Source organism: Hakea prostrata, chromosome 2, assembly GCF_041222555.1.
Source record: "Hakea prostrata isolate BN-2017 chromosome 2, UWA_Hpros_2, whole genome shotgun sequence".
Lineage (NCBI taxonomy): Eukaryota > Viridiplantae > Streptophyta > Magnoliopsida > Proteales > Proteaceae > Hakea > Hakea prostrata.
The window spans coordinates 47,474,936-47,534,864 of record NC_142601.1 but is presented as its reverse complement, the minus strand read 5'-3'; the positions used below and the strand labels follow the sequence as shown (position 1 = coordinate 47,534,864).

General features: G+C 36.8%; 3 protein-coding genes and 1 pseudogene across 3 annotated transcripts; 1 reads left to right on the top strand and 3 right to left on the bottom strand.

The window, feature by feature from the left end:
• Positions 1–8,548: 8,548 nt before the first annotated feature.
• Positions 8,549–11,047, bottom strand: LOC149024541 (terpene synthase 10-like; annotated as a pseudogene).
• A 7,938-nt stretch (positions 11,048–18,985) lies between these two features.
• LOC149024540 (uncharacterized) lies at positions 18,986–20,023 on the bottom strand. The gene has a single exon (XM_089143492.1). The coding sequence runs from the start codon at positions 20,021–20,023 to the stop codon at positions 18,986–18,988; it is 1,038 nt and encodes a 345-aa protein (XP_088999618.1).
• A 17,896-nt stretch (positions 20,024–37,919) lies between these two features.
• LOC149024539 (uncharacterized) lies at positions 37,920–38,958 on the top strand. The gene is made up of 2 exons (XM_089142963.1): positions 37,920–38,310; positions 38,390–38,958. The coding sequence occupies exons 1-2, from the start codon at positions 37,945–37,947 to the stop codon at positions 38,858–38,860; spliced, it is 837 nt and encodes a 278-aa protein (XP_088999089.1). The 5' UTR covers positions 37,920–37,944; the 3' UTR covers positions 38,861–38,958.
• An 11,072-nt stretch (positions 38,959–50,030) lies between these two features.
• On the bottom strand, positions 50,031–53,901 carry LOC149024538 (uncharacterized). The gene is made up of 2 exons (XM_089144767.1): positions 53,513–53,901; positions 50,031–50,983 (listed from the first exon to the last, which is right to left on the bottom strand). The coding sequence occupies exons 1-2, from the start codon at positions 53,846–53,848 to the stop codon at positions 50,510–50,512; spliced, it is 810 nt and encodes a 269-aa protein (XP_089000893.1). The 5' UTR covers positions 53,849–53,901; the 3' UTR covers positions 50,031–50,509.
• Positions 53,902–59,929: the final 6,028 nt, after the last annotated feature.

Genomic DNA, 59,929 nt, shown 5'->3' with positions numbered 1-59,929 from the left:
TATATATTTTTTAATATATTTTATTTCATTTTGATGAAGAATGTGAATATTCTCTTATATGCTGCGATGCATATTATATTGAGAGAAAAATATACATATTTCTCTTATTTGATGATGCGGAAGCTAATGTTCATATAAAAATCGATAGTCCAACATTGATTGGAAGCTCCGGAAGAGCTAATCTATTATTATCTAGGAGATAAAATTGACTATTAATACTTCATTATTTGTAGTAAGTCTCAAAGAAACTTATTAAATTTTCTAAATATTTACCAAAATAATTATTAGATTGAGACTACAAATAATGGTAAAAGTGAATATCTATACAAATGTATTAGATATTTTCTCCCAATTTGTACTACACTAATATCGCATGGTTGAAACACATGCTTGGGTAAATCAAAAGAACATTGATTCTGATAGTTTTATTATTTGGCATGATCGGTTGGACCATCTCGGATCAAGTATGATGCGAAAAATTATTGAAGATTCAATTGTCATCTATTGAAGAACCAGAAGATTCTTTAATTGAGTGAATTTTCTTATTTTGCTTGTTCTCAAGGAAAATGTATTATTAGATATTCACCAGCTAAAGTTGAGATTGAACATTCTACGTTTTTGAAACGTATAGAGGGTGAAATATATGGGCTCATTCACCCATCATGTGAACCATTCAGATAATATATGATTTTAGTAGATGCATCTATAAAGTGGTCACATGTATGTTCATTATGAACTCGCAATTTGGCATTTGCGAGATTGTTTGCTCAAATAATGAGATTAAGAGCATAATTTATGGATTATAAGATAAAGACAGTTTGTCTTGATAATGCAAGAGCATAATTTATGAATTATAAAATAAAGACAGTTTGTCTTGATAATGCTGGTGAATTTACATCTCAGGCTTTATGATTATTGTATAACAACTGAGATCACAGTTGAATAGCCTGTTGCTCGTATTTATATCTAAAATGGTTTGGTAAAATTATTTATTAAATGTCTCCAATTAATAACTAAACCATTGTTTATGAGAACAAAACATCATTTGTATGCATCAGGCCAAAAGGTTGTCATAAATTCTCCCTATTACAATTGGCTTTAGTCAGAAGCAAAATATTTATCATCTTAAAATTTTTTGGATGTGCGGCTTATATTCTAATTGCTCCACCACAGCGCACCAAGATGAGTTCCCAAATAAAGTTGGGAATACATGTTGGATATGAATCTCCTTATATAATTCAATATATTGCCAATGATATGAGATTTATTTAATGAATTAGTTTTTCCAACATGAGGGGGAGAGAATAAACAGTTGGAAAAAGAGATTGATTGTATGCATTATCATTATCTCATTAGATCATCGCACTGAGCACTGTAACTTGAAGTTCAAAGGATAATGCAATAAATATTATGAATCAACTACCAGATTTGCTGACCTGCTAAGAGTTACTAAATCTCATATTCCAGCTGTAAAATGCTCCAATTAGAATTGATGTCCCAACAGGACAATTTATCAGTGCAAATGAAATTAAACTACGTTTAAAACGTGGAAGATCAATCGGTTCCAAGGATAAAATCCTAGAAAAGGAAAGAAGCAAATGATCAAGATGATCATAATATGGAGACAATTGATTATGAAGATCCTGAAAACATAACTTTCTATAAAACCCCAGAAGAGGTTCGGTTAACCGAAAATAATGAAGAGATCTCGATTAGTTATGTCATTGCAGGAAAAAGATGGAATCGAAAATATAAAGTTGTCGACAACATTTTTGCATATTATGTTATTATTGAAATAATGCAACAAGACGAGGATCTTGAACACAAATTTGTTGATGAATGTAAATGAAAAAATGATTGGCCAACGTAAAGGCGCAATTCAAACAGTATTGAATTCGCTTGAAAAATTAAAGTTTTTGGACCTGTAGTTAATATCTGAAGGTATAAAGCTAGTGGGGTATGTCTGTGAATTTTAAAAGTAACCGCAAGCGCACGGTATCGTGTAGCTAACGGGTCGATCTCAGGGAGATATGCCACTTAGAATTTGAACTTCTTAATAGTAATACGAGAGTGGAATGATTCAATTTTTGTTAACTAATTAACTAAACTAAACGATCCTAATCTATATGTCTAATGCAATTGAATTGAAACGAAAAATAAATTAAACACAATCAATGCATAAATAAAAGACAGGAAAAAAAATGCGAACAATAACAAAGCAATAAACAAAGAAATAAACAAAGCAATAAAAGGAAAAGGAAATAGCTAAAATGCAGATGCAACACCACCCGTCACCAGAAGCAGAGGCACGACTGTAGGCTTGCTCCGGTTATGTGGTCCGAGATAATGAATGAATAGGCAGAAAGTAAATAACAGAAAGTAAATAACAAAGCAATAAACAAAGCAATAAAAAGAAAAGGAAATAGCTAAAATGCAGATGCAACACCACCCGTCACCAGAAGCAGAGGCACGACTGTAGGCTTGCTCCGGTTATGTGGTTCGAGATGATGAATGAATAGGCAGAAAGTAAATAACAAAGCAATAAACAAAGCAATTAAAGGAAAACGAAGCCTTAACCAAAGAGAGGCACGACTGTAGGCATCTCTGATCAAGGATCCAGGGGAAGGGAGAACAATAAATAAGGCTGAAAGTAAATCCTAAATTAAGAATATAGAGGGGTAGATAGAAGCGGGAATGGAGGGAGGAGAGAAGATTAATAAAGAAGGTTACTTACTTGCGAATTGAATAAACGATTCGAATCTCAACCAACCCTAACAACCAGATCTAGATCTAGAATGATCTAAATCTGCAATTGCTAGACCCAGAGAAAAACGAATCTAAAAAAATTGAATCTTGAACTTGAAGCTTGAACTTGAATTGCATTACATAAAAAGATTAAACCTAAACATTGAATCTAGAAATTTAAATCTCACTAATGCAAGCAAAGAAAACTAGAGAAATCCTAAATAAAATGAAGAGAGAAGAAAGAATGCTACTACTAAGCTCTAAGACATGTTTTCCTTTGATGGAATATGATCTCCTTTTATAGAGTTTACATGAGATATGAAGCACGGCTGAATTTGAATAAAACTCAGGGTTTCTATCTGACTCATCCAATTAGGGTTTTGACGTACTAATCGCGCCGACTTAGAGAGATCAGATGCATAATCCCACCGTTGGATTTGAGGTTTAAGTAGTCGTGAAGCTCTCCTCCAAAAATCAGCACGATCGGACATCGGATGACCGTTTGATAAAGGGTTTGATCGAAACTGGACAGAGGCATTCAAAAACGGGATTTTTCCTCTTTTTCTTTCTGAATATAATTATTTTTCCTCTTTTTCTTTCTTTAATTAAATCCAAGATAGGAAATAAGATATTGAGGTATGCAAGGACTCTTTTCCATTTGGACTCTCTCAATAATATCTCTGTAGATTTGATTTAAAATCTCAGTCGTAGATCAGATTTGCCTTCTTTATCTCTTCAATATTTCGGAGTTGGCCCATAATCACACATCTCTAGCCCATCATGCTTCAGATCAGGCCCATTTTCGCATTTGAGAATTTGAATGAAGTTCTTGACGTGTAAAATAGCATGATTCAAGCCAAAAACTCCCAATATTTGCTTAAATCTTGAAAAGTCTTAAAATTTGCAAAAACAACATAAAACCCAAGGTAACTCCACTCTAAGTGTATAAAATGCATGCTTTATGCCCTAAGATTTCACACATAAATGTGCTCATCAGGGTACAAATGAGTTTTCGTGCGAAAAATGAAATGAAAAAAAGAATGAAATTGTGATATATAAAGCATGAATTATGGCACAAGAATTTTGCAGAGGCCTAACATTGATTAAATGGAAACATGTTCTTTTGTGGTGGATGCAATCACCTTCAAATATCTTATTAATTTGGGAGTATATGAAAATTTTGACATGCGTCTATTGGATATTATTACAGCCTATTTATTTGGCTCACTCGAGTGTGAAATTTATATGAAAATTCCTGAAGAATTCAAAATACCTGAAGCACATAAAAATTCCTAGGAAGTTTGTTCAATAAGGTTTCAAAGATTATCAAGGCATATATGATATAATCTCCTTAGTGGATATTTACTAAATGAAAAGTATAAAAATGATCCAATTTATTACTATGCCTTTATTAAAGGATATGAATCTAATTTTAGTATGTGTATATGATGATTTAAATATCACTGGAACTCCTGAAGAGCTTCCAAAAGCAGTATACTATTTGAAGAAAGAATTTGAAATGAAAGATTTTGGAGAGACAAAGTATTGATCATTTGACGAATAGAATATTCGTTTATCAATTAATTTCTAAAGAGAAGATTTTGAAGCAATTTTTACATGGATAAAATATATCCATTGAGTACCCCAATGGTTGTAAGATCGTTTAATATAAATAAAAGATTCATTTCAACCCCATGAAAATATGAAGAACTTACTGGTCTTGAAGTACTATATCTAAGTGCAATTGGGGCGTTAATGTATCTTGCTAATAATGCACAATCAGATGTAGCATTTTCTATAAGTGTATTAGTAAGATTTATCTCTTCTCCAATACGAAGACACTGAAATGTTATAAATCATATATTTCAGTATATTCGAGAAATTATTGACATAATATTATTTTATGAATGTGGACATCAACTTAGTTGTTATGCAGATGCAAGATTTTTATTTGATCTATATACAACTAGATCTCAAACAGGTTATTTATTCAAAAGTGAATGTTAGCTATTTTATATTTGGTTTAGATCAATGATATAATACATTTAGAAAGCATGCAGTCTTCTACTAGAAGAAGAGGTTTGAACAATATTATATGAAGATTATGTTGTATGCATAGCTCAATTGAAGGGATGATACATCAAAGGAGATAGAACGATACATATTTCACCGAAATTCTTCTTCACTCATAATCTTTAACAAAATGATGAAATCGATGTTCATTGAATTCGTGCAATTGATGATTTGATAGACTTACTTACTGAGGCATTGCTTACTTCAAAGTTTGAAAAGCTGGTACAAGATATTGGAATATGCGTATTCAAAGATACTCAATGATGTTATCATTAGGGGGAGTAAAATACGTGTTGTACTCTTTTTTCCTTCACCAAGGTTTTGTCCCACTGGGTTTTCCTGGTAAGATTTTTAATGAGGCAACTACTAATACGTATTATTTAGATATGTATACTCTTTTTCCTTCACTAAGATTTTTTCCCACGGGGTTTTTCTTAGTAAGGTTTTAACGAAGTACATTATCTATTGATGGACATCCAAGGGGGGAATGTAATAAATAATATTAATTGTGGATATCCATCACCCCCCAATAGACAATACTTCCAATTGAAGATCTCAACCACCTCAGCATACAATCTTGGTGATTCACATTCCCATCTTAATTGAAGATTACAGTGATCTCAACATATAATGTTGGCAGTCAATATTTCCATTCTATGCACCTTCTATCTTGGGTGGCAATCTATCTTTCCATATCAAGAATATCTTATTGTATGTAAGAATCATATATTGTATTTCTTTGTAGACTCTGATATTTCCATATCAAAGTAGATGTTCCTTCTACTATAAATATGTAATGCACTCAATTGAATGGACTAGTTCTGATTGAACTCATCTTGTCTTTCTTCTTTGTATTCTATATTTTCTCTTTATTTTATAACAATTCTGAACTTTTCCATTTTAAAAGTTTTTTCGAATCAAAAAAAGAAAATTTTCTAATGGATATCAAAGATATTTTAAATCACAACTTAAAAAAGGAAGATGAAAAAATCATTCCAAACTTTATTTAAATTTTTTTTGTGTGATAATCGGTTTTTATAAAGAAATAAATAGAATTTTGTTTTATAATTCATAAATTAGAAAAGAAAGTTGAAAAAAGAAATATCACTTTTTGAAAAGACAATACAATTTAGTAAGAAAAAAGGTAAAATATGATATTTTTTTTATTAAGAATTTATTTTTTGGGTATAATTTTTATTAAGATATCATCTATATTATTTGCCTTTACTTATTAAAATAATTAAAAAAAAAGAAAGAAAAAAGAAGCTCTTTCATTCCCTACCCATACACTACTAGAGATGAGGGTTTCTCCAATGGATCACCAAAGAAGTAGTTTTAATTAGAGCACAACAATGATGGGATTCTTGAAGATTTTAGTGGACAGACTCACTTCTTCTTCTTCAGTCTTCACTAATTATTGATTCTTATGCATTGTTGCTTATATTTTACTTGCCACTCATCCATTACATATAAATTTATTGGTGCCCATTGTTCATCATGTGCATTCAAGGAATGTTGCGTTTTACGCACATCAAAAACCCAAAGATGAAGTATTTAGTATATTACTAAGATAACAAATAATGACGATCGGAAGAACTATAATACCTATAAGGGCCGTAAGGAAACAAAACCGTTATTTCCATCCAACAATTTAATTTTGGATTTTTCAATTAAATTATTTGATGTTTTAAAGAATGATTCGACTACTTATTAGTGAGTAAGTCACATTTCCTTTTTAGAATTTTAAATCCTTGTAGTTCTTCATTGAAAGTTATCCTATCATTTCTAATTTATTTAATGTCTTAATTTTTAATTTAGATCGATATCAATAGAAGATATCTTTATTAATGTCGAACAAGAAGCAAATGTTGTCGTTTAGTCTTTATTTGTTTGTGTGATAATTTGGTATATTCGTAGTTGTTTATTTACTTAATTCGTGTTTAAAACTGTTAGTCACACATTTTAATTGTAACGACATTGTTTTACTATTCTATATATCATTGGGAGTTGATCATATCACATTTTAGGACTTTTCTTGAGGTCTACTAGGGTTTTTATTTATTTATTTATTTATTTTTAATCTGTCTGTATAATTTGACTAGTTTTATTCTTATTAGTTTAACATGATCTTTAATCTTCGCTTAATTTTCTTGTAGTTAATGTTTGGTTGTAAATTTAGAGTATTTTATTAATTATTTGAAATATTGTGAAAAACTTATAATCATAGGTTTATTCAAGTGAGTGCTTAATAATACATATCTTTCATCCCCATCCATTCACCACCATGTGAGCCTCACTCTCATCTCTGCCATGTTCTTAGATTTGAGAATAACGAGGTGAATGATTGTTTGGTGATGATGTTTCTCTAATGGGTCACCAAAGATGAATGTCGCAAGAATAGTAGCTTTGCCTAGAGCAAGGCATTAGCAATGAAGTTTTTGTAGATTTCACTATAAAGGTTCACTTATTCTCTTTAAATCTTCACTAATTTATTGTTTTCTTATGTATTGTCATCTTCTAGATTCTCAATGCTTACTTAAGTTTTCGTTGCTTGGATCATTTTCCTACAATGGAACAGCTAGGTTAAGGCTCAAAATTTGGTACTAAGATGGATGTATCTCAACTAAAGTTAGTATTGAGAGAAGTAAAAATGTGACTCTCTGTATGCAAACCCAAGTACCAATGTAAAGAGGATATAATACGACTAAAAGTTGATTTTCAAGACATCTCCCTTCTTTCCTTACATGAATGGTCATGTGCATTTGCAAGTGCAGTTCTTACTAAGAATACATGTCACACATCATCCACAAGTTCTTTGTTAGAAATGGATTGGATAAAAATTCTAGAGTGAAGACCATATATGGCTTCGCTCTAAGAAGAGAGAGAATAGAATAGAGGAATGAGGGTAAAAATGGTATTGTAAAAGATATTTGTATAATAAAAGGTAAACTTGGTATTTCAAGTATTTGTTTAGTGATGATATCATCATTTAATTTTAATACTCAATAGTAAAGAGTATTTATAATTGATTTTTTCAAGTATAGTATACATCAATTGATTGCAGATTTAAGGGACTTATATATAATTTGGTCTAATTACTTAAATTTAAAATGCATTTCAAAATTAAAGAATTACCTCAGTTGGACGCTTGTGGTTTGGGCTAACTTAGAAAAGATAAAGAATCACATTTTTTATTGGGCTGCTTCCCTTTAGTATTTTTTTTGTTGGTAAATTCCCCTTTAGTACTTAAGCACGACCAATTGAGAAACTATGAAAGCTGAAATTAATTTCAAGGTTAACACGTTTTGAATATTTTTATGAGCAACCTTACCTACCCTAGATCTACGAGAATGACACAAATACCCCCAAATGACCCATCTAGCCATCTCACACGCCCGTGTAGGACACCTAGTTTTTAAATCAGAACTCCTCTCTGTTGCATGAAGTTAAGAATGAGCCCAAAACATACCAGGAGGAACATTTTGTATCCTAGTTCTCGTATAAGTTTCAATTAGGGTTTTGAGAAAAACCCATAATTGTTCTAACAATAGCGTCCAACTTGTGACAATTGTACTACACTAGCAATTAACATGTTATGGGGCAATACACCAATATGGTTTAGGTAGCTGAAGAAAACAGAGGTGTTACATAATTTATTCTCACAAAACTAAAAAAGCGAACATCACCAACATGCTTGCAATGAGTTACAATGCTCCAACCATAACAAATGTTAAACCGTAGTAGATTTTATTATTAAAGACAATATATCGTCCTTGCTTTTGCTACTCTCAGTACCGAGTCCATCTCCATATTGATAAATAAAGAGTGATGTTCGCGCAAGATTTAAGCAGGACTGGACAAATTGAACAGAGAAAGGGGACTTGGTTATAGATTTGTTCATCAACTTCCAAATCTCCATGATTCTGTCTTTAATGTGTTCACGGGCTGCTTCCTCAGAAACTTTATGTTCTTGCATGTAACAATGGATTGATGATGAAACATCTCCTCTCTCTAGCTCAGCCTACAACAAACCCAAAAAGGGAATATTTTTAGGCTTTATGATTTGTGAATAATAAAAGAAATCTAGGGATCAGTTATTTACATACCGATGAAGTGGCAAGATCATTAGAGAGCCTACAAATCATGGAAGGACCAAATATTAGATCTGGGTTGCTCTCCAAGTATTCAAGTACTTCCTGATTGATCTCTTGTCTTGTAGCAAAAAATGCATGGACAAGAAATACTGTCCCAGATGATGAAACCCATCCATTTTTCAAATTACTCCTCAGTTGATGGGGTAGATCTCGTTTGGTACCACTTGGCCTCCACCAACATTGCCTTAATGAAATATACCCACTGTGCCAAAATGGGTAGAGAAAAAAACACACACACGCAAAACCTGAGATTTTAGTAATTTGACTTCAAGTTCTATGTGTAGAAGACAATATATACTTCTGGGTTAAAGACATTCTACCGTTTTTCTCAAGTACGGTAAGATTTTCCAGTCTTGTTCTTTGAGAATGTCATATGCCATTTCATTGGTGGTGTTGAAGAGGGCTTGTAACGTTATCTTCATGCAGTCTGGAAGTTCTTTCAATGCTGTCATATCCCATCTGAAACAAAAACAGATATATGATAGAATATTTCAATTTCAGTAGCTTTCTTTAGGGCTATAACTTCAGTGCTGTGCATTAAATTTAATGCATGGCACTAAGCTGGCCACTGTCAAGATTCAAAGTGATTGTCAGATTTGATCTCAACCACCCGCTTTGCTTTCTTTTTTTTTTTTCAGCCGGTGTAGTTCAAAAAGAAAAAAAGCAAAACAGGTGGTCAAGATCGAATCTCAACCACAAGATTTCATCTTCACCATTGCATCTCAGTATAATTAATCATAAAAGGAAAAGTTTAGTAACCTCTCAACTGCATTAGTGAAAAACTCAAGTTCTTCAATCGAGCCATAGATATCATAAATGTCATCTATTATTAGAACCAAATTCATCACTTTTGTAAGCCACATTCTACAACGCTCATATTGGGGCTCATACGTAATCCCCAAACTAAACAAGAAACTCTCCACTAGCCGGTCCCTTGCAAAGTTAACTTTCGTCATTAAACCAAGATTTTGCCACCACCTAATAAAGCAAGTGATTCAATTAGTGCGAGTCATAATGGTTAGAGAAATACACTGAGACATGTCTCAATCATACCTTGATGCATTTCCAAGATCTCTCTGATGTACTGCTTGGACCCTGTTGAAGTCCAGCTTGGCCAATTCAAGAATTATAGGATTCATATTCTCTTGATGCCGGTATACATCAATAAACCACCTTGTCTCTGCCCTAGGCATCCTCCAGTGCAGAGGAACTTCCAAAGAATGCTTCACTTGGGCATTTAAACTTGAGTCTTTATAATCCTTCATCATCTCCTCAAGATATCTCTTGGTGAAGTCTCTGGCTTCATCCAAGAGGCTTTCATCTTCAGTACCGAGGTATGAAGCTTCATACAAGCTCAGCATTCCCATACTGTCATCACAGAGGTACTCATGGAACTTTCCTTTTCCATCCATGAATCTATTAAACACATCTGCAATCATGCATAAAAGACCTCTAAAGATTTAAATAACGCACTCAAAACCAACCTTTAAACAGTGCTACTTACCTTGGGAGACCAGATATCCATGTTGCCTAAGAAGCCTGAAATGAAGAGCAGTTGAGCATAAATCATGATCCTTGATAAACTCTTTTGCTTTACTATTATTGTATATGGCTCGCAAGATTCGGTCCATCTCTTCATTGAAGAGGTGTCCCAAGCCCAGCCTTTGCAAGACATGGATCAACTTGAGCTGAGCCACTGGTTCAACCTCCTCATTTAACATAACGCTGACATCTTCCCTGAGTTCCTCAGCTCTTGATCTGAATGTGTCATCCTACATGTATAAAATCAAGAAAACCAACATGAGATAACTGGATATTGACTTCTGCAACTTAAGATAATTACTTACCACATAATCACTATGTAAGGACTGGAGGAAATTATGGTCCCAAATGGTTGGTTGATAGACAAGTGATGGCTTATAGTCTTCCACTTGGGATTCGATGCTAGCCTTGGCAACCCATCTGGTTTTGGAATTTAATCGTAGATGGCGTGGATCTCGTAGTATGGCAGCTGATATCGTAGGAGACTTTGAAAAATTGAAGGGGGTGTTGAAAGCGTAAAGTTGAAGGGCCATTTCTTTAACACACTACCGTTTGCTGCATGGTTTGGCCTGACTGCTATAGTTATATATTATACAAAGAAGGGCCACCTCTCAAGTTGGAAGGCAAGTTGTAAAGTTCGAATTTAGAACCACTGAAAAGAAAGTGAGAAGACTGATAACAACTGAACGAAATTTAGGAACATGGCAATTACAATACAGAGAGTGCCCGAGGCTTGTATCGCAATACTTTACAAGTGATCACCATCAATGAAGATGACAAACAGAAGTAAGCTGACGATATCTACACATATATAGAACTGCCAATAAAGATGACAAATTAAATTAGGGGACGATCGAGAAGTTGAGGTGTTTGAGTTATACCCAAGTTATACCCAACTTATGTTGAGATACTCAAGTTATACCCAACTTATTGTTGATGTATTTTGAGTCATACCCAACTTATGTTGAAGTACTCAAGTTATACCCAACTTATTGTTGAGGTATTTGAGACATACCCAACTTATGTTGTGGTACTCAAGTTATACCCAACTTATTGTTGAGGTATTTGAGTCATATCCAACTTGTGTTCTAATATGGATCATCAGATTAGTTACGATCTAACGGTGTAATGGTTCTTTGTGAGAGAGTCCAATTACCAATAAAACTCAATATTATTTTTTAAATACTAGCTGGAAACAACGGTTTAGGTATTCCAATCTAGATACTCAGGGTGTAATGCTTTAAGCAACCTTGTGCTTAAACCCTAACCTTAACAATCTTAAAGCATTAGATTTTCTAGAGAAGTTTTTGTTCGATAAAGTCGAGTGATCGAACGCTGCTCGAAGTTATTTGCAATCTACAGTGAGTAACCCTTCCATACAAGTAAGTGGCTCCCTCCATCTTTATTGATTTCTTTTTTATGGAACTAATTTATTTCGTTCTTAGGGTTCGAATGAATGATATTATTGGCGGAAAAATTTGATAATCCACCTCTCTCGTTTTTCAAAAATTAATTACTTTATGTTTCTATCATGTAACGTTATCTTTGCTTTGAAAAAGAAGAAATCACGCCTCATGATTACTTGAAAGGAAGTTTTTACAGACTCACTTTTCGAATCACGTTGGCTTTACTCGGTTTTTGAGAATTGCAGCAGAAGATTTGAGACGGAATCCGGATCATCTCCCCGACGACTTTACCACCACAAATCATGTGGGACCCACAGGTAAAAAAAAAACCCCATCACCCAACCTCTTGGTCCCCCTGTATTTATGTTGGTAAAGTTGTTGGGTCTGTGCTCCCTCGACAGGTAGCTGATCCAGACTCTTTGAGACTTTGCTTTCTTAAATCAAAGCAAAAGTCTTGCCAGACTATTTTGTTAGATGACATCACCTCTCTTGTTCTATTCTCAGCAAAATCTATTCAATTTAGATTATAAAACCAGATGGTTATAAATTGCCTTGGAAAAGTAGGTAAAGCTGCTCTCTTACTTCATTGCCAGAATAAGATTTGTTTATTTGTTTTATTTTTTGAAAAGAAAAGTAAGATTTGACATGCTTTAACCTTTTTAATGATGATTATTTTGTAAGTCATGTTATTCTCAGTCATATGGTGTTGTAATTCGATAGTTTATAGAATTTTGATTACATTTTGAGTAATTCTATATGCTAGTTCGAGATTTGAGAATTGCATTAACACCTATTTCATTTATGGAATTTTGTAAACTTTGTCAAAATTTGACGATGTTTATTTTTCCAATTCTCTGGTGAAAGGGTAATTCTTATTATCTGTATCTTATTTGATTAACTGTATTTATTATATTCAGGATTATAATGGATGTTGTTCAAATTGATATGGTCAAACTACAGACTTTTAATGGATTTGAATTTAATACCTGGAAAAGAAAGACACAATTTGGATTAAAGTTTCTAAATGTGTTTTATACGATACAAACCTCTTTTGAAGATACTGTTGAGAAAATTGATGAATTACAATGGACAAAAGATGAGGATTTTTGCAGAGACTATTTGTTGAATGTCCTGTCATAATGACTTGTAGAAACCTATAGCAGGTTTGAAAATGCTAAAGAAATATGGGACAACCTGGATGCTCAATATAAGGAGGAAAAATTGTCCAAAATTCATATAGTGGATAAATTCATGGACTTCAAATTTGTTGAAGACAAAGAAATACTCCCTCAAGTTACAAATCTTGAAAACCTAAGATCCAAACTAGTCACAGAAAAAATAAATGTTTGTGATCAATTTCTTGTTGGGGCAATTATTTATAAGTTACCATCGACTTGACACTCATTTAAAACTGAGATATATAGGAAAAAGGTACAGGTGGGGCTGGATGATCTCAACGGTTCATACGAATCGAAGATGAGAATAAACTTAGAAATAACTTGGAGATGGTGAATAGACAAAAATCTTTTGTGAATAGGGTCACTCATCCCAAGCATAATTCTAAGCAAACCAAGCCACACAAAAGTGAACACAAGAAGTTGGAGGCCAAAAAGACTATCTTAAACAAGAAGAAGAGCAAGTGCCACAATTGTGAAAAATGGGGACACTATGCGGTTGACTGTAGATTATCAAAAACGAATGGACACACTAAAAAGAAAAAAGTCAACATGATGATTGATAACACTGAGCCTAGACACTTTGTAGCCATGGTGGGCACAAAAGAGGTCAAGACCAATACTTCTTTAGATTGGTGGTTGGACTCAGGAGCTACATGTCATGTTTGTCACAATAAGAACTTGTTAACTGACAACACTGAGGTTTCAGAGACTATAACAGTTGCAAATGGAGCATCAGCCATGGTAACCCAGAAAGGAATTGTAAATCTGATTCTATCTTCAGGTAAGAGACTAACTTTAAAAGATGTTAAAGTAGTTCCTACTTTAGAAAATAATTTAATTTCACTTAGCCTTTTATGCAATGTTCGTATGTGTATTTCATTTCATAGTGGTAGCGTAAATTTATCTGTTAAGTCTCACTACTTTGGACGTGCTTATCTAATTAATGGTATGTATAAACTAAGTTTAGGAAATGAGACCATAAACTATACTAGTTCAAGCTTAATTGATCCTAATACATTGCATTGTATATTGAGACATGTGAACTATAGGAAGATGGTTCAGTTTTCCAAAATTTATAATATACCATTAGATACATCTAAAGGTTTTAACAGATGTGAAGTGTGTGCCCAAACAAAAATTACTAGAAAACCTTTTTGTCAGGTTTCTAGAAGCACACAACTTTTAGAATTAATACATTTTGATCTTTGTGATTTTAAAAATTTCACAACTCAAGGAGGACGGAAGTATTTAATTACTTTTATAGACAATTTCTCTAGAAATTGTCATATTTATCTGTTAAAATCAAAAGATGAAGCATTTGAAAATTTCAAAATTTTTAAGAGTAGAGTTGAAAATCAGTTAAACTTGAAAATTAAACGACTTAGAAGTGATAGAAGAGGTGAATATTCTTTGACAGAGTTCAAAACTTTTTGTGCCTCTAAAGGTATAATTTTTTAAACTACTGCACTTTACTCACCCCAATCAAATGGCATAGCTGAATGTAAAAACAAGACATTAACAGAAATGTTGAACTTTATGTCGTTGACTGCTGACATGCCTTCCTGTTATTGGGGAGAAGCAGCACTAACTGCAAATCACATTCTAAACATGTTACCACACTCAAAATTGACTGAGACTCCATATGAACTATGGCATAAACATCTTTGTAGAATTGACCTCTTAAAGACCTAGGGTTGTACTGCTTATGTAAGGATACAAGACCCAAAAGATCAAAGGTGGGACCTAGAACAAACATTTGTGTATACCTCTAGGATGTGCAGAAGATAGTGCTGCAGACTGGTTCTTGGATCTATCAACCAATGTGGTGATAGAATCTAGGGATGTAGTGTTCTTTGAAGATAAATTTCTTCGAAATCAAGGCATGACCTTACCAGGTTTAACAGAAATGATTTCGGAATCGATTATGGAATCTGAACCAATTACTTTTGACACTAATCCCAGTTTGATCCTTGAATCAGAACTTAGGCGTACTTCTAAAAGATATAGAATACCCAAAGATTTTTGTGATGACTATATAACCTACCATTTAGAGAATGATCCATCTACCTATAAGGAAGCAATGAGATCTAGGGATTCTTTGCTATGGACAGAGGCAACTGATGATGAGATGCACTTTCTATAACAAAATAATACATGGACTTTAGCTGATTTACCTAAATGTGTCAAATGAGTAGGTTGTAAATGGGTATTGAAGAAGAAACTAAATCTTAATGGATCTGTAGCTCGGTACAAAGCACTGGGCTATACTCAAGTCAGTGGGGGTGGATTACTTTGATATCTACTCATCGGTCTGCCATCTAGCCACGATTAGAATTCTTCTTGCTTTGGCATCTATTGAGCACTATGTTGTGCATCAAATAGATGTAAAAACAACATTTTTCAATGGAGACCTAACTGAAGAAATTTACAAGAACCAACCTGAAGCGTATGTCATGAAAGGTCTCGAACATAAGGTTTGTAAACTAAACAAATCTTTATATGGTCTTGAACAAACACCTAAATTATGGTATAAAATTTTTGACAAAACAGTAAAGAGATTTGGGTTTCAAACTAGTAACTCTGATAAATGCCTTTACTATAAGTCTATGTCGAATAAGGTTGTAATTATTTGCTTGTATGTAGACGACATGTTGATTCTTGGTTCTGATCATTTTGTAGTGAGTGACATCAAAGAAACCTTAACTAAACAATTTGATATGACGGATCTTGGTGTTTCTTAATATGAAAGTAAGTTTTTTCTGAGCAAGGAATTACCCTTAGCCAATCCAATTATATCGAAAAACTACTTTCTAGATGGGGATACAGTGGATGCAAACCGGTGAAAACACCATATGATTATAACAAAAAGCTTGTACCGAATAATGGTAAAGCTGTGAATCAGTCAGAATATTCTAAACTGGTTGGTAGTCTCATGTATGCAATGAGTTGCACTATGCCAGACATAGCCTATACAGTAAGCATGCTGAGGCGCTTCACATGTAATCCTAGTACAGAGCATTGGACTGCCCTCGAAAAGTTAATAAAATGTCTTAAAGGTATTACAAACTATAACATTTGCTATACTAGACATCCTCCAATTTTGGAAGGATATTCTTATGCATCATAGTGCTCAGTTATAGGAAACATCAAATCCACTAGTGGTTATATTTTTACACTAGGTGGAGCAACAGTTGTATGGAAATCTAAGAGACAGACTTGTATTGCTTTGAGCTCTATGGAATCAGAATTATATTCTCTAGCTTCACATGATGGGATGAGGCAGAGTGGATAAGAGATTTGATCCTGGATATTTCATTGGTTAACTTGAAGGTAACCTCTTTGAGTTTGTTCCGTGATAATCAAGCAACGACAATGATAGCCAATAATTCACTCTATAATAGTAAGAAGAGACAAAGTAGGCTAAGATAGGCCGTGCTGAATTATCTTATTGAACAAGGAGTGATCTCTTTGATTGATGTAAGATTAAAGAAGAACATGGCAGATGCCCTTACCAAGGAATTAGACAAAGATCGAACATTCAAAATTGTGGGGGAAATGGGGATAAAGACCATATAGGTAGGTCTTAATCCAAAAATTCGGTGTTATTTTGAATTGTTTCGAATATGATCTAGCCATTGTTAGCATTTATAACAATATACATATTTCAGATAATTTGGTAAGAGTGTGGAGTATAAAGATTTGTGAAGTCATTCCACATTGATGATATAGCAACCTTTATATGAAGCGTGATTATCTTATTATTCCAAACAAGAAATATGAAAATTGTTAATATGTTTCAATGATGTTATTGTTATCTTTATATTATTCCACATCTGATGATCTGTCTTCCATAGAAAGATCTGTCATTCCAATTTTGATGATACAATCGACAACTATGTTGGACAAGATAATTATAACATTCCAAATAGAAACATGAAATGGTTCTTTGTAAAATAAACCATTTAAATCTTGTTCTTGTATGTAAACTTGATGAGAATGCAAATGTTTTTTTAGTCATTATGTGGAAATATACTAAGTTTTTTTGGTAGAACTAGATACTCATATATATATATATATATATATATAGCTAAATGATTGGATTCATATTCTTATGAAATTCATTGACAACTTATAGGAAATGATGAAAATGGAGGAGAGTATCTTAATCTGGAGGTCGATGAGGATGATTTACTTGATGAGTAAAATCCTCAAGGCTACAAGGAACTATTAATTGTCCATACAAATTAAATAGTTTATGTAGAACCTTAATTTGGTTTTATTTTGTTTAGATTTATTCTAAAACTAATGATTCTGGTTTAAAGTATTCATTTGAATTTAATTGGATATTATTCAATTTTTGAAAGTTATAAATGATTCTGTATTGAGTTTGAACATTACATTTCTGGGACTAATGCTAGAATCATATATAGAATATATGAGGTACTCAAGTTATACTCAACTTATTGTTGAGGTATTTAAGTCATACCCAACTTATGTTCTAATATGGACCATCAAATTAGTTACGATTTAACGGTGTAATGGGCCTTTGTGGGAGAGTCCAATTACCAATAGAACTCAGTATTATTCTATAAATACTAGCTGGAAGCAACGATCTGGGTATTCCAATCTAGATACTCAGGGTGTAATGCCATAAGCAATCTCGTGTTTAAACCCCTAACCCTAACATGAGATTCATACACGACATCCACTCTTAACGTACGACGCCTTGGGTTTCAATTATTTGGGATCATGTTCAGTCTCTATGCTGTGTTGAACTTGATTGATGTGCATTAAATGCCCAGCGTTGCCTATGGTTGAGTTTCGATTTCCACTGTAGGTAGCACAGAGTTGCACATGTAATGTGCAACATTGAAGTGAAACCGTTGTATGCTGGCAGAGTACTCCAACCTCAGTGATTTTTATTTATTTTTAGTTTCTTGAGGCAAAAGAATTAGAAGGACAATTCATTTCCACCATAGAAATGGAAAAGAGATTGATCCACATTCTTTGTTATTCCTTTCCCTAATTCCTTACAATTCCCTCCTAGGATTGTGCCATGTGGCATTAAGTAATCCAATGGTCACCCAATTCAAACTAGAGTTTATATAAAATTCAAATTTAGTTTGAATTGGGTAACCATTGGATTACTTAATGCCACATGGCACAATCCTAGGAGGAAATTGTAGCGAATTTTAAGAAAAGAAATTATAGAGGATGTGAATCCGAGATGCTATAATTTTATGGGTGTCATACTTCGCATGGATATTTTTTCCGTAAAATGTAATTTTATATTAAAAACAAAAAATAATCATAGTATCAAGATAATTTAATAAGTTATAAAGAAACAAACACTAACAAGTTATAAAGAAATAAAAAAACACTCATTCTTGCAACATCGATCGCTACCAATACACCCATTTTCAATGGTTTCTCTTGATTTTCAAAAATCGTGCAAAGCACTCAAAGCAGATCCTAGAAAATACAAGACAAGGCAAGAAACCACACATCTTCAATTGATCTTTTTTTTTTTTTTTTTTTTTTTTTTTTTTGGAAAAGGTAGCCTCATATTAAGACAAAAAAGTAAAATTACAATCTGAAGTAGGTCCTACCATTGGCGTCGTCCCTAACGATAAGAACAAGTGTCTTAGGTAAGGACCCAGGAGTAAAGAAAATTTCAGGTACAGAAGGGTGTAACCCTGCCAAAAAGTCAGCCCCCCTATTAAGTTCATGCACTGCATGATGAAAAACACAATTTTGGAAGCCCGCTGCCACCTCTTGGATATCCCCGATCAGTTCCGTGACATACCAAGGAGCTTTATACAGACCCAATATCATGGCGATAGCCCCCCAAGAGTCCGATCGGACTTGCATCAACAGTATGGCTTGCTCAGCCCAACACCAACCCTCTGTGGATAGCAACTAACTCCATTTGAAGGATATTTTTCTCAAGAAAACCACCAGCAGCCGCAAAGACAACATTACCAAGTGAGTCCCTGGCAAGAATACCATAGCCACCCCGATCCTCAACAACGGAACCATCACAGTTTATCACAATCCAACCACTGGGTAGTCTATTCCAACGGAGCGCACGCTGAATATAATGATGAAGAAAATCTGCCCGAAACTTCCAACGGTGAAAAAAAGATCTGTTGCTATCGGAATCAGGGATCCGGAGAAGCTCACTAGAGAACTGCAGTCTAGTATCATGAATGATGCAATGAAGAATCACAGTGTGAGGCTCAGATATTTCAAAGAAGATTCGGGTGTTTCTCTGCATCCAAACTCTATAAATGAGGTTGCAAAAGCTAAAACGGTGAATCTTGCCTACCACATCCTTCTGATTAAAATGACTTGATACCCACTCAATTTCCTCCTTCCATCGAGATCGATCGCTTTGACAAAACCCGTTTAATCGAAGGAGCTCATTCCAGATGGATCTAGAGAAGGTACAATTGAAGAAAAGATGGTCGTGTGTCTCCACATCAGCATTGCAAAGGACACATTGGGGATCATCAGTGATACCCCAATACATCAAATGGTGCCTAACCGGAAGGCGTTGATGTGCTGCAAGCCAAGCAGTGAAGCTATAGCGAGAAGGAGCCGCTGAGCACCAAATGAGGGACCACCAATTAATAGAGGGTGCATGCTCCCTAATCGCTTTGTAAGCACTCTTCAAGGAATAAGAGCCGTTGGTGGTAGTGGTCCAAATCAAGGTATCATTCTGGATCCTTTGCCAAGTTTTGATAGACATAATTTCTTCCCATCTTTGACTGATCAGCCCATCATTTTTCGGGTTAATCCAAGCTCCATCATTATCTCGTAGCACAGAAACTTTGTCTAAATGGTTGTGGCCAAGTGCCTCAACTATCAACGACCCACGGGAAGCAAGTGGACCATTCGGCAACCATGGGTCATGCCAAAGCATGACTTGTTCTCCATTCTTAATTAAAAAGCGAGTGCAAGAGTGCAAACAAGATCGAAGGCTAAAAATAATCCGATGAGTATAGGAATAGTTTTGAGGGATGTAAACTGACTAAAATGAATTATCTACAAGCCAACGAGCATTCACATAGGTGCACCAAATGGAAGGGGCATGATAAGCAAGAGGCCAAGCATGGCGAAGCAGGGCTGCCCGATTCCAATCCTCAAGCCGTCTCAGGCCAAGTCCACCCTCAGACTGAGGTTTACAGATCATATGCCAAGACACCCGATAAGAGCCCGACCCATTAAACCCTTTCCAAAGGAATTTGCTGAAGATAGATTCAAGCCGATTAATGGTCGTCTTGGGAAAGGCGAGAGCACCAAGCCAATAGCCAACAACGCCGAATAAGACAGACCGGATGAGGGTGAGACGACCACCATAAGACAATTCTACTAATGAGAGGGGAGAAGTCATCACTGTGCAAAGACCTAGATGACAAGAGGATGCCCAGATAACGAACGGGGAATGTACCATGCGAGAATCTCAAGACTTGATCCATCACCACAATCATATCCTGAGGAACATTGCAATAGTACAATTGAGATTTTTCTCTATTGATAGTAAGGCCATATTGACTAGAAAACCCAGCGAAAAGATGATCAAAAGTATTGGTAGTCTTCTCGTTGGCCTTCCCGAAAATGAAGAGATCATCAGCAAAGCTAATGGACGTAATGCGCGGGTTTTCACAGTGAAGATGATAATCAAACTCACCATTGATTGCAGCATCAGAGATAGAGTCCAAGAAGACTTGAAGAACTATATTGAAAAGCATGGGGGACATAGGACATCCTTGCCAAAGACCCCGATTCGCATAAAAGCGGGAAGATTGGGCACCATTAAGAAAAATTACATAGCTCGGATCCATCACACACCTTGAAATCCAAGAGATAAAGAGAGGGGGGAAGTTGAGTCGCTGGAGGAGCATGAAGAGGTAACTCCATTGGACTGAGTCATAAGCCTTTCGAAGGTCAATCTTAGTAGCAAAACGAGCCTGGCCCCTTTGAATATGATAATCATGGATGACTTCCCTGCACAGGAGAATGTTATCAGAAACATGACGACCCTCCATAAAGGCATTTCGGTTAAACCCCACCACCTTGTTCAAGATCCTCTTTAAGCGGTTTGCCAGAAGTTTGGCTATGAACCTGTAAATCTGACTGTTGACTGCTATTGGGCGAAAATCACCAAAAGAATTCTGCACATCCCCCTTTGGAATGAGAGTGAGATGAGAAAGCTTCAACATATCGGGCATCAGAAGAGTTCGGAAGAAGTCTTGAATAGCGGCACAAACATCAAGGCCAATAATGTGCCAAGTTTTTTTGAAAAATACAACATTAAACCCATCCGTCCCAGGGGCACTATGCTCATCTGCAGCCATGATGACAGTTTTTATTTCCTAGATTGAAAAGGGCTTGATCAAAGAATCAACTTCATCATTAGACAAGATTCTATCATCACTAGGATTTAAGTGGTTGCAGAGAATGGGGGGTGAACCACTAAAAGCATTCTCAAAGTGGTTAACCGCCTCGTTGCAAATCTCATCCTCATTTGTGAGCCATCTTCCATTAGAATCCTGAATTTGGGTAACCTTGTTGCAAGCACACCGATTAGTGAGAGACCGATGAAAAAATTCCGTGTTACCATCGCCTTCTTTGAGCCAAGTTGCTCTAGATTTTTGTCGAAGCTCAGACTCACGGGCATTAAGAAGTTTATGGAGAACTTTAACTTCATGTCGCTCTCTCTCCAATAGGGATGGATCAAGAGGGGACATTTGAAGATAATGTTGGGTCGAGTCGAGGTTCTCACGAGCATTCTCAATTTGACCATCTAGATTAGAGAAGGTGCGGCGACTCCAAGATTTGAGTTCGTCTTTAAGAGCACGCAATTTAGCCATTAGAGAAAAAAGCGGGGAGCCTGAAACTTGGCGATGCCAAACATGCTGGACGAGAGCAAAAAAAATCAGAATGTTCTACCCAGTGATTATAGAAGTAAAATTGCTTACCCCTAATAAGAGGATGCTGCCCTAAACTTACGATCATGGGGGAATGATCCGCGGTTTTGAAAAATAGCAGAGGAAGAGGAGAAAGACATTAACCACCATTCATTGCAAAGGACATGATCGATCTTGGAAGAGATGCGATCATCCCTAAAGTGCAGATTGCACCAAGTGAAGAAGTTTCCTGAACAGGGAACCTCGATGAGTTCACAATCCATGATACAATTGCACATTGGACTAAGCTTACAATCGCCATACACCAAACCTCCAGACTTCTCAGTGGGGTTCTTACAAGCATTGAAGTCATGTGAAACCCAGCCCTAACCTTGACCCGGAAACCTTGTTGTTTGTAGGTCCGATGACCAGTAAAGTAAATCACTTTGGCCATCCCGGAGACTTGGTGTCGCTTGAATCCATGAAGTTGATGATGAGGTTCTATTTATGGACGCATCCGATGAAGATCTAATTAGTTGATGGACTTGGAGTGCTCTCAATCTTGGTTTGAAGGCATTTCTACCTATTAGGTAAGTCACTTGACTTGGGTGCAACCCCTTTAGGTTTGGATTTGTGACCTTAATTCCCTGTTTTGGCCTTGCGTTTCGTTGTGGGCGTACATCCCTCCCATAGTCTGTTTTGGCTTGGTTGATTCTTGCTCTTTTGACTGAGTCCCTTGTTTTGCTGCCTCCACCCTCGCGCCGCCTCTGCAGTCATCTCTCTTGATCCTTGGTGTTTTCTTGCGGATCTTCGTCGGAACTCTTCTTTTTGCTCGGTATGTCTACTCTCTTCTTCTCCTCCATCTTTGTTTTTCTTTCCTTTTGAGTTGAGCGGGATCTATCCTCTTTGCCATCTCTGACTGTTCTCATGATCATCCTGGTTTGGCTGCAATGATCTTAACCATGATCATTGCAGCTTTTGAGGATTCATGATCAAACCATGATTTAATCTCTGTTAATCTTCTAATCTGATTCGATCTCTTTGGATCTTCTTTCATTGATCATGTTGTGTTATGGTTGTGTTTTCTTTCCATGATCCATAATCCATGATTCTAGTTGTTCTCTTCTACCTTACTATGTGTTCTTCATGATGCATGTAGTTCATATTGGTAGGTTTTATTTCTTATTAGATTTATGCTTCTAAGCCTTATTCCATGAACCTATGCATGTTTTCATGTTTTCTTCAGCAATGATCCATCCTCCTATAGTTCTTGTCCTTGTTTTCTATTTCAAATTCATCAGATCCATGTTTGGTTAATTATGGTAACTTTTTGTTTCCTAATTTGGATCTTGATATCTTGATTTGATTAGTGTTTTGAGGTCCCCTATATGCTAGTACTCTGTGTAGTCTACCCCTTGATTAGTACCCTTTTGAACCACCAATTCGGTTTCATATCTTACTCTGATTTTATAGGCTATCGTCTGCATTGGTCGATTTGGTCTGGACCACTCGACCAATCCACTCGACCTGGTCGCTCGTTGTCTGCTTGGTGTTTTGTATATTTTCTGTTAGGGATCTTTCCTATATGTTGTATATCTTGTTTAGGACCTTCTTCTCGTTTGCCAAGACCTTACTTGATTTCTTAGGATCCTTTTCAGTTATGGTGGATGGTTATTTCCTTAATTACATAGATAGCATGAATCTAGTTTCTATATTTGAATATCATGAATATGTTTCCTAAATTAGATTCTTACAATGATATACTACTGTGTATACTTTGATTACGTGCATTACTTATTCATATTGAATTGATTCATGTATGATTTACTTACCAATGTTATACAAGTGATTGTAATTGATTTCTTTCCATATATGTAGTTACCATATATGTGATGATATGATTGATGCATGTGTTGCTTCGTTGGTTTGGGGAGAGGTGTCCTTTCGACACTTCGTCCTTGGACTACTACGGGAATATTTGGGATGTTTCCGGAGATGCCCTCTGGACACCTTCCTACTGTTGGATGACATATCTAGGATTGTCTAGTAGTGTTTGGCTAGGATGTCCTGTTATGTCGACCCTAATCGGAGGGTATTGAGACCCGACCCGTGGTAGCATGGGGATTCTGGGCGCTCGCCGGTCCCCCGTGGAGGCGGGTCCTTGTGGGGGCCTTTTTGGTAGGGTTGCTATGGTTAGACTTGGGCTCACGGGCGCTTGCCGTCCAACCCGTGAGGGCGTGAGAGCTTCCCGTTTACCATTGTGGTGTCAATAGGTTGTGGTCGTGTCCGGTTGGTCGTGCCTGGATCGCGCTCTAGTGTGGGTCGAGGATCGTCGGCAGGATGGAAGTATCTCGGATCGACTTGATGTCCAGTAGAGACTTGCTTTGGCTAGGTTTTACCGCATGCGCCGTTTATACCAATGGTTGTGAGAGGTGTGTTGCTTACCCCGCAGGTTTGTCGAGGATGGGACCCATTCCAATCGGCTGCTCAAGACCGGTGAAATGATCCGTGAGAGAATCCAAGATATCTTAAATGGTTGAGGATGTGGTGGACTTCCTAAAGAGGTACGTGCTATGACTTAAAGCATGTCCGCAATAGAGACCACTCCATAGAGTTAGATTCATTCATTCATTGTTTGTCTCATATCATATTGCATTTATGTTTGTTCGGAATCCCGCCATTTATGTTATTATGGTTTTAACGCCTTCCGGGTTTCTTTGAAACTCATTCCTTTATTGTACAATGTTGTTAGACTATCCTGCGGTCCGAGTACTATGCGTTCCTATGAAGAAGCGCAAGGCGAAGAGACATATCTCCGGAAGGTGATTGCGGTTACCACAATTACTCGAAGATCCCGCGAGTGGTTATGCTCCGTCGATGCTTAGTCCGACCATCGAGTGGGCGTCCTTGTGCTATTTATGAGATCTATACCTCGGATGTTGTCTATAAAGTGGAGAATAATTTAGTTACCCAATGTACTGCTACGGGATTAGATTTTGTCTAGTTTATTCTTTAGAGCTACTTTTCCGCGGATGTAAAGTGGGATTTTGCTTCACTTTACTTATCCGTTTGATACTCGATTATATCTATTATTCGTTCGTTTATGATTCATTCTTTCATTATTGGATCTATGGTTTATCTTCCGCACTCTTGTTATGATTGTTCATGATTATGTTATTGTTTATGTGGGAGGTTGATCACTCGATACCTGATCTTCGGGCTGTGGATCACACTCTCGGGTATGCCAGATAGGGTACCGGCTGGGAGGGCGTGTGAAGTCACCTAAAAGGAGCCAAGGATAAGAAGGAGGGGGAATCAGCTGATGAAGGCACACCCATAGGTTGTCATGTTCTGCATCAACATTAGCCCCATAGACGAAGGTGATAGCAAAAAGTTGCATGGTATGCTTGAATGTTACCATGGTATGGATGAGTTGGTCCGTGATGAGAAGGGATTCACGACCACGTCATTCTCACACCAAAGCAACCAAATCCTACCGTTAATGGCAGAACAATAATTGTGCAGAATATTCCACTTGTTGCCGAATTGATAAGATGCCATATCAAAATTACCCATCTTAATATGAGTTTCCATAAGAGCAAAAAATTGATAGTTTATTGGAGATGGCCCAATCAATCACAGCCCTACATTTTCCGGGGTTGGATAACCCTCGAAGATTCCAAGCAGCCACCTTAATCATGGTTACTATTAATGGGAAGGTTGGAGTTTTTGCCAGAAGGACTCCGCTCACGAACTCGGCCATTTATATCGCCAATTACCATACTTGTCTTAGGGTTGGTCTGACCAGAAATAGAAGGAGAATGATTACTTTGTAGGAGATGTTTGGCTGACTCAACACCTGCATCAAAAAATGCGGGATTATGGCTTCTCTTTGGTCTAGCTACGGCACGACTTCCTTTGTTTTGTTGAGACGATCCAACTGGAGCACTAGATTTATGGAGATCAAAGTTAGGAATACTTGCCACGGCATCTTCAATGGAATGCGAGAATTGGAAGGGAATCTTAGAATCAACTTTATTTGAAAAATCCTTCTCATTCGCAATGGTAGGAATTGCATTAATAGGAATCAACGCCAATTGTTCAGCAAAAGAGACAGCTGGAGGTGCCATTAAAGGAAGACCGTGAGATCCAATGTTGGAATTACCACTATTAACATTACTCCTTCCTTGTGGAGTAGTGACATCACTAGCAACGGCCACATTAAGGGAAGATGGTGTCAAAATTCTAGGTGGATATTCACCACGTGATTGCAAATATCCATATTAGAGTTGCCATTGACTTGCCCATTTGTTATCTCCATCCGATCATCTTGTGATCGGCGCATATTCCTGATAAGCATGCATTAACCATTATTTATTTGATTTAATTCCCCATACTTATTTAATTAAAGAGATCTAATTGAGTATTTTTGTGTATTTCTCAGGAATAAGGAGATTTTGGATATTAGAGATAATATGGAGTAAAGTTGGCAAATATATTAGATATTGGTGGATTTTAAATCATGGCATTCAATCTTGCTGCTCAAGAAATCATGAAAAGTGAGATCTTAGCCAAATTGGAAATAGGTGGAGGTCTAAGGAACAAAATTGGTAATAAATCTGAAAATCGGGTAAACAAACCTACCTTCAGTATTTTGGGCATATCTCTCTCGTATGAGCTTGGATTTTGATGATTCAAGATGATATAGAACGATATTGAAAATATCTACAACTTTCCAGTTTTGAGTTTTTCCAAATTCTGAAAGAATAAAGGTCAATCGACGGGTAAAGAGAGGGGATTCATTGTGTGCGGGAGACATAAAAGAGAAGCCAACCACAGAAAAGAGGACGGCGAATGCGGCTCTCATCTCTCTCATGGCTGAAGAAGAAGACCACATCTCTCTCTCTCCCTATGTTTCATCTTTATTTTTCTTATGAACTTTGTAATAATGAGTAGCTAGTTCCTTTGCTTTGGGATGTAGATGAACCATGTTTATTTCATTAAGTTGATTGTTCTATATCTTCTAGTTGATTGTGTTTGATTTTGGCCAAAGATGTTCTATAACTCAGCGAACTAAGCGTGCCAAGCTTCCGTGAAGGACGATAGTCTTGCGAAGATAGGGCATATCTAGGAAGACCATCCCTAATTTACTTTGAAGTGTAGAGTTATATCGATTAGGGAAAAGCATTGGGGATTCGAAATCCCAAAGATCTTCACATACTCATAGTTAACGTTTTTGCATTAATTAATAGATTTAGTTTAATTTAGTTTTGTTGAATTCAATCTTAGTAACTTAGCCTTTTAGTTCCCCATAGTTCGACTCCATACTTTCTGCTTGCTAGATTAGTATAGGATTTTATTTTTGATTGGTTAGCGACACGATCAATTCCTAGAGTCTGAATTGGTATGATTCTGTGTATGGGAACCACCTTCCTGAATAGGATTGTTCACATTATCAGCCAACGTGGAGTTTCCGGAATTATCGCCACCTTTCTTAGGGGTTGGTTTCTTCCGTCGCGAACGGCGGTCGGAGACTATCCATTGCTCACCGGGAATTGGAGCAATTGGTTGAGTAGTTACTGGAGTAGTTTCTGTTAGTGGCACAAGCTTAGAGCATTTGTTGTCATGGTGTCCAAAAACATAGCAGTGAGAACAAACGGGAGGAGCCCAATCGTATTCTGTTGTGAAAAAGTACAACGCAAGTGTACTCTGTCGTAACAAGTAATATAATGATAAAAGATCAATCCCTCGAAGACTATAGATTAAGTACCAAATTAATTATACCAATTTTATTTGAATAAATAATAAGGAAGATAATAATTTCTAGACTATATTGCAAATTGAAAGTTAAATTGAGATTATTAATTGCTAAAGACCTAGGGGTCAGATTTCACCATAACTAAGCATTCCCACCCTCTTATCCCTCTTTATAATTTGAGAAATATTTTCCTGATTGATAGTCGAGATTCCCTTCCCTATCTACTAGTCTCTCTCGAGTACTAATAGAAATTCCCTCAATTGCTAACCCACTATATTTCTATGTGGGTTACAACAACTGAGAAATCATTAAATTCTATGGATCCCCATGTAACAACTACACAAACCATGTAAGTATATCTCTATCCTACATGTAATTCATGGCTTTTACTCCAATGAACTAGACACATAAATCCCCTCTCAGTTCATTATGATTAACAAATCAGTTGATTAGTGGCCAATTAATCAAAAGCATGAAGAATAGAAGTAAAAACTCAATCAAAGGAAACAATATTCAAAATTATATTGATGAATTCAAGAGTGGGAATTCAAAGATAGGCTACATCTGATCCCTAGAAAAACCAAATTAGTTCATACTAGAAACTAAAAACATTACAGAGGAGTTCAAGAACATTGAAAGAAGATGAAGAAAAACTTATTCCCAAGCTTCAGATCTCCAAAGCCATCCAACGTCTTCTGGTTCGACCTCCACGCTCTTCCAAAGCTCCCAAAAACGTCATCCCTCTTTCTGGAGTTTGCTCTCCTTTTATAGATTAATTAAACTCAGAGTTTGAATCAAACTCAGAGTTCTTATCTGACTTAACGAAGGAATGTTTTGATGTATGAATCGGACTAATTTAGAGATCTCCAATGCATAATCCCACCGTTAGATTTGAAGACCAAGAAGTCGTGAAGCTCTCCTCCAAAAATCTCGGCTCAATTGGACACCATATGACCATCCGATGAAGATCTTGATTAAAACTGGACAGAGACACTCAAAAACGGGATTCTTCTATCTTTATTATTTGAATTGGATTCTTCTTCCTCTTTTCCCTTCTTTGATCAAATCCTAAATAGGAAATAAAACATAGAAGCATGCAAGGACTCATTCTCTCTATGTTTTTGACTTGAGGTAGGACTCTTGCAATAATACTCGGATTTCATTGATAATTTCCTACACGTAAAAGTAATAAATCTTGATTAGAATTTTTTAGGAAATATATAAAATCACCAAAATTATAGAAATTAAAGGAAAGGGTGCAACATATTCATTTTCATATTATATTAGGGTAAATTGATATAAAACAATTGTAAATACATGGAAATATAGTAAATTAATCATATAAAATAATATGCATGAAATCAACTTATCATATTCCACAGGTTGATCATAAACAATGCCACTTTTGGTACGTACAGTAAGAGATGTGGGCAGGCCATTCTTTGCGTCAATTAGTACACATAATCGCGCAAACTCCAACCGCTCCCTTCTAATGGTCTTCTGATCAGCACACAATGGAATCTCCAGTCCACTTGCGACACGACCAAGAGCTCTAGTATCCCAAAGGTGCAATCTCAGCCTATACAAGCGCACCCAAATTGGCAAGACACGTTCTTCATTCTTCACCATCGGAATATCAGGAGCCCAAGGACGAAGGATAAGTGGTGCTTCACCAATCATCCATGGCCCTTCATCGAGGACTTGCTGCCTAGTAGGTTTGTCGGTGAAATCAAAGATGAACAATCTGTTCCCAACACCATAAATTTCCACTGATCCAAAGTGTCTCCATTTAGTCTCTATGTATTTCTTCATAATAGTGTAGGAGACGTTTGCCCCATACACATAACCAAAAAGTGCAGCATCCCATCGATCTAAGCCAAAGGTGTAATCTTCTTCCTCGCAGTCCACGAAACGTCTACCTCCTTCAATCGTAGGTGGGAAGTAAGGAATAGGTTCAGCATTCGAATGAACATTGCCGCCTCGAAAGAGACCTGCCCAAGACGGTTTCCTTGATTGAGGAGCCGTAGAACTATGATGGATCCGATCAGAACTCTCTGGTGGGGCCACTGGGGATGGTCCCCTAGTGGCTGAAGTAGCCGACATTCCAAGCGAAGCGAAGAAAATCATTAGAGATCACCGGAGTCACACAGAAAATCCTTCAAACCAAAATCTGTGTGAGCTTCAATTGATCTTATTACCTAGAACAACATCAATTAATTTTAATCATTATTATTAGAAAATTTTACGTTCGTGTCCCTTAATTGGGGGTGAACTAGTGTGTAATTTCTACTAGTCCATAAATTATATTTGGGTTCCTTCTGCAATGCCCCATATCTTATTATACAATTATTTTAATATTGTGTTTGTATGCTCTAATGCCCTAGATTATTTAAATAAGAGTTTTTTATGAGTAGATCCCCTTAGTAAACCGCAAACTAATGTTGGGTCCTTTTAGTGCAATATAGTACGTGTGGTACTTAACCAAACTAACACTGTTAGTCGCCATTAAGTATATTTAAATTTTAAATGTGGAGGGACCAAAATGCCTTCAGGTTAATTAATACATTGTGTTATTATATTTTTTTGATATATATATATATATATATATATATATATATATATATATATAAGACACATACTTTTTTATTTTATTATCTTGACTACTCTTTTTCTTAACTATTATATCATTTGTTTTTTTTTAAATGACATATTTTTTGTATAAGTCTTTTTATTATTTTCTTCTTTTATCTCACAAATTATTGGTACCCTTTGTATTTTTATTTAATTTTTTAACTTATAAAATCAAAATAGAAAATAAATTTTTTTCAATGAACTTCAAATAAACTACAGATCACAATTTTTTTTGTACAAAGGCGCTTTTTATATATAGGGATAGGGATATTATATATGCCGCCAGTAGGAGTTAAACCCATGACCTCTCCACTGAGAAGCAGGTTCCTAACCATCCTACTACTCCTCCATTGGCGGAAAAAAAAAATCACATTCTGGTGGGTGTCGAGACTCTAGACCAATAATATATCCTCTCCAGTCGAGCCCGTGTAGGATACATCAATTTTTAAATCGAACTCTTCTCTTGTTGCATGAAGTTAACAATGAGCCCAAAACATACCAGGAGGAAATGGTTTTGTCTGTGAACAGTCTGTTTTTTTTCTTCACTTTCTTCTTCTTCCCTTTTTTTTTCTTTTTCTTGAACAGGGAGATGGAAAAAGGGTCTTGTGATCCCTTCCAAAATTGTTATTTTAACTAAAGAACATGAAACTACGTTAGTTATTGAATCCACAATCCGACTTGAAGAAACACTAAATGAGGGTAATCTTCATAGAGGAATGCAAAACAGAGCACCCAAGTGTAAAAGAAAACAAATTAATCTGAGTCATGTTTGGGATGGATGCATGCACAACTATGAAGAAGAGTACAAGCAAAACACACTCATAATCACAAGAAATTTAACATGGTTCAGCAAGATTGCCTACTTCACTAAAGAGAGAAAGAGATTTTTGTTAGGTTTATCTTATGCAATATATGGGTTTGAATTAATTACTGGAGTTAATAATTGATGGGTGTCTTAACACATCGGGTCGATGCACTGCCATTAAGTTTGAGATTGGTCAAACTAGTCCATTGTAGAAGTGGACTAAGGTTTGAGATTACTATTATAAATAGCTATCATGGAGTCTTTCCAATCAGTTAAGTTCTTTTGCTCTCTCCTCTATCCACAAAAAAGAGGTACAGTAGGAAAGACGAGGAGATTGGAGAATGTTTTGTCACTCTGCAGATTTGACATTCAAGATTTGAATTAATCTTCTTCAATATACGTTTGGTGTAAGGTATATCCAATGCTTCCTAAATATCATATCGTATTCTAGTTCTTCCATATGGGTCGTGAATATAATCTGTTGGAATTGCCATTGGATTGGCCAATCCATGACAAAAAGATATCCATTAGCAAATTTGTAGATCATCCAGGCCCAATTTAGCCGTTCTCTTAGAAACTAAACAGCAGTCTAGTGAGATTTTAAAAGTTGAAGCAAAACTAGCATTTCATAAAGTTTTGTCTTAGATCCCGTTGGCCAATCAAGTGGAATTGCTATACTTCGGAATGATAATATAAAACTTTCTTTTCTTTCATTTACTTCCAAGATATATAATTGATTCGAATTTAATTGTGCCTATTCCTTTTGCATAATTTAGATGCACTGAGTCTAGGTGACCCTCACAAAGACCATAGGCATTTGAATCGGAATGCTCTCTCACAAGTTGGAAGCACGATTTTTGAACCCAAGCTCTAGTTGCTTGGGACTTCCTGAGGTTTTGAACAACAAAGAGAGAGTACCCAAAAAAGAAAGGAGTTGAAGGAAGGAAGCGTAAAAGTCACTGGACCTCACTATGAATTTTCTTGACAAGATAATTAAATTGTTTTTTTACCATGACAATAAAATTTTTAAGAAGACATTGAGTTTCAAACTTGTGATACATAAGAAAAATCCAAGTACATCGATAATAATCATCAACAATGGTAAGAAAGTAATGAACACCAGAAAAAGAAGCAATAAAAAAATCACTCCATATCACACATGTAAAAAAGGAAAAGGACAATTGTGCTGTTCAACATGCATTGAAAAAGGAAGACAATGAGTGTTTAGCAAGAGGACAAATATCACAATGTCACTAGGTGAAATGGTAACATCAGAAATAATTTGAGGTAAAAAAAAAATTGTGATGAAAATGAGAAGGATGTCCTAATTGCCAATGCCACATGTCAAAATAACGTGAAATTTGGAAAACAAAGGGAGCAAAATGACCATGAGCACAATAAAAGTAGAGGCCAACATGCTTTTCACCAATCCCAATCACTTGTTTACAAAAATCAGGAAAGAGAATAGCAGTACAATGCATAGATTTGGTGAGTTGATTAATAGACAATAAATTGTAATGAAAATAAGGAATATGAAGCACATCATGAAGGTGAATAGAAGAAGATAAGTGAGCACTGTTAGCCAAAATTGATTATATAATCAGGGGAATAAATAATTAAGAGAAGAATTGGAAATAACCGAAAGAAGAAGAATAAAAGAAAAAACCCGTCGAGGTGCATAAGACGCTTTCCTTAAAACAGATTTGTCCCCTCCACATTGTGCTTGAGGATTCAACGAACGTCTGTCTCCCAGGATACAACGACGATCAAACGGAATACTTAGCACAAAGTAGACCGCTATGACGAACTTGTTAAGTGCCTTCTTTCTATCACCGGAATACCAAAAAATAACAAGAATCTCAAAGAACTTTAGCAAGACTCTAAAACTGAAAGAAGGAATAAACCCAAAACATTCTTCTTGTCAAAGGAAGAACTTCAATCAACCTTCTTCAATCAAAGCTCTTTGGCAAAACTCTTAAAACACAAGAAAGAAAAAACTCAAAACAAAACTTGTCAACATCAAGGGGGGATCCCCATTTATAGAGGAAGCCTTTGTCTCTTGACAAAACGAAGAGTCATCGGCATTTACTACGAAACTTAATGAATTAAGTTTTGGGAAATAAGAGTCCCATTATGACTCCACTAATGAACTATGTTAGGGAAATGAGAAGACCCTTGAGAAATGAAAAGGTCTCATAACCCTCCATTCATTATCTCTCCTTGAGAAATGAGCCACCAAATAGTCCATAGGTATTCCCATAACCATTCATTCATGACCTCTCCTTGTGCAATGAATCACCAAATAATCCATAATGGATGATTTTCATTCACATTCACTCATGCTCAAAAAGCATGTTCCAACAATCACTCACTTTGTGAGTCACTGGGATGGATGTACCATTGGGTAGACGAATGGGTCTAGAATGAGTATAACGTAAAACATTATTTATAAGATGCAAAGAGTGGGTTATATGATTGGTGGCAGCTGTATTAATGATCCAATGAGATGAAAAAAAATGATAGAACAACAAATAGACTCACCAGATAAATTGGCATAAAGTTGAGGGATTCCAGTATTGACAAATTACATAAACTGTTGGTACTGTTCAGCGGTGAGAGATGGGATAGAGTGAGGAGCCACTGTAGAAGTTGCAGCCGTGGATGAGGAAGAACCTAAATCTATCACTCTAGGAGGAAAATCATGAAGTTTATAACAACGAGCCTTAAAGTGCCCTTTATGTCCACAATGATCACATTTAGGTCTTGATTGATGAGTGCCAGAAGAACCACTTGCACAACTAGAATTATTGCGAGTAGCTACAAGGGTAGCAACATCATGATGAGTAGGTAAAAAATGAGTAATCCGCAATTCTCGTTGTCGCTCTTCTTGAAGAACCATAGAAAACGCTGTATTGACATTTGAAGATGTTCAATGGCCAAAATATGGCTGCTAATTAATAGAGTAGCTATCATTAAGGTTCATCAAGAATTGAACTACCTTCTTTGCGTGCTGTAATGTTGTCAATTCTGTTAAGGCTCCACAAGAGCATTGTGGAATGATGGAAATTGAAGCAAACTCATCCCAAAGAGCTTTCAATTTATTAATATAAACTAAAGACTGAAGACTGATCTTGAGTGTGGTTACTAATGGTCTGTTTCAAGTGATATATGCAAGTGACATTCCCTTCAGTAAAACGCTCCGCCAAATCTTTCCAAAGATCATATGCCATATCAATAAAAGCCATTGAGGATAAGATATCTGGAGAAATAACATTAAGTAACCAAGATAAGACCATGTCATTGCACCGAATCCAAGCATCGACCACTGAAGGTGGGGATTTGTGTACCGATGCCAAAGCTTGAGAAGGAGCCTGAACATCTTTGCCAACGAAACCGAGAGAAAAATGAAGATCGCTTTTGTGTTGTTTTCTTTTTTTCTTTCTTTGCACTGGATCACCAAGTGGAATGGAGTTGGAATCAACGATTCCAATGCTTGAGAAGGAGCTTGAACGTCTACGCCAACAAAACCGAGAGAAAAATGAAGATCCCTTTTGTGTTGTTTTCTTTCTTTCTTTCTTTGCACTGGATTGCCAAGTGGAATGGAGTTGGAATCAACGCTTCCAATGCTTGAGAAGGAGCTTGAACGTCTTAGCCAATGAAACCGAGAGAAAAACGAAGATTCTTACAGTGGGAGAGAAGAAAAAATTGCAGAAGCTATGGAGGAGACAGATTGAGAACCTTGACTGATACCATGTTAATTGTTGAATCAAATATAAAATCAAGGGGGGGGGGATATGTTCCCGGGGGGGCCAGGGGAAATGCGAATTGTTGAATCAAATATAAAATCAAGGAAGAAGATATAAGATCTAGAAGGAACAAGAGGAAATGACGTGATTCAGCCAGAGGCCTGTGTCCATGGGATTTTGGTTTTCTTTCATTTTAGGTTTTACAACGATCCACAATTTATATACTTAATTCCACCGCCTTGCCCTCCCTACCTAGGTCCTGGGATTTTGGTTTTCTTTCATTTGAGGTTTTACAACGATCCGCAATTTATATGCTTAATTCCACCGCCTTAGCCTCTCTACCTCGGTCCATGGGATTTTGGTTTTCTTTCATTTTAGGTTTTACAATGATCCACAATTTATATGCTTAATTCCACCGCCTTACCCTCTCTACCTAGGTATGGGTTATGACCCGACCCAATACAATTTAACACTCAGAGCTTGATGATGAAGGTACAACAACTTTGGCAGTTCTAGACATAGAAATAGGCCTTACAGAAAGCGAGAGTGAGTCAAAACAAGGAACGACGAATCTTCTGATCTTCTCCTTCAATGAGAATGATTTGCAATTTAGATTTCCATGGAAGTAGGAAATCATACTTGAACTTGTGATTCCAAAAAGGGAACAACTAATTGTTCTTCAGGATTTCCATCACTGTGATCTTCTTCAACTTCTTGTTCTCTAGGGAGGATGTGAAGATAAAAACTATGTTCTTTCGTTTAATGCTTGAGGGATAAAAGGTGAGAGAGACGACCTAAGATTTGCGACAGAGACTGACTGAGAGATTGCGAGAGAGTAAAAAAAGGACCCAGGACTTTTTGTCTTCCGAGTGAAAAAATGGCGTGCAGGCAACGTGGGATTGTATAATTTCAATAGATTCCACAGCAGATATTTACAACTGCCAGTAAAGTAAAGTAAACCGCCACTAATCAACCAATAGTTGGTGGCAGTTTTCAAATGTCCGCCACTAAAGAACTTATACTAACAATTAGCTCCGATTTCCTTCAACCAACACTAAATATATGATTCTTCCCAATATCGGGTTTTGGTGGGCAAATTTAAGTCTATTGGTCACGTTTTAGATAAAATTGCCACTAATTAACATACTTTAGAGGTGGTTTACAAAAAACTGCTGCTATTTAAAAAATTAAAGGGTCACCAATGACACCTTTTCTTTTAGTGGTTTTTCGCCTAGATGTTTGTTGTGGTTGATATAGTCTAAAAATATAAGTATCGATCATGATTGCATGTGCAATGATACACTATTATGCATGACATACAATTGATGGTAGGAGAGTATTTATATATATTTTTCCAATAGAAGCTTTAAAACGTAAAAAAGAATTATTTTGCAAAAAGATAATGCCAAATGTATTTTTTAGTGAAAAATCTAGTCTACAGATTAGTTAACAATCAATTTTCATATTTTGATCCAAAATGAATTTCAGGCTAAAATGAAAATTATACCAAAGACGGCCTTAGGAAGAGAGGAGGAAATGGAGAAGAAGAGACCACGATGTATTGTGGAGCCTCACAAAAACTTGTAAAGCCTCTTCCTACGACTTTTATCTTTATTTATAGGATCACATTACAAGCCTAACTGGAATAGGAAAATGAAAAAAAAAAGCTAACAACAAACGAAATAGGAATAGAAATCCTAATAGAACTCAAACTACAGCTTCTAATCCCATTGAGAGTCGATGCTTTTGATGGGCTCTTTATATGCCTAAAATGCCTTCTAGCACTCTCTTTGGAGATGGAGCATAAAGGTTTTTCATGCCCAGGTTGTTACAGATGTAATCAATCCTTGCACTCCTCAATGCTTTGGTGACTAAGAAATATTAATCCTTGTTGTAGCTTATTTTGAATAAAATGATTGCCAACCCCATTATGAATATTCATTGTGTGCTCATAAAATATAAATTTGATGCTATGTGAATGGTTGTCTGATTATCACACCATAATAACATAAGAGATCATCAACAAAACCTAATACCTATTGATGAATCGTCCGAAATCTTTGTTCACGAAGCCCAATACCCAATAGGGCCCCAATACCTTCTTCAGGTCATCATGCTCAATGTATACCCAAAAATTATTTGAGTTGTCCCAAATCTTTGGTATAAAGCTGTTGTTGTAGGTGGGTCTTCAATTTTTATCGATATCTATTGAGTCATCTATATTGATAACAATATTATTAACATAGACAATAACACATTGGAATGACGGAAGAATATATACCAAGGTGATCACTCTCATTCCAAGCAATCACGTCCTAGGTACCACTGCTCAATGATTTTTTTTGGATAAAAGCACAGATCTCTCTTGATATGAACTTTGATCGGTATTTTAAAATAAAAAAGATTAAAACTTATTAGTACATTGATAAAATAATGCCACACTGTGGAAAGAAAATAAGGTTATTTTATGAATAATAATCAAGAGGTTATATAAGTCATTTTACATATAGGGGTGGAGATATTATATATGTCATACAAAAGGGTTGAACCTACTACTTCTTCACTAAGAGATGTTGGTCTACCAATCGAGCAACCTTCCATTGAAGTGACTAATCCGGTTTAACACCTAATAATATGTTCCCACCATCCAACGCAGATTAACCACATGCATGCATAAGCATAAGCATTTAATGAGTGGCAGATTCACTTTAGTTCGCTTTAAATTTTTACACTCCCACGTCTAAGTGTAGAAACTGGAAACTATGAAACTGGTTACTGTTAGATCAGATTTGGAACACGCATTTGAATAGAGTTTGACTTCTGTTGGGTTGAAGTAAGAAAATTTTACCTGTTGCCTTCTCTATTATTGCTCAGATATTAATGGGGGCCAACTACCACCTGTTAGGTTTGGTATTTCAAGTTTTCATTTATAAGGAATGCTTTTCTCAGCCACAAATTAAACCCAGAAACTCAGGCTTGCTCTTGTTTGCTTTTATGTCCAAGAGAAAGAGGGAGATGAGTTGGTTTTGGTTGCAGACAATGGTGTCTCCACCTCCTTCATCTATGTTCATCGGGGCTATGTCTGCCATTAGCTTTCTATCACTGGCTTATTCTGGTTACTCTGAGGTAATAGGCAAACACTTGCAGTACTCCAAGTTCTGGAACGTAAACAAACAGAAGAAGAAGAAGAAGAAAATAATGAAAGAGATAACCATTCCCAGCAGAATCGGCATGCTTATCTTGTACACTCCTGCCTTTCTTGCTGGTGTTGCCTCCTTTGCCCTTTTCCCAGATAAGGGTCTCAGGTTTATGCTTGTTAGTGCTGCTCTTTCCGTCCATTTCTTCAAAAGGGTCTTAGAGGTACTCCCACAATTCCCCATGCAAATTTCTTCCTTTCCATTTTCATTTTGGTTATAATTCCTTATTATCAATCTTATAGGTTCTGTATGTTCACAAGTATAGTGGAGAGATGGTTCTTGATTCCGTCATCCTGATCTCACTCAGCTATTTCATCAGCACAGGAAGCGTGATCTACGCGCAACACTTGACTGAAGGATTTCCTGAACCAACAGTCGATCTGAAATATGTAGGAGTTGCCTTGTTTGTAGTGGGAATTAGTGGGAACTTGTACCATCATTACCTCCTTTCGAGACTAAGAGGGAAAAGTGATGTTGGGTATAAGATCCCCAGGGGAGGTATGTTCAAGCTGGTGATTTGTCCACACTATCTCTTTGAAATTCTAGTTTTCGTTGGAGTTTCCTTCATCTCCCAGACTGTGTATTCATTTTCATTCACTATGGGCACCATTCTTTACTTGATTGGAAGGAGCTATGTTACCAGAAAATGGTATCGTACCAAATTTAGGAACTTCCCGCAGGAAGTGAAGTGTCTCATTCCCTTTCTTTTCTGAACTGCATAACTTGTAAAACAAAATAAAATTTAAGGTTTTTGGCATCCTAAAATTCCCCCTTTAATTAGAAGTTGTTTCTGTGGTCAATTGTTCTCTCCATGCTTACATTTCTCTTTGATTTCTACCAGAAAAAAAAAAAAAAAAAAAAATCTTTTGAGGTTTTTCTCCCCACCTACCAACCAGAAACAGAAAGAGAGTTGGAATTTATTTATGATGTCAATCTGCTATCGAATCCGATCGTTCAAAATTTTTCTGTATTGAATTTTAAAAAAAAAAATGATGAAGTACGGTTTTAAAAAATGATTTCTAATTTGGTATGATATGATATTGATTTCCGGTGTCATATTGATGGTATGTATCATTTTGGTACCGTTTTGATATCCTCTAAAACATACCATACTATAGTCATACTGTTTGGATAACATAACGGTATGGTATGGACTTTCTATACTATTTTTGTACCAAAAATGTACCAATATCGTAAAATAGACAATACCAAGATTTGGACCTCCAGCCAATGGATTCTTCCAGGGGGAGGGGGAGACCCGTCTTATGTTGCTAGGTTTTTTTTTGTCTTTAACCTTTGGTGACGATATAAACTTTCGAAGCATTTCTCTTTCACGTTCTCTTCTCTCCAGAGTCCAGACCCCTACTACAAACACAATAATATTTCTCAGTCTTAAATAGGTCTTTTATTGCATCAGACATGGCGTCCTATGCTCAAGAGCAACATTATCATCTACCCCTACCCCTGAATGGCTCCACCACAGCTCCACCTCTGTTGCCAACCACACAGTCCGACATCCACCTCTACACTCCGAACACCGCCGACACTCTCTCCCATCTACTTCACAGCCTCCCACCTAGAAAAGAAAAGCTGAGAACAAAAGTTGATTGCATGCATGGCTGAAATAACAACGCACTCAAATAATCCTTCAATCTGTTGGCCATGATCTTCAAGATCGATCAAGCTTAGAACAACTCCGCATAAGCTGATAGGACAAAACTGGTTGGCAGACTCTTAGGCATTGTGCCTCAGGAATAAGACACACAAAGATCTTGTTTAAGTCTTTGCATAGGGAACCTGTTTGAAAAGACTTATAAACAACATTCAAAATTTCATGTTTAGAAACCAGCCAAAAACTTTGGAAGAAGGTTTGGGGCCTGGGAGCCTTTAATAGGCCATTGCTTTACGAGCTGCATGTACTTCCTCTAAGGTGACCAAGTCAACATGTTGCAAAGCTAGATTTATATGGATCTATACACTCCGACGTCACAACAGGAACCCCTCCAAAATGGTTCTACACCTTATCAATAGAACTTAGACCATTTACCATCAGATTTTTTTTATCTAAAAAATCTGGTTCTTATGATTTCTTTGCACAGTGGCTGCATGGAAGAATGACGAATCCAGTCTCCATAGTGAATCCGATCGATTCTGGGTTTGTTAAGCTCTTCTTTCAGTTCATTTTGCACTTCGAATTCTGATTTCAAACCAGCTTGGGTCCTTCTATTGGTTTGAATTGTAAGTAGCTCCTGCTTCAGTTTTTTAATTTTCGTCTGTATATGACCAAACGATTCTTTATTCCATACAATGAGCTTTTCCTTACATTTCATGCAAATGACAATGTTCTTGATAGGAAAATGCAAACTTGTAAATGAACTTAAATCCACTTCCATTTTGATTCATGCACAATTGGTTGCGTTTGATTGAAAATAAGGAATAAATAATTTTTTTTCTTGTCCCACATTGGAAAGGTAAGGAAAGAAGGCATGAAGAAAACCTATATAATTAAGAGGGTTCAAACATTTGTTTTAATCAATCTAAATCAATACACGTTTGAACACTGTATTTGACTCTAGTTAAATTCATTTCTTTCTTCTATTGTTTAGGAGATGTTAGGTGTGAATCATTGTGAGTACAGACGTATAAGGGTTGTGAGTTATGAGAGACTTATCTGTGTGATTATAAAAAAAAATCACACTGATATTTTCTCTAGTTCTCTTTTGACGATGGCCATGGTTCTTCTTTGATTTAGAGTTTTCCGCATAAATTTGGTTCTTCTTTGATTTAGAGTTTTCCACATAAATTCTTCTATTTGGTTATTTTTCCACTTATGTCATCTCTGACATCATTGTTCGGTACAATGCACACATATACAATACTCAATACTATATACAATATTTAATCTAAACCTAAATGCCGATCTTGTTGGGTTTGGGTGTCTTGTATTCTGTGGGCCCATGTAATTATGGTTTTGGTTGTATTTGTAATTGAAACAGGGTTTGGGTCAATTACTAGTACTGGGTTAAACTTGTAATTACATTGGGATTAGGGTTTTAGGTTTCCCTATAAATAGTCTCTGTGGGATAACGTATAAGTATCAATCTCTGTAGGAGATTGGGGAATCAATCCCTGTAGGGGATTGGGGTACCCATCCTGATAAGGATGGAGGGCAAGCAAAGGGTAGCACTTTGTGGTGTGAGGTTTCCTAGAAATAGTGAAACTCTTTCTCTCTGGTGGACATAGACATGGTTTTGCCTAACCACGTTAAATTTCCCTTGTATGCTTTGCTTGTGTTATTCTCTGTTTGTGGTTGTGCATCCATTATCCCTAACAAGTGGTATCAGAGTGAGGTTCGTTGGATCGTCGCCGGAGGTGTGCGAAGATTCAGAAAGGAGATGATAGGTGCTAGGAGAATGAAGGCTTTGACGAATTGATCGAAGGTACGATTCTAGATCTAGAATCGTGAATTTTTTTATCTTTTTATTTCTTATGATTTGAGCGGATTGGCTCGAAAAAAAAAAAGGAAGGAACACGGTGTTTGTTCGATTGCTCAGTTGAGCGGGTTTTTTGAACTTTTTTTTTTATCTCTCAACAAATAATAAGTATTACATAAAAACCAAGGAATAAATAAAAAAAACTTAAAAAAAAAAACCTTTTCTCCTCACGGTCGACACCTTTCCACCGCTCAAACTTTTTTTTCTTCTTCTTCTTCTTTGATCGAATACCCTCAAAGCATAAGAAAAATAAAAAAGATAAAAAAAACTTAACCTTCAATCAATTCATCGAAGCCTTCTCTGTGCTCTTGACACATATCCTCTGATCCACCGAACCTCGCTCTGATACCACTTGTTAGGGATAATGGATGCACAACCACGAATGGAGAAGCGAGTGACTTTCGCTTTGGATTTGGTGAGTGGCAGTGATCTCTCGGAGCCGGCTGTGACAGGAGAGATGGAGCCACGTCATGTCGTATATGTGAAATCCCCCGGATTTCTACCCCTTTAACCCGTGGCTTCAAAATCGAGAAAACTGGGCCTCGAGTTGACGACAAATGTAGGCTGTTTAAGTGGAGCCCGAAAGGTTGGAAATGGAACCAATGATGGTGGATGACCCTTGTGATGACTCATCAACTCTCTTAAAGTTTAAGTGAAGAAAAAGATTAATCTTGATGGTGTAAAAAGGGTGATCTTGGAATGTCTGTAGATCGATGATGGAGAATCCGATTGATGCAAATAAGGTATCAAATCAAAGATCGTCGAAAGACCTTTTCAACAAGCCAAAAATCACCAAAATCGGAGTCCATTTGAGAGGTCAACTTGGGACCGGTTGAACGGCCGGTCGACCGCCCCAACCCCCTAGCCATTTTCCAGCTTCGGGGCAGAATCGGGTTTTTCATGTTTAAAACCCTATTTTGAGTTTCTAACCTCTCATACTCGCATTTTAGAAGGCTAGTACGAGGCTGAGGCTCAAGGAGGAGGAGAAACCAAGGGAGAGGAAGTATCCTAACCATTTGGACGCGTGCTAACACCCGGATCATTGCGGAAACGTTAGGAAAGGTTTATTTTGATTATAATCACCAACTCGTAAGTGTGACTTTGTGGAACTTTGGAGAGCTTATGCTAACTAAAAAGGTGAGGAATATACTCAACCTTATCTTGCATGTTTAATTATGTAATCAAATTTCATTATTGATATATTGCCTTGCTTTAATATTTATTATCTTGTGATTATGTGTGGGACTTTGCACGAATGAAAGGTAAGCAAGTATCTTTGCTTCTATTTTCAATATTCTTTGAAAACAATATGAAAATGTATCAGATGGATGAGATTAAATGGATTGAGTGTTTTCTTTTATTTCAAATTCTAAATTATTGATATGAAGATATATGGATGATGTTGAACTAAATTACTCTTTTTATTTTATGTTTCAAACTAGGGTTGTGGGTTCGCCCATTACCCTAGTGAACTTACATGAGTATGCATCTAGACTTAAGTACATGAATGCTAAGTGTCTAGAAGTGTTTGGCTAGGTAACTTCACGAGTACTACTACCCTTCCGGCAGGGGTATTGAAGTCGGTTAACCCGTGATGTTAGTGGCTGGGTCCTGAACGTCAAGAAGGCCCACTATCATCATAGAGAGGTAGGGTTGCATATAATATATAAGGGCTCCTGGGCACTCAAGACCGGTGAAATGATCCGTGAGAGGACATGGAGAGCATCCTGTCCATTATATGTGGACGACCACTGGGTTAAGGAATGGGGTCCAACAGATGCCTCCCGTTGAGGATTCCATTCATAGGTGGAAAGGTATTGAACCAAAAGGGCACTAGGCATGAGGGGAGATATTCGGACCATATGTAGTACGAGACTGTATGACTTTGCACTGGGCTAAGATTATCCTTAACAAGCGCCAATCTCATACCAAACGGTGATGTGAGAGAGTGGTGACCTATACCCCAACCATGGCTTGACAGGACTTTACCCAACAACCGTGGAGAACCCAATAGACATCTCTTGTTGAGGGAGAGTGACTGAGACCACCCAAAGGAGATTGGTATACAAACTTAATGCGTGTCTACCATAGAGACCTCATGATAGAGTTAGGAGCATAATATCATAATCATTCATACATCATATCACTATCATTAATTACATTATCGATACTCAAGCTATATGTGTGATGTGGAATCTTGTGTATGAATGCATGATATGATGTGGAATCTTGTGGACGAATGTATGATAAGATGTTGAGTTGACCTCACTGAGTTCTGTTGAACTCATTCCTTTTTATATGTCTGTGTCTATTAGAATATTCTGCATGTTATAAGGACTCCTTCCAAGTGGAGGATTCGTTGTCCACAGGCTTTCTTGAAGGAATGACTGAAGAAGATGTAGACTTGCATGGATCTTCATGTCCGTGCAAAGACTATTCTTATGAGGTTGGATTCCATTAGGGAATTAGTTTAGTTTAATTTTCGCTGCAATAAACTATGTTTCATTCAAACTCTTACCTCAATTTTGATTAACTTTAGATAATGGATGACTGTAACATTTTGATCAATCAAGTTTGATAACTTTATACTTGAACTTGATTTATTCTTGTCCTTTTAATTATGCTATATCTTGTGTTGTATGGAATTGTCACTGAACCTAGGTCCTGCGGTGTATCACCCCCACGGGTATTCGGGTATGGCCGGATCTGGCTAGGTGGGGTGTGACAGTATAGCGGTGATGAGCTGTATGGGACACCTCAGGTGGGGGTGTGTGTCATGCTGGTTTAGTGATGGCGGTAACAAAAGCATTCCTGGAGGGGATGTGGATCATGCGTGTATAGCGGCGATGAGCTGTACGGGACACCCCAAGTGGGGGTGTGTGCCATGCTGGTTTAGTGATGGCAGTAACAAAAGCATTCCTGGAGGGGATGTGGGTCATGCGTGTGTAGCGACAATGAGCTGTACGGGACACCCCAGGTGGGGGGTGTGTACCATGCTGGTTTAGTGATGCGGTAACAAAAGCATCCCTGTAGGGGATGTGGACCATGCAGTAAGTTATGGTGGATACACAGAGACGGGTGATTGCAGAGGGACATCATCAACGATTTTCTTCAAGGTGGTTTGCAAAATTCAATCCAAAGAAGAGATTGTTGGGTTTGGGTGTCTTGTATTCTGTGGGCCCATGTAATTATGGTTTTGGTTGTATTTGTAATTGAAACAGGGTTTGGGTCAAACTTGTAATTACATTGGGATTAGGGTTTTAGGTTTCCCTATAAATAGTCTCTATGGGATAACCTATAAGTATCAATCTCTGTAGGAGATTGGGGAATCAATCCCTGTAGGGGATTGGGGTACCCATCCTGATAAGGATGGAGGGCAAGCAAAGGGTAGCACTTTGTGGGTGTGAGGTTTTCTGGAAATAGTGAAACTCTTTTTCTCTCTGGTGGATGTAGGTATGGTTTTGTCGAACCACGTTAAATTTTCCTTGTGTGCTTTGCTTGTGTTATTCTCTGTTCGTGGTTGTGCATCCATTATCCCTATCAGATCTGAATCGTAATCACCATCACATGCAGCTAATTATCTTGGATACAATAATTGTCCATCATGTGGTCATGCATACGATGAAGAGTCAGCTATGACTAGACGAGTGGGGGGTCTAATGTGACCAGATGGACGTCCGTCTGTTATGAAATGGTGCTCCGTTTGAACAAAAAATAAACTCTGTCTTCCCCAAAACGAACCTAAAAAATGTCCACACAGGTCTAGATTCATGATTCATCATCTCATATCAAAATTGCACAAAAATAATAATAATAATAATAATAATAATAATAATCCAAGAAACATTGCATAAAATTCATTCTCATGGATTATCAATTCATGCACGTATTTATAGAAGGGAAATCACAAGGATCCTCCCACTTAGATTGCAACAAAAAATTTAGGGTTTCTATCAAACCCTTGATCTCCCATTGTGGATTTCTATCATACCCTCAATCCTCCCATTGTGGTTTCTATTAAACCCTTGATCCTCCCATTGGACCCATTCAAGAAAACAAACAATTGGGAGGAACAAATAACCGTAGTAACCTGGCTCTGATGCCAATGTTGGTTAATCTATTCTATAACTTAATGGAAGAGATCTTTACCTGGATTCGCTTTTCCTAAATTAGAAAATTTTGCAACGAAAGTAAAATCGAATCCACATTCTTGTTCCTCCATGAAATTGTCACCGGCAAATCTTTCACAATCTCAAGGAAAGGGAAGAAACTCCAGAACCCAAATGCTATTGTGGATGGAAGAAAGTTGAGACCAAGACCAAGGAGAAGAAGATCCTCGAAAAGCCTCCTCCTTTTTGCGTTTTTTGGAGAGAGAGAGCCGTTTTTTCAGAAACTCACAAATGTCGTAATGCAATTGTGTTACAAGGTTACCAAAATGTAACCCTATATTTTGTAACCACCTAAGAAATAAGAATTTCCCACTTGCAAAAACTTATTTATGCTTGCCTGTACATTTGTTTTCATTAATTTGATTATTGAAGTATTATTTATGACAAAGAAAAGATTATTGAAGTACTTAATATTACTTGTGCAAAATATTGATGGGTTAGTGGTTGTCCTTAGAATCAGATATTGTGTTTGGATCACCTCTCCACTTCCCTGAAGTTTCTCAATCACTTCAATCAAACTCCCCACGCTAGTTTTCAATAGGAATTCAAATGGTTGAAAACTTATTTCAATGAAGATTCTTTAATGGGACAGATTCAAAGATTCAGTTTTACAGTGGCAATCTATAGAATTTGGGAGGCGTGGAACTACTTGGTTTTTCAAATGTTCAGTCAACACCAATCTTTGTTCTCAGGCATCTAGTTGGCAATATTCTCAGTTGCTTTATACTTTTGATCGTGAAGTGGAGGATACACTCATTCACCGTGATTTCTTTCAATCTTGAGATAATCACTGTTCTTTTTATCCATCCAAAAGAGAGATGACTTGTTTGGATTAAGCCACCGGAGGAAGAACCTTCGTATCTTTGGACCACGATGGATATGGGAAGATAGGGCGAACCTCGGAAGGCGATGTCTTATTTGCTATTGTAGGTGCCTAGAGCTCAAAGAACATCCTGTGTATGGAACTGCAAGCCATCTTGATTGGATTACGAGTAGCTCATCAGCGAGGATATCAAAAGGTGGAAATCATGTCCGATTCTTTGACTGTGATTCAACAGATCACGCATCCTTGTGTGATCCAATGGTCAGTGCAAGACCTGCTTGAAGATATCTGGCTTTTACAGAGAGAATTTGATGAGTGTGTTTTTTCACACAACCTAAGGGAGATTAAAATGGCAGCTGGCTTTTTAGCGAGCCATATGACTATTAAGGTACTAATGATGTATTTTTTTCTTTTTCTTCTTCACTTAATATAATGATCCTTTTAGCAAAAAAAAAAAAAAAAGTAAACAAGCCATCATTAGTTCCTTATAAAGAAGAAAAAGAAAAAAATACATCATTAGTACCTTATGAGGAACCAATATCGCTCACTCGCAACAACTGTTGCCCCCAATACACCCTTTCTCACGTTTATTATCATATATAACTATGTTTACTTTCTCTTACTAATATAATATCACGCGCATTTATCCCATTGTTATGGATATATATTTTATAATAGACTTGTTTGGGTCGACTAAAAAAGAACCGGACCGATCAAACCTTGGTCGGACCACGAATAAAACGAAGGTACTAAGCAAGGTATACAATTTGAATCGTATCCAACCTCCTTAAAGATAGGGATAAGGATTCCGATCAAATCGGGTTACTCCTAGAATCCAGATCTGACTATACAACTACAATCCAAGTAATATTGTCTTGGCGGATAAGATTCCTCTCCCCAGGAAGCTAGCAACAATTATAGAGTTCTATTCGAACTCTATTACTACACAGTTAAGGTAACCTCTCCTAAGATCTATAAATACCCACATATTCATCATAATGAGGTATATGCATTCTTGAGGGAGATCTGAACAAGCCATGTCCATCCCCCCCCCCCCCACCCCCCATTTGGTCTTTCTTTTCTATGTTGCGATTTTTAAATATAATGGATGTATTTCTTGGTTTTTTTTTTTTTAATTGAATAAGGTGCATTTTTTTAATTCTATATTAAGAATGTATTTATGTTTAGTCCCACATTAGATACTAAGGGGTCAGATTCGGTGTTTATTAATAGGTAGTTTTTGATAAAAAGGACACACTATTGCGTTTGTGCAGTATACGAGCAAGGACAGCTTACCATTCGAGCATGCACGTGTGTAGTAGGGCTCTTAAGGCACTTTTGGCATGCACTTGGCACTTTGCATACTTGCATCCCTTTGAGTGAGATCTCATCTGAACCATTTGTTTTGGTTCAAGGATATTTGTTTTCACAATCTCACCACTAGGAGAAATCAAGACGGAGAAGTCAAAAATGATGAAAGGCTGCAACAAAGATGAAGAAAATTAATCTGTTCACTTGAGATGATGAAGGAATAGAGGCCAGGATTAGCTTTGCAAATGAGATAGAGAGAACCCTAGCCATGGTCTCTACTCATTTAGGGTTTGTGTGGTTGCATTTGCGATCTTTGATTGGTCTTTGCGTTTGTAAGGGCAATTAATCTGTGCCATATTCGGTTCAAATTAGTGAAATTAGATTGCTTTGTGCACTATTTTCCTTGGGTTCTTGCAAGCTGGTTTTGCGGATTAGATTCGTTGTTGCTTTCCTAAACTACTTTCCACCCTTTAAGCTATACTTTTTTTGTAATATGATAGATTTTTTTATTTTTTCAGTTAGTTCCAAACCTGTAATGATTATACTCACCGGATAGTTGGATTGATTGGTTACCTATGTCATTATAGAGTTGAGACTGTGATTTCGAGCAAATTTTGGTTGTTTCTCGACGACAGCTATGGGTTTTATCTTATTTTACCCCAAATGCACTCGCTTATTTAAGAGGTCGATGCCAATGTTTCCGTCATCGATGTTCACTGCAGCGTTCGATCAAACCAGTTAAACGGGGTAAGGGCACTAAAGTAATTTACCACCTAGAGGACATTTAGGTAATTTGCATATTAAAATTTAAATAAATTAAATGCGGCGAGTAAGGATATTTAGATAATTTTATCCATTACTTAACAGTAAATCTAACTATGGATAACTTGTCATTTTGACAATAGGTGCAATGTAATTTAGAGCATAGTAGTGAGTGATCATTAGTTTCACCCTAAAAAAATAGGTGTCATGTAAAAGACTCAAATAAAAAATTGATTCTCCAAATGTTTTGAGAATGAAACTAATGGAGCATGACTATTGTAGCTTTTGTATGAGCAGACCTAAAGATTGTCTTCATATTTTGCGAGATTGCACCTTTGCTAAAGGGGTATGGATGCGCTTGGTGGCTAAGGAAAAGCATACTATGTTTTTTGAGTGTGGGCTGGAAGAATGGTTCTCCATTAATCTTTGTGGTTCCATGTCCAAATCAATGGGGAGTTGGACAGCTTGGTTCGCTTGTGCTACCTATTCTCTTTGGAATTGGAGAAATAGTGATATACATGAAGAGGAGTTTGTTTGACCAAGTGCTGGGTTGAAGTTGATCGAGGACTATGTGAGAACGGTGGTTGCTGCTTGGTCAATGTGCTCATCAATGCTGCCAAACAAGAAGAATTCAAAGGTTTTGGATTTGTGGAAAGCCCCTATAGGTGACCGGATAAAGTGCAATGTGGATGCTTCTCTTAATAGAAAGAAGAACTATATGCAGGTGGGGGGTGTTTTGCGGGATCAAGAGGGGCTGTTCAAGGGAGGTTTTGCAATGAAGTTTCCTTTGTGTTCAGTCCTTGAAGCAAAATTAATAGCGATCATCGAAGGCATTACGTTGGCTTGGAGTTTGGGGTTTTGTCAGATTCAAGTCGAATCTGATTCTAAGGAAGTTGTTGCTCTCCTCGACCATTGTAGGCATGCACAAGGGAGTATTGTTCGCCTCATTGAGGAAATAAAAACCCTTTTAGGCATTAATGGAAGGGTGAGGTTTGTTCATCTTGGTAGAGAAGCAAACAAAACTGCTGATTGGATGTCTAGGGTGCAACTTTGTCCCTTAGACTCATGGGCTTTCTTCCCAGATCCTCCAATTGGGCCAACCTTTTGAATGAACTGTTGAAGTGAAGACTGGCGTCGTACCCTTCACATCGAAACTCTCTGGTCAACTTTCTTCCTCCTTTTCCGAAAGGTGTAATGCAGGCCACTAGAAGGAATTCTCATGGTGGATAGAGAGTCTTGTTTAAGTTAAGTTTTCTGTTTGTTCCTTTGGGTTGTTTAGCCCCGTCTTTGTACCGAGAAAAAAAAAATTTGTTGACAAAAAAATCATAGCCGTAATATTAGTTATTTTAAGGTTACTATCATATTCGTCTTTCCTTCTTGGTTTAAGGGATTCATTCATTAAATTAAAATGTTGTGGAAGGAATAGATACTTCAAATCATTAGAGGGCGCTTTTATTTTTCAAAAACAATTAATCTATATGTTGAATTGTTTTGAGATGACATTAATACTAAATGTAACTGAGGAGGTGGTGTTGATAATTTTCCTTCAATAAGAGGATGGTATTTATAATTAAGAAAAATGAATGCAATTGAAGAACCAATCACCTTTACCATTTACATGGGAATGCTGGGGTACTAATGGAACACAAATACCAATTTTTTGCCTCTCAAATGTACATACATATAGATTTTGAACGTAAGAACTCCACATCTTCATTCTAACCAAACCAAGAATGCTATAACCTACATAAAAAGACTGACTTCTTAATCATTTATTATTTACAAAAGTTTACATTTTAGTCCTTAAAAAAGAAAAGGGATCAAACACTTGACTTTCTTTGGGAAATTCTCAAACTTGGAGAGGTACCATTTTCTGGTGGCATAACTCCTTCCCATCAGGTACATCATAGTACCGACAGTGAATGAAAAGGAATACACAGTTTGAGAGATGAAAGAAACTCCTACAAAACCTAAAATTTCAAAAAGATAATGTGGACAAATCACCAGGTTGAACATACCTCCTTTAGGGATCTTATACCCTAGGTCAGAACTGTTCTCCCTTAATCTTGAAAGAAGGTAATGGTGGTACAGGTTTCCACCAATTCCAAGAAGAAATAGGCCAACCCCAGCATACTTCAAATCCATTGTAGGTTCAGGGAGTCCTTGTGTCAAGTGTTGGGCATAGATCATGCTTGCTGTGGAGATGAAATAGCTGAGGGTGATTGGAATCACTGTATCAACAGCCATCCTTCCACTATATTTGTGAATAAACAACACCTACATGACATAATGTTACTCCATTAACCAATGAGTCATAAAACTACATAATAAAATTGACACTTAAATTTCAAAGGGTTGGCTAAGTTGGCAAAGCCCAACGCCTCACAATATGAGATTAAGAGTTCAAATGCCCTTGAGGCCAAGAGCGATGGGTTAAGCCCCCCATATGTGTATATAAAACTATCTCCTAAGGATGTAGTGAGGATGCATGTAAACTAGCTTGAACAAACCTCAATTCCCAAGAAAATAAAAAGAAACTTACATTTAGAAAAGCATATGCTTGCCTAGACTTTGGATGTTCAGTAATTTGACTAATGAGGTATTTAATCTTAATTTTGGAACAGATGATTTTTTATATATTAGAGATGAGGGTATTATATAATATACCATCTGTCATAATCGAACCTACAACCTCTCCACTAAGAGGTGTTGATTTTACTAACCCACTAACCAACCCTACAACAGTAGCATTTAATATTATTGGTACGCTAAATATTAATGAGTGGCTAGTTGCCTTTAGATGCCAAGAGGCCAAAATCACATGCTTACGTTAGAGAGATTTTCAGCACCCCCCCTGATTTACCCTCTAAAATGAATGTTACTCTCTAAGTTATTCAATTTATCAATCAAACCCCATATAGGAGAAAAAAAATATCAATGAAATCATAATTAAGTATTGAAGAAAGCAAGTTGAACTTTTCAAAACATAAAAATACCCTTGAACAAAAGATCCTATAGTATCAGACTTGTCTTTGTCTTCCTCTATCGTTTGCAATCATTCCTCTTCTTCCGTTCTTGCATCTTCTAGATGATTCCTATTCTCCCACAAACTTTTTTTTTTCTTCTCTCTATCCTTCTCTATTTTCATCACTTAAGATGTGTTGTTAATACTAGAAATGGATAAACAAAAACTAACTAATTGGACTAAGCATTTTTAGTAACGGGGGTGTGACTAATATATTGGGTAAACTCATGGGATGACATTAATTTTGGCGGTAACTCAGGGGGATGGAACCGATAAGTCTTTGGTTATATCGATCAATTAGAGTGACTCCTTTTAAATGATTGTCTCCTTGATGAAGACCTCCTTAATGGGGCCCCTAGTCCCTCTGCCCCGCATCTTGAATGGATTCTTGAAAATGAAGAAACCTTTTGGTTTCAAAAAGCTAGATGCAAACTTTTTAAACAGTAAAGATTGCAATACCAAGTTTTATCATGCTTCCACTAAAGTCAATCGATTAATAAGAAGATTGATTTTCTTCTCAATAGTTTTAAGGTTAAACTTTACACTCGTGATCTGCCTTTGAATTCTCAGCTTTCTTAAAAGATATTTTCCCTATTCTCATCCTCTTGGTCAGTCCTTTGTTGAATGCCTTTTCCCGTCTTGCATTTTTGAATTTGACAAGCGTTTATTTTCTTCTCCTTCCCCCGCCTTCTATGGAAGAAATAAATCTAAGGGGTTTTTTTTTTTTTTTTTTTTAAACCTTTCAAAGCCTTGGGTATCAATGGTAATCAGGCAATTTTCCACCACAGGTCCTAGGACTTCATTTCAAATGATATCTTAGGACTAGCCAATGATTTCTTTATCTCAAAAACTTTGCCTTGTGGCATTCATCATACCCTCATAAGCCTTGTCCCTAAAAGTTCAAAAGCCTATGGAGTTAGATACTATCGCTTAATCAATCTTTGCAATACTAATCACAAAGTTATTGCTAAACTTCTAGCTAATAAATTGAATCTGATCTCTCGTTTCCAGGGCACTTTTGTACTGGAAACGCAAATTAATGATAACATTGTCATTATCCATGAGATTTTTTATTATTTTTTTTTAAACAAAACAAAAGGAAAAGCTAGGGAGCTGGTAGCCATTAAACTTGATATTTCTAAGGCTTTTGATAGAGTTGAATGCAACCTTCTCACATGTGCCTTTAAGTGCTTAGATTTTGGGAAATTTCATGATTCACTCTCTCACCTCCTCAATCTCTTTTTCCATTAAATTTACTGGTAATCCCTATGACTTCTTTTGCTTTTTTAAGGGAATCAAACAAGGCACCTATATTAGAAATATCCCCCCACTAATACAAAACTCGCGGACTAATAAAAAAAAAAACCAATTAAGTTCTTGTCAATTCAGGTTTGGTAGATCAGCAAATACTAATACTTCTTGATGAAGAGATTATGGGTTCAAACCCTTGCAGCTGAGTATAAATACCCCATCCTTAAATAAAATAAATAAATAAAAACTCTCCTACTTCACAAAAAAACAAGAAGGCTTTTGTCATCCTTAAAGGGTCGGTCATGGTTTTACTATTCTTGATGGTATCTATACCAGTTCCAACACCCCTAACCCCTTTTTTTTATATGCAACTGACTCCTTATACTGGGGGAAGAGAAAAGACTGAAAAAAATCATGTTCCTGCTACCACAATAAGCAGCAAAGTCTCGTCCGTCCTCTCCCTCCATAACTATGAAATTCTATGTAATCTTATCAATAAAAACTGGGAATTAGAATGAATAAGAGTTTACCTCTAAGATTCTTTTGAGGAAATGCATGGTGAGAGCTGCATCGACCAGCATAAACCTGAGACCCTCGGCTGGAAAAATGGCAAAAGAGACGACCCCAGCTAGAAATGCCGGTGTGTACAGGATCAGCATACCAGTTCTGCCGGAGAATGTAACTTCCTTCTCCGTTGTCTTCTTCTTCTTCAGTAGATCTAGGTTCCAGAACTTGGAGTACTGCATGTTTTTGCCTCTCACCTCTGAGTACCCACCAGCAGCTAGGGATATCAAACTGATGGCTGACATGGTTCCAATGAAGATGGATGGTGGAGGTGGAAACACAACGCTCAGCAGCCCACCCATCTCTCTCTCTCTCTCTCTCTCTTCAGGCACTGGAGGCGTATCGTTGGAATTGCAGTGATGCTTCTCATTAAAATGGATGAGGAACTCCAGACTCCACGGATACACTAGACCAGAAATGCGCCACGTGGCCATTCAAAAATCCACCAGCCTTTTTTGTCGTTCAAATAAACGGGCGAATCTGATAAAGAGATGCAATCCAAAATACATTAGACCGGCAAAAAAAGAATTACATAAGAAGCGCCAAAGTTCAAAAACATCTATCCGTAGAATACACTCAAGATCAAAAGGAGGGATCTGAAAGAATGAAAAAATCTTTTGAATTTCCCAGTGTCTTTGGCCATCCAATCAGTATCAAAATTTGTTTTCTCATAGATGTGATGTACAGTAATTCGCCCATTAATTCGAATCAATTTTCTGATATCATCCACTGCTCTTTCATGTCTCCACCCATTTAGCTGAGTCACACTTCACCACCCCTTTAGCTAAGTATAAACCGAGGTTATAGGTGGCATAACTGTTAATTTTAAAAGCGATTGAATATGGGTACGTGTTCATTATTGAGAGACTGGTACATATAAATACATGAATATGTGGTAAATTTTTTCAAAAGGAAAACAATCTACCTAGAATAGAAGATTACAATAAATGAGAAATCTACTAAGAATAGAAAATTACAATAAGATAATTACTTATAATAGAATATTACAATAAGATCTACTTAGATAAAAAGATTACAATAAGAAATATACCTAGATTAGAAAATTACAATAAGCAAACTACTAAAACTACAAGATATACACAATAATATCGTAATACTCCCCCTCAAGGTGGAGTATGAAAATCATGAATAACCCAACTTGAACTAGAGATGATGGAACGATGCACGACCAAGGAGACATGGCAAATAAATCAAGAAGCTATTCAAGTGAAGCGATCTTGATTGGACCAAAGAATAGGGCTTAGGATTTTGAGTTTGAGTTAGGAGTTCAGGATTTGAGATTTAAAATTTTGAGGTTAGGGTTTAGGATTTTAGGTTTAGGCCTTGGTAGAGATTTGAAGCAAAATTTAGTATTCATGGTTCAGGTTTGGCAATTTACCCAAAAAAAAAAGAAGTTAGGTTTAGCATTTGGAGAGAGTTTTTGGACACTCCTCTCAAGGTTTAGGTGTATTTGAAGATTAGGATTAGGATTCCAACTTGAAAAGCTTTAGGATTAGCATTCAAACTTGGAAACATTTAGGATTAGGATTTGGACTTACACAAGTTTAGGATTAAGATTCAGACTTGGAAAAGTATAGGATTAGTATTTAAACTTGTGCAAGTTTAGGATTAGGATTTGGACATGAGGAAGTTTAGGATTATGAGAATTATGAATAAAATGAGGAGAAGATGGATTTGCAACTATTAGAGCAATTGAGGATGGAGGTTTTGTGCAATCCCCTAGATTTCTACCTCTTTAACCATTTGTTTTAAGACCGAGAACCCGGGCCTCGAGTCAATGACAATTGGGGGCCATTCAAATCAAGCTCGAATGATTTAAAATGGAACAAATGTTGGTGGATGACCCTTGTGATGACTTTAAAACTCTCCTAAGTTTAAGTGAAGAGAGAAGATTAATCCCGATAGTGTAAAAATGATGATTTTGGAATGCTCTTAGATTGGCGATGGAGAATCCGATTGACGCGATTAAGGTATCAAATCGAAGATCATCGAGACCTTTCGAACGAGCGAAAAATCATCAAAATTGGAGTTTGTTTGGGGGTCCAACCATAACCAGAAGTTGGGCCGTTTGGGTGAACCAACCCCCCCCCCCCACCCCATTTTCCATTTAGGGGCAAAATTGGAATTTTGGATTTTTAAGCCCTATTTATGTTTTATCTCATCTGTTAACGCATTTTTGGATGCTAGAAAGAGGCAGAGGCTTTGGGAAGAGGAGAAAGGAAGGAGAAGAGTATTTCTCATCCAATCAAAGGTACTCTACTACTCAGATCATTATGAAAATATTAGGAAATGTTAGTTTTATTTAATCCTTCTTTTATACATGGTTCTGAGAGTAATTTCTTTTCTCTTCTTTTGGGAGATTTTGAAAAAGAAGGATATTAGGTATCTTGTATGCATGGTACCGTGTGTCGGCGACATTTCGCCGACACACGGCGATTATTCGACATGTCGCTGGGGGGCGACACGAAACCCTCCAGCGATGCGACTTTCACACTTTGTCGGCGATAAATCGCTGAATTATCGGCGATATATCGCCGACGATCGACTATTCGAAGAGTCCGGCGACATGGCATCTCCGATCGTTTTCCCCGGAATCGAGCAGAGACTAGAGCAAAGGGCAAGAGACGATCTGTCCGGGCTTCGGTGTGGTCCCGATGGAAGGGGGCAAGGGGAGTGCAATTTCTTGGACTAGGGAAAACAATGGCAGCGCGGTGGCGTTGGAGAAACGGGGATGCATGGTTCATCTCTCTCGTTCAAATCAATGCTTGAAGAGGCCGGTCGTTCACGGTGGAGGAAACCCATCTCACCATGGCTTTTAGAGCATCCAAAACCACCAAGATATGAAAGACCTCACCTTCTCTTCAACCCTCCGCAAGTCTGCCGAGAATCTCTCGCTCGGACTCTTCGTCGTGCTCTCCGTCGTCCATTTTTAACCTAGACCCATCTCAGGTACAGTCCTTCCCTATGAAATCCTGCTTGTCTTCGCTACTCAATGAAAATTCCTTTTCTTTTTAGGTTTTCCTGTCCAGCAAGGAGAAAAGAGAATAGAGAGAGAGAAGGCAAGAGACGTTGGGGAGAAAAATCTGGAATTTTGCAGGGATTTTTGCGTGTTGCTGCGAGGCTGGACCCACACGATTTAATATTTTAATTCTTTAACCCTTTTAAATGTCGGCAAAATATCGCCGACATTTAATGGTTTCGATGGTTTCGATGGTTACCGACACCGATTTTTTATCCGACTTTTCTAACCTTGCTTGTATGATCTCCTTTTCTTATATTAATGTCCCTTCCTAGTTTGTGGGAGTAATGGTAAGATCCCATGCTAAGGTTGACGCATTTTGACTCTCTAGGTCACCCACGAGTGATTTATGAGAGTCAAATTTGGGGCTTTTTGAGATAGGTCAAATTTTAATCAAATTGAAGGTACTCGTAGGATCCTTTTGCTGCCAATTAGACTTTTCCAAAGTTTCGTTTCGGTTAGACTTCGAATTGATGGGCAAATTAGAGACCAATTGCTAGTAAGGTTGAGAACTACCCTTTGTAAAGTAGTGGTAAGATTTGGGTTTTCGTGGGAAGATTTTGGGATATCCTTTGAAACCCAAATTGGCTCTAATTTGTGATAATTATTTCTTTTGCATGAATAGGCTAATATATCTTAGTCACTAATTTGTTAGAAGGAATTACTAATCTTCAGAGAAAAGAATCAAATGGAAGGTGAGGAATATACCTAACCTTATCTTGTATGTTTAATTATGTTAATTAATTTTTATTATTAATAACTTGATTTGCTTTAATGTTATCTTGTGATTATATCTTCTACCTTTCAATGTCTTTGTATGAGATGGATGATATTGAATGGATTGAGTTTTTCTTTCACTTAAATTATTGTTTTGAAAATATATGGATGATATTGAATTAAATTTCTCATTTTATTTCATGTTGCAAACTAGTGTTGTGGGTTCACCCATTGCCCTAGTGACATTATGTGATTTCTTAGGTTGTTATTGGGAATGGGAAAATACCCTTTTGGCATTTCTACCATAGGATACCAAAGGAGGCGGTATGGGACGCATTCCTATGGTGCCCTTGGCGCTTTCCTGATTCCTGATTGACATATTTATGGCATGTTTAGAAGTGTTTGGTTAGGTGTCCTCATGAGTACTACTACCCTTTCGGCAAGGGTATTGAAGCCAGTTAACCTGTGATGTTAGTGGCTGAGTCCTGTGTGCCAAACATACCCACTATCATTATAGAGAGGTAGGGTTGCATATAATAAATAAGGGCTCATGGGCGCTCAAGACTGGTGAAATGACCCGTGAGAGGACATGTAGATCATCCTGTCTATTATATGTGGATGACCACTGGGTTAAGGAATGAGATCTAACAAATGCCTCCCGTTGAGGATTCCATTCATAGGTGGGAAAGTATTAAACCAATAGAGCACTAGGCGTGAGGGGAAGTATCCGGACCATATGTGTACGAGACCATATGACTTTGCATTGGGCCTAGGATTATCCTTGACACGCGCGAGATCTTATACCAATGGTGATGTGAGAGAGTGCTGATCTAATCCCCAACCATGGCTTGCAGGACTTAACACAACAACCGTAGAGAACCCAATGGACGTGCTTGAGTGTCGTGAGGGAAGAGTGATGAGACCGCCCAAAGAAGACTGATGTATGACTTAATGCGTGTCTACCACAAAGACTTCATGATATAGTTAGGAGCATAATCATTCATATATCATATCATTATCATTAATTACATTATCAATATTTATGTTATGTGTAGTGTGGAATCTTGAGAATGAATGTGTGATATGATGTTGAGTTGACCTCACTGGGTTCTGTTGAACTAAATCCTTTTATATTTATTTTTCTATTAGATTATACTGCAGGTTATCAGGACTTCTTCTTAATGGAGGATTTATTGCCAACATATCTTCTTAAAGGAGTGACCGAAGAAGAAGTGGACACACATGGAGCTTCATGCCAGTGTCAAGATTGTTCTTTTGGGTTGGATTCCATTAGAGAACTAGTTTAGTTTATTTTTTCGCTGCGAATAAAACTATCATCTTTTCTTTTCAAAACTCTGATGTTATACCTTTTATTTTGAAGTAATGGATGATTGTAACCATTATTTTAGTTTTGATAATTTATTACTTGAACTTGATTTATTCTTGTCCATTTAATTATACTATATCATGTTTTGTATGGATTTATCACTGAACCTAGATCTTGCGGTGTATCACCCCCACGGGCATTCGGGTATGACCTAATCCGGCTGGGTGGGGTGTGTTAAGGTTGGTTGCCATTAGGAAGAACACATGATCGAGTGTTAGGCTGATACGATGTTGAGTTTAGAATTGGCTAAATATTGGTATGTGTTTATTATTGAGAGACTGATACATGTAAATGAATGAGAGATAAACTTTCTCCATAAGGAGAATAAATGAGAAATCTACCTAGAATAGAAAATTACAATAAGAGAAATGCCCATAATAGAATATTACGATAAGATCTACTTAGATTAGAAGATTACAATAAAAGATATACCTAGATTAGAAAATTACAATAATCAAACTACAAAAAATACACAATAATATCGTAAAACTAACATTGCATGAAATCGGCATGTTTTAAAAAGCATGAGGAATGATTAACTTTTAGAAGGATCGGCTATCAAAATTGTAAGAATAAATTAAACAAATATTTGGAAAACTTGTCAAGAATAATGGGGTTTTGTTTCCTCATATGAATATGAGTCCATTTTTGGTCTTCCCTCTATTTGAATTGAAGTGCGCAACGAGCGTGCCAAGAGTCCCAAGGACTCAAAGGATTGGAGAAACACAACATTTGCATTTAACTTTTAGATGAATGTTGGATTCCCCCATGCAAGGACTTTATTGCATTTTTGGAGAAAGCAGCTGAAAACTTGTGGAGTCCTTTGAGGGAGGACTTGAACCTATCTAAACTAAGTTGTTGCCTATTTGGATAAAGCAACCCAAACTCGTTGAGTCCTTTAAGGGCGGACATGAACCCATCTACACTAACTTGATCACCATATAACCTGCTGCATTCTTCATAGTTGCGATCATTAGGAACCACTAAGCCTGTAACTTGATGATGATGATGGTTGTCTTCTGAAACGTAGGCCAAAAGGTAGCATAGATGCTCTTTGAAACACAGGCCAAAGATGCGTTGAACTAACAAGTCTCCATCATCCAAAGGAATGAAGGACAAAACTAAACTAAAAATATATAAAAAAATCTCCAAGTGGGGTGATAATTCTAATTTGATTGATGTTGATCATAATCCATTGCTCTTGTATTTCTTTCTTTAAATAGGCATGCAAGGTAGTTA

What these genes read in the sequence shown, in the direction of transcription:
- LOC149024538 (XM_089144767.1), bottom strand. Translation starts at nt 53,848, where the DNA reads ATGGGTGGGCTGCTGAGCGTTGTGTTTCCACCTCCACCATCCATCTTC. An exon ending in TCCTCAAAAGAATCTTAGAG is followed by an intron (nt 50,984 to 53,512) that starts GTAAACTCTTAT and finishes TATGTCATGTAG; the next exon opens with GTGTTGTTTATTCACAAATA.
- LOC149024539 (XM_089142963.1), top strand. Translation starts at nt 37,945, where the DNA reads ATGTCCAAGAGAAAGAGGGAGATGAGTTGGTTTTGGTTGCAGACAATG. An exon ending in TCTTCAAAAGGGTCTTAGAG is followed by an intron (nt 38,311 to 38,389) that starts GTACTCCCACAA and finishes TCAATCTTATAG; the next exon opens with GTTCTGTATGTTCACAAGTA.
- LOC149024540 (XM_089143492.1), bottom strand. Translation starts at nt 20,023, where the DNA reads ATGCTTTGGCATGACCCATGGTTGCCGAATGGTCCACTTGCTTCCCGT.